This window comes from Pinus tabuliformis, chromosome 5_1, assembly GCF_031772625.1.
Source record: "Pinus tabuliformis cultivar Carrire ecotype Pingquan chromosome 5_1, CPIR1, whole genome shotgun sequence".
NCBI classification, from domain to species: Eukaryota; Viridiplantae; Streptophyta; class Pinopsida; order Pinales; family Pinaceae; genus Pinus; species Pinus tabuliformis.
The window spans coordinates 572926204-572998292 of record NC_142305.1 but is presented as its reverse complement, the minus strand read 5'-3'; the positions used below and the strand labels follow the sequence as shown (position 1 = coordinate 572998292).

Below are 72089 nucleotides of genomic sequence, written 5' to 3'. Positions count from 1 at the left end.
TCTTGGAACACCCTTCTTCCAGTTTACTGAGGAAACTCTAGATCTGGACATGAACTGTGTCCATGATTTCTCCTTGAATTGTTTGGTTTTAAAGTACTTCTCTCCTTCAGGACTAATTCCAATTGCCTGAGCTATAGTATCCTCTGAGATTCTGAAGGAGAAGGTGCCTATTAGGGCCTTTTCTCCATTAAAGGTGAAGGCAAATTGCTTGGTGATTTCTTCATTACTCCCATGGAATTTTTCCAGAAAAGGTAACCACTGTGTTTCTCTCAGAATCTCAATGCAATCCTCATGGTATTGTGAGCTGTCGAATGTACTGGGTTCGACCCTATTAGTCATGGTGATGGCAGAGGGTTGTGCCTCTAACCCTTCTCTGTCTATACTCTTTAAAATTTAAACACAGAAATGTCAAGTTGGTTACCTGGTATATATCGCTTCCTTCAGTCTTCAATATGGTGCTTGGCCGGTCGATATGACTGTGATGGGAGTTAGAAGTAGAATGGTGATGCTTTCCCTTTTCGGCGTTCACTGGTTTCACTGTGTAAACCGACCCCAAACAGTGATACTCTCCTCGGCACTCCTTGCTTCAGATTTTCACTTTGTAACTCCACCCAAATGATAATAATCTCCTCGCGCTCCTTGCTTTTGATTCTCACCTTGGAAGTTATGGGAATCGAGGGTGGAAAGGATGGTGAAATAACCCTGTACTCACTTCACAATGTAATCATTCATTTAAAAACAGAGTGCTGTACGCTTGCATGCATGTTATCACAAGAACGCTGAGAGCGTACCCATAGTGCTGGGCTATAATGCTGGGTGGCGAAGTTATGATTATGGAGTGTGGAGTAAAATATATATAGGCCGTTGATTATGATTTGACTGTATGGAGTGAAGTATATATATAGGCCGCTTCCACATCTATCTCATCCTTTGTATTTAAAAAATACACAGCTCACCACGTGTCCTTTTCAATGAGTATTCGGTCATATAGAGAATGTTGGTATGCCTGTAGGGTATATGACAAGGTGGATGTGTTGGTAATGGGTTTTTGGGGTATGGATAGGTTAATGTAGGGGAATGATGAGAATTGGTGGGATAAGGGTGATAGATTGATGCATATAGGTATCCTTGAAATCAATTACAACAACTTATAGTCACCAAAGTTACATTAAAAACCAATCTAGGAAATTAAATGTTTAAGAACAGAAATACATTACTCCTTTGTTGATCATTTGACATGCTGAGTTGCTAATTCTTTTTGACTGTTCTTTTTGACAGGTCCTCTGAGGGAGGTTGAATGCACAGGTCTTTTGAGAAATTTTTTTGAAGATATAACAGGTCCCTTTGAAAGATTTGAATGTACAGGTCCCTTAGAGAACTGAAGATGTAATAGGTCCTTTAAGAAAATTTAAATGTACAGGTCCCTTGAGAAAACTGAATGTAACAGGTCCTTTGAGAAAGCTGAAGGTGTTCATGCAGCTCTTTGTATTGTTACAGGTTCACTGAGCTTGCCATTCGCTGAAGTGTTGGTGCCCAAATCCTTGTAAAATCTTGGTAGAAGTCTGTTGAAGTAGCCTTTGGTGTCAAAAACTTTGTTTTAACAGGTCCCAACTGAATGTTTTAAACAGGTCCCATTACTGTTGGTTGGAATGTCTTAACATGTGTCAATTGCTTTAACATGTCCCTTCTGAAAATCTTAAACAGGTCCCATGACTGCTGGTGTTGGACTACTAGTGTTGGTAGCATAGATGTCTGAACAGAACAGGTCCCCCTGCAAAATATTTATAACCAGGTCCCTCTGAAATAAAATCATGACAGAACAGCTTATTTGTTAAAGTCTGGAATTACTGCTGGTAACAAGCTGCTGTTGGAAATTTACAGTGAAATATAGAATAAGAAATCTGAAGTATTTACAAGGGAGAGATAAAAGTAACAGAACAGATGCCTCTCTCCCCGACTTAAAGTTTGACTTGTCCTCAAGTCATGAGTCAACTGAGAAATGAAACAATGAACAAAAGAAAGAGAATTCATACCCGCCAATAAATTGGTTTTCAGGTAGGAATTCGGGGTTAGATTGTGCCAGATACTGGTTTTCACATCTAACCCATTATTATTAATTTTTTTTTTTTAAGTTTTTGTTGTATATTTTTTTTTATTATTTTTTTCTTTTTTTTTTTCTTTTCGATTTTGAAATTGAAAGGAAATGAAACTAAGGCAGTGATACTGCAGCTGAGGGCTGCAGTATCTCAACCTCTTCTTGCTGAGATAGTGTATGGAGAAAATCTTGCTTGCTGATGGGCTTGTTGTACAACTTCAGGCGATGACCATTGACTGTGAAGGAATGACCTTCGCCATCAATAGTTTGGAGCTTTACTGAACCATTGTCATAAGCCTGAACAATTTCATAGGGGCCCATCCAATGGGTGGTGAACTTAGCTTTGTGATCCTTGAATTTTGAATCAAAAAGCAGAGCCCAGTCACCTTCCTTGAAGTGCTTCTTCTTAATGTGTGAATCATGCCATTGCTTCCTGTGCTGTTGCATGAGGGTGGTGGTTTGTTCTGCTTCCTGCCTCATCTCATCCAGCTGGTTCAACTGCTGGATTCTCTCCTTTTGTGCTTGATCCAAATCAATTAGTAAATCTGCAGCTAATTTAAAAGTGTGAATTTGGAATTCAATAGGAAGCATGACATCCTTACCGTACACCAATTGGTATGGTGTAAATCCGGTGGTATCTTTCCAAGTAATCCGGTAAGCCCAGAGTGCCTCTTTGAGCTTTTCTTCCCAGTTTTTCCGGTTCATTGCAACAGTTTTGGTAATGATCCCCTCCAAAGTCTTGTTGGTTGATTCCACCTGCCCATTGGCCTGTGGATGGTAGGGGGTACTTTTCCTATGCTTTATCTGGTACTTGTCTGTGATGTCCTTCATGAGCTTTGAGGTGAATTGAGTACCTTGATCAGTGACAATTTCTCTTGGCACTCCATACCTCACAAAGATCTCCTCAAAAAGAAAATTGACTACTGTGTGTTCGGTTGCTCTTACCAGTGCTTTTGCTTCTGCCCACTTGGTGACGTAATCAGTACATACTAGGATGTACTTCTTACCATTAGAGGTTGGGTTGATAGGTCCTATGAAGTCCAAAGCCCACTTATTAAATGGTTCCAAGTGAACTTGGGGCTGAAGGGGCATCTGATCGGTAGCTGTTGGTCTGCCCATTCTTTGGCAGCTGTCACAACTCTTTACATACTTCTTGGCATCCTTGAAAATGGATGGCCAGTAGTATCCAAGAGTAAGAACTTTGAAGGCTGTCCGCTTCGCTGCAAAATGCCCACCACATGGTTCATCATGGCAAGATTTTAATATGTCAATTACCTCATCATTTCGTACACATCTCCTAATGATCATATCAAAACCAGTGTAAAAGAGATCGCCATTAAGCCATGAATATCTAGCACTTTGTTTGATCAGTCTTTTCCTTTCCTTTGCAGTGAAATGTGGAGGTGTTCTACCTGTAGACAAGTAATTGGCTAAATCAGCAAACCAAGGAGTTACTATGGAAATTGCAAATAAGTGCTCATCTGGAAAAGAATCCTCAACAGGAACAATCTCACCTGGATTTTGCAGTCTAGACAGAAAATCTGCCACCTGGTTTTCTTTGCCTGGTCTATCTAACACTGTGATGTTAAATTCCTGTAACAATAGTAACCATCTGGTAACTCTGCCACTAGTTATTGGTTTATTCATGAGATGTCGAATGGCAGAATGATCAGTATGTACAAAGACTTCATAACCAGTTATGTAATGGCAGGATTTATTCACAGCATAAATGATGGCAAGTGTTTCCTTTTCTGTAACTGTATAGTTTAGCTCGGCAGGGGTGAGATTTTTACTAATGAAATAAATTGCATATGTACAAGATTCTTCTTTTTGTCCTAAGGATGCACCTATTGCAGTGTCAGATGCATCAGTAAAAATATGAAATGGTAAACTCCAATTAGGCCCTCTCAGGACTGGTGCGGTAGATAGTTTCTTTTTGAGTTGTTCAAATGCATGTTGGCAGTTCTCAGTCCAATTGAAAAGTACATCTTTGGCTAGAAGTTTAAACAAAGGTAAGGATATCTTGCTAAAATGTTCAATGAATCTGCGATAATAACTAGCATACCCAAGAAAACTTCTTACCTCTCTCTGATTCTGCGGAATAGGCAAATCGGCAATAATCTGGATCTTGGCTGGGTCAACCTGGATGCCTTGAAAAGAGATATAATGGCCCAACACTATCCCTTCATTTAACATCATGAAGCACTTTTCGTTGCTGAGGGACAGGTTAGCTTCAATAAACCTTTTCAAAACTCTCTCTAGATTTTCTAATGCATGTTCAAAAGAATTGCCATATACTGAAAAATCATCCATATACACTTCAACACAATCATGAATCAAATCAGCAAAAATAGCTAACACAGCTCGCTGAAATGTAGCTGGAGCGTTACAAAGTCCAAATGGCAAAACATTGTAGGCATAGGTGCCCCAAGGACAGGTGAAGGTGGTTTTGTCCTGGTCTTTAGAGGCAATCCGGATCTGGTTGTAGCCACTGAAACTGTCAAGAAAGGAAAATGATGATTTGCCGGCTAGGGTGTCTAACACTTGATCAATGAATGGCAGTGGGAAGTAGTCTTTGAGCGTTGCTTTGTTCAGCTATCTGTAATCAACACAGATGCGCCACTTGCCATTTTTCTTGGGCACAATAACCAATGGGGATACCCACTGACTGTCAGAAATAGGATATATAAAGTTGACTCTCAAAAGTTTTTGCAACTCTTCTTTGACAATGTCTTGGAGCATGGGGTTCATTCTTCTTTGTGGTTGCCTCACCGGTTTAATGGTGCTATCTGTGTAGATGTGGTGAGTGCATGTGTTGGGGTGAATCCCATGCATGTCAGTGTAATCCCAAGCGAAGGCTTTTTGGTACTTCGTCAAGAGTCTAATCAATTTCTCTTGTTGAGATGAGTCTAGGTGGTTGCCTATGTTCAAAGTTTTCCCTGGACTGATCTCTATGACTTGACTCTGTGTATTGGTGATGGATTGAACTGGAAAGATGTCATGAAATGTAGATTGTAAGGAGTGGATAATGCATGTTTCTTGAAAGTTTTGAGCCAGAAGTACATCTGCAGCATTATATTGTTCATTTCTCAAATTTTCAGATACATCAGGTTGAGAAAGAAATAGTTCTACCAAATCATTATTGTCTTCGTGGAAATCATAGATCTGGTCAATGCTAAAAACAGATTGTACTTCCTCTTTGTCATTAAATTTATCATCAAGCCGCAAGTTATGTGTTACTGCAGGTGATTGTTCCGATGGATAGAGGGTGAGTTGTTTCCTTTCGATCCCTCTAGAGATAATCATGTTACCTGATCAGCATCCAATAAATGCATCAGCAGTCGCTAACCATGGTCTACCTAGAATGATAGGATGTCCTCCTAGATTGGATTTGGGTTGAAGGACTAGGAAATCCACTGGATACTCCCAAGAGTCCAGTGAGACAATGATATCTTCCAAAATCCCCTCAGGAATGACTTTGGACCTATTAGCTAGTTCGAGAACAATCGTGGTATGTTGCAAATTCATAAGCTGGAGTGTTCTCATGGTTTCAAGGGTCATGACATTGATTGCGGCTCCTAGATCTATCAAAGTGTTTGGAATCCGTATGTTGTTAATGATGGTGGTCACTTTTGGAATGCCCGTATCAACATACTTCTCCATGGAGATGGTATTGGTCATAAGGCCTGCTAAATTTCCTAAAACATGAATGGTCTGAGGATCAATCCTCTTTCTAGCAGGTTTCTTGAGACACATGTCTTTGATGGCTTTGGTGTAGATAGGAATGTCCTTTATAGCTTGTAGCAAAGGGATTTTTATGTAGACATTTTTAAGTTCATCCAAGACATCAAATTGTGGTGGAGGCAGTGGTGGTTTTACTTGGACCAAACGGTCTGGAAAAGGTGGTTGCAGTGATTGCATCTGTTTGTCCTTGGTTTCACTGCTTGGTTTTGTTTGAGTTGTCATTTCATTTTCTTTTTCTAAATTTTCTTCTTGCTGATCTGTTATTGGAGAATCCTTATGAAGCACCCTACCAGACCTCAGATTAATGTTTTGCAAAGGCAGTGTGGAGTAGGAGGTTCCTTCCTCTACATTATAGGCTGGCCTCTCTGCTCTATTGTTCGGATTTGGGACAGTTTGAGCAGGTATTTGTGTGGGTCTCGGAGGTTGTGGGTTAGTTGGAAATTGAAGTTGTGGTACATTTATTTGTGGAGGAGCAGGCAGGGTCTGTTGAGAGGGTTGGGGCTGATAAACAACTTGCTGAGGGTGCTGCTGATATGTTGGAGACGGTGATGGATATGGCTGTTGGTACTGCTAATATGGCTGTGAATAAGGTGGGTATGATTGCGGATATGGATGGTAGGATTGGGAATACTGTTGAGACGGTCTCCATTGATTTTGTTGTTGGTTTCCATGCTGCCATGGCATAGGTATATTCCATGAGTTTTGTGCATACACCTGATCATTCATAGGAAATTGCATATTTTGATTAGGAAACATACCTTGGGGTGCTTGCCTTGGCTGCCATGGTCGCTTTGCACCCATGTAGTACACGTTCTCCATCTCTGTGCTGGCTGCCATGTTACAGTTCTGCAAAATTTTAACTTTAGGACAGTTAAACATATCATGATGCTCAGTACATAAAGCACATACTTGGATATTCTCTAGAGGGCAGTCTTTTAATGCATGTTTCTTGCGACACTTGGGGCAGAAAATAGCCATGATATTGTCTTCTTCCTCCTGTTACTTTTTGGCTTTTAAGGTATCAATTTGGTTTCCTAGAGTGCTCAACAAATCTGTTTTGAACTCTTCTAAAAGATTACCAATTTCAGCCCGGGTGACACTAGCAGAGGCAGTTTTTGTGACCCTAGATGACAAGGTTCTCTTTCCCATTTTGGCTTTACTTCTTGAATATTTTTCACACAGTTCAGCTATTTCTTCAAAGGGTAAGGCAGAGATGTCACCTTTGCCCATTAAGTTGAGATCATCCATGTATTCTTCCCGGATACCTTTCAAGAATATTGTGCGGACTAGATCAGGAGGCATTGTTCGGTGTTTAGATTTTTGCAAGTTATAGACAAACCGTTCTAGATATTCTTCTAAGGTTTCATCCTCCTGCTGACTCATTCTAAAGATGTCATCTTTAGAGTCTTTGGATCTGCAATAAGGCTGATATTTCCTCAGAAATATTCTCCTCATGCCATCCCAATCTACTATGGCATGCTCACCTAGCCCCATAAACCATTTCAAGGCTGCTGCCTTTAATGTGGCTGGAAACAATTTGAGTCTATGAGCATAATCTGTATAGCCATAAGTTCGACATACAATGTAAAACTCAAATAAGAATGAGTCCGGATCCTCTGAAGCCATACCATAGAAATTGGGTAGCACGGATGGGGGTATATTTTTCATTTTGATCTCCTCATCCTCCTGTGGTTCTTGTATAGGGAATTTAAAATTTGATTCCTACTCCTCTTGATGGGGAACTGATCCAGATCCCTCCTCAGCCATTCTAATTGGTCTCTTGGTGTCTCTTGGTGGAAAAGAGAGAAAGGAATATTGCTTGGTAATGGTACTACTTTTCCCTTGTGTAGAAGATTTAGGAAAGGTTTGCTGCTGTGATTTATATGCAAATAGAGTTTTCCTCTCAGCAAGAGTAATGTGCTGTCCTGAATAAAATCTTTCTGCCAATGTTTGAATATCCTCCTCAGATGGTGTTGTATTCCCTGGAGAGTCTGCTCCTGATGATGATGGGTTAGTTTTGAGATGGTGGGGGGTTCTTACAAATCTCCCTTGATTGTCTCTAAGTCTAGGCATAAATGAACATGATTTCTAACTGTGTTTTTGTTTGTTTTTGTGTATTGAAATTTTTTTCTTTTTGTTTAAATCCTTTACGTACGCCTCCCCGGCAACGACGCCAAAATGTAGTGGTTCTAGCTAGGGTACTAGACTAGACTCTATATTTAATATCGACCGAGGTGCGTAAGCTTAGAGGCGTGGTCTAAAATATATAGACATAAAGAATCTCTGGCCAAGTGATTATGAGGTAGGATACAAGGCTTCTTTACGGAAGACCGGAATATGTAGCCTATCATTCACACACCTGGATTACCCTACTGATATGCCTGATTACAGTGCTTGTTATGAGATGCATCTATCAAATCAAACCATGAACCTAAGTACTGTGTATGACTGTAACAATGATTTTAACCCCCTTACAGAGATATCACCCAGAAAACCCTTGTTTGGTAAACACACACAGCATGCAAAGATATTTACACTATCAAACTATATAAAGAGAACATAAATGAACTGTGAAACAAAACAGAGTTTATGATAATGTCTCTATAAGTCACACAGGGATCGAATCCCTTACAAGACTCCCTTCCAGATCCTAGTGCTGACCATTCAACATAACCATAAACCATTCATAAGCGTACACCATATACATACAATGAAAATCAAAGACTATAGAAATCAAAAGCTATGTAATTGCTATGCAAACCATAAGCTGGGTAAATCGAAAGCTATGTAATCGTAACTGTGATGCAAACCATATGCTATCTAAATCAAATCCAATATAAATACTGTGCGAACATGTGAAAACCGAAATGTAACAAAACAAGTGAACAGTATACCAATCGAAGAACGCAGGGCCCGTCCGCGTCCTAAGGGTACACTGGCTGTCACCGATCAGCTATCAAATCAATGCAAGAGGTATACACATGTCGTGACTGTGAATAGGTCTCTGTATTAACTTAAAACTCTGTTCTGAGAAAACGATTCAACCACTAAACTTTCAAATGTTAACCTGACTGTATTTACATATGCGTACGCACAGCCATGTCATCGATACAATGAATGTACATTCGGCTGTTGCCGCTTTTATCACATAAGCCTTTTCAAAATGTTTCCATGCTAAGTGTTTCAAAAAGAACAAAAAAACTAAAATGAAAATGGAACGATGCTGTTGCTGCTTTTGTCTGTCAAAGTGCCCTGCTTTGACTTGAGTTGACCGCATACATAGGAGGTTCGATTTGGCTGGGAGATAGGTGTTTGTCCATGCTTGGACATTCTGCTTTTCGCCCATGCCTTTCGTTCTAGCTCATTTGCTGCACCACATGTCAAACGATAAGCTCATTACAGGATGTAGGTACTTCCTGTAACCAAGTCATCAAAAACTTCCAATTCTTGAACATAAAACCCCTAAATTAATTTCTATGCAATTTAATAACTATAAAACGATTAATAATCAATATTCAAGGATTTTGAGGGATATATGATGAAAATGTATGGATAAATGATATGTTTTTGGGAAGGAAAAAGGGTCTTGGGATGATACCAACAATGAAGAAAAAGAAAATAAGCATGTAATCATTCCTTCTTATGTTGTGATTTAGAAAAACATACCTTGCAGAGTTGTGAATGCTTTAGGCTTTTAGATAACAGTGATTGTAAAATTCAGCCACAGTGAATACTTTCTGTCTAATATGAATCTTCTTGTTTCCAAGCATCATCTTAATCATTTCTAAAAAGGAAAGATTAAAGAAACAAACTAAAGGTTCAGAAACTTCCTGGTGTAGCTGTTTCAATGAGGATTGTCGCTGCTTCATGAAATTAAGCCAGGAGAAGAGTATGGACTTCGAAAATATGATCTGGCAGAGGATTGAAAGCTTTAAATGGAGAACTGCAAAACAGATTTTTTATATCAGCGAAAACAAAACTGAAACTAAAGTAATGAAATGGGAATTAATGAAAGTGGGCATATGAATCTTACCATTGGATAATTGCTTTTGATCTTACCTGAAAGGTATCAGTTTTTCCAAACTAGCTGACTTCTTATTTTAATTAACATTAAAAACATGAAGAAGTCAAACTAACCAAGATCCTATAACCCAAAATCATTATTTACTAAAGCAAGCAGTAAAATGAAAAAATGGAATGCTTAGTACTCAGGAGAGTTGAAATTAAAACAAATGCATCAGAAATGAGAATGAGAATTTGCAGTAACGAATGTTTCTCAAAATATTATTAGTTTCATATAGATTCCAAGAATTTATTAATTGTCTAGAATCAAGACCAAATCGAAAATAATAAAATTTAAATATGAAGATAGAAAGGTCTTGAATTCCATTTTTAATTATGGAATTATATATTTAAAACTAAATTGTATGAGAAATTGAAATGATTTTTGTGTGCTGCAAATTCATCAACAATTGCTTTCTTACCATGGTGGTTACCCAAGCTTGCTTTTAAAATAACACATCGCTGTATCGGATGATTCACATAACATATCTCTTCACCATGCTTGAATTTTAATTTGCAAGACTTCACTTTTGTCGCTATGCCATATATCGATTAAATGTTAATGGCTGAAAGGCATGCATTGGAAGCTATCGCATCGGAGATTGCAATGGCAAACTGCCGATAAGAACATGTGCAATGAAATGAAGCAATCGCATCATTAAAGAAATATTATATCGGGGATCGGAGAATATTTACATCGTGCTTCCCATATCGCAAAACGCACATCGTTGATTCAGAGAAGTGATGTGAGCATAAAAATGTGATGAAACGATTGCAATATCGGCGATGCGATGGAAGACGTAGCTAATCGGCAATCGGCAAACTTTGGGTACCCGTTGTAACACAATATAATTCCTGCGATGCCGATATATGATGAAGAGTGGACCCGATAATTTTTTATGATGGGATTTTAATAACATATTGGATCCGAGACATCGGCCCCTTTTAAAGTTATACTCCTATCATTATTGCGATTAAGCGGATGCGATATTTTATGAATTTAATTTGAATTTCATATCGAGTCCAGAATTATGTGTTTATCGCAATATCGGTAAAGTCGATTATCGGAGATCGGCGATTCATGATAATGAAAGTATACTTCACTTGCAAACTCCCGATATGCGAAATGCGATATGGCATATGAGTAAGATAATACATCGGAGGTTTTTATGAATAATTTGTTATCAAAAGAAATGTTAAGAACTACTTCCGATGAAATCTTATGATGCGAATAGTCTTATGATATTCTTTGAAATTTCAATTGGGTTTTCTAATGAATGAAAGCAAAGCTACAAAGATGCTTAAATTATAATGAATCAGAAATGAAATTTCCCTGAACTTGTTGCAAATTTGAAATGGGTTTGCTGCTTACTACAAGTTTTGAAAACAAAATGAAAACCTGCAAATAAAACAGAAAAGAATAAAAAATAAATTAAGGAAAGGATGAACTAATAATGGATGATAATAAACTTGTAAATGCGTACCTAGAATGAAATTGTCTGCAGATTTTACCTCATAAATCTTCAAATTCTTCCTTTGATTTATAAAAAAATTTCTTTCGTTTAAAATCATCTCATCATTTATTCTAAATCTAAGTGTGCAATCAGCCTAAATAAAATCTGTTTATTGATGTCCATGGAATATAAAATTTACCATAAATAAATATGAAACTATGCTTCCCTTTTGAAGTGAAACAACAATTTATTACCTCTGCTCATTCCGAATTAATCTTGAGAAAAATCTGTATTGTTATAGTGACTGTTCAATAATGCCTTTACTTAATAAAGATGATGCATTTTACAGCATCAGATAATAAACTAAAGATTAGAATGAGATTAAGCCACTAATTGTAGAAAAATATCAAAACAGATTTGAATGTGTGCACTTGGCAAAATGGACATCCTTAAGGTCAGCTTTTAGCAAATTCCGAGGAAGATAATATGAACTTCATATGATTACCATGAAAGGTTAGACTGACTACTAATGATTGAGTCAGAATTAAGCTTATCATAGACAGTCATACATTTCATGGGATAATGAGATCATGAAGCTCTTATATCCTCAACCTTTATCATATAAATTCCAAAAGAAAATCTTAGAAGGAAATCTCGAAATGAAGAAAAATGGCTTTGAGGTGATCGATGCCAAGTGCAACCTCAATTGAATTTAATCAAGACATTATTCAAAATAAGCAGAGTAGAGATATTGCTGCAAAAATTTTAAAAGGCAAGCAAGAATTAAAACTTTCTGATAAGGAGAAAATGTTTCAGTGAACATGCATGAGAAGGCTGATTGCTTTGTTTTATTTTTTTAATCTAAAAAACTGTTAAAAACAAATTAACTATACAAAATAAACTAACTAAATTAATTCTACTCTTATTCTAACCATATACATGAAAATGACTAGGTATAGTCATATTTCCAGTGTAGCCATTTTCTCATTTTTATTCCCGCATATATGTACAGTTCAAATGTTAGTAATAAAAATACAAATCTAACTAAACTAAGGAAAATAAATATGAAATCAGAATGTACAGTTATTGTTATTGTTAGTAACTTATTTAAAATCTCTTTCTCTTGAATTTTCCTTTCCGATTGAATACCAATTGGATCATAGAAATATGGATGGATCTCTATTAAAAATTGGGAAATGTTCAAAGGAAAAGATAACAGACCAGATTGTGAAGATGAGCTTTTAAATTCAAAGGCCTGGAAAGAATTGTTAGTATTATGTACAAATGTTAAGCTATTAAAAATCTCATTTGAGAGAAAAAATTCCAAATATTTTTCAAATGAATTAATGAAAAATGGATGGAAATCTTTCAAATGAAATGGAAAATTATTAATTGAATTGAATTGCTGGCCAAATTGCAAAAATACATTTTCTTGTTGACATTGCCTTTGAAAAAATAGAAGCTTTTGATAAGCAAAGAACATCGATTGACATTGATATGTTAACAGCTCTTAATGTTCATGGTTATAATGTGAAACTACAATTTCCCAATAAGGCAATGTATCAATTGAGTGTTTGATAATAAAGTATTCAATATGCCAGTGAAAAGTGTGAAAAAATTGAAAAATTAAATCTGAAATTAAATATGATTTTATACAAAATAAGTGAGGAAATAAAAATAAAATGAAATCACTATTTTTACAACTAATGTTACAGCACAATTGGGATTGTTTTGAAATGATTTCATTTTCACAAGGATTGGCCAGAATTATGGAATTTAAATAATTTTGAATTCCAACTTGTGAATTAGAAAACGAATTATGAGTAGGGATGAGAGCTTGATATGAATATGAATCATAAATTGGAATGTTTTCTTGAATAGTGAAATCATGAAGATAATTTGCTACTCTAAAATGAGGATTGGTTGAAATAATTTCTACATTGAAACGTTCCTCATTTATAGATGTTATTTGAATTTTATCATGATGATTCTCTTGAGAAAAATTGAAATCAACATCCTCAATATCAGAGTAATCATCATAAATGACCTCACAAGATTCTCTAGAATTCCTTTCAATCTCATCCAATATATCCAAACAAGGAGGAACAAGAATTTCATGTTCATTAATGGAAAAAGAATGATCATTAATTGCTTCTCTATCTTGATAAAAACTTAATGGTAATTCATTTAGATCAGCCTCTGTAATTTCTGAAATACCATTAATACCAAGAGGGGAAAAATTACCATCATTAAAAATATCAGGATAAAGGGAAAAATGTGAACCTGAAACAATGCATTTAAAACTGTCTCTGTTTGAGAACTCTTGTGTATTATGGTCACTGTAAATTTCAGATTGCAGATCATTCCTTTGCGTGCGCATACTTTCTTGGAGAACGCTGCTTTGCTGCTTTAATTTGGGCATTTGCTCGTTATGGAAAAATTCAGAAATTTGTATAGCAGGTTGCGTGTTATTATTTACTCTGATTGCTGCTTGTACTTGTTGATTTGCAATTTGATTTTCCGAATTTACTTCAAAGTAGCTTTCAGATTTCAAGGCGGCTTTTTCTCCAAAATTGCTGTTGTTGTCTTCTTGCATTTGATTAATAATATCTTCTAAGCTTTGTGAAACCACTTCATCACAATTTATTTGCACATCCAAATTGGGATTCTCATTTATATTGGAAGGGGATGGAACAAAGCTTGAATCAATTTCATATGGATTGGGAATGGTTGGAAGAGAACAAATATATTTAAACCAATCTAATGATTCTTCTTCCGTAGGTTTATCTTCGTCCTTAAATCTTAAACAATTCAAGTGAAATCGAATATGAAAATCATTAACAAACTCATTTTTAAACCTTCGTAGATATTCAATTTCTTCACATACCTGTTCATAATCGTAGCCGTCAAATTTACAAATGAAAATTGTAACAAATTGATCCCAGCTATGCATTGAGGCAACTGGAAGAGTTTTGCACCAGTTTCTGGCTTTTGCCGCAAATGTGAGAGTAAAAATCCTGCATAAAATGCCTTCATCAATTCCTTGAAAATCATAATTTGAAACATTTTGAATAAATTGAAAGACATGGTTAAAAGTAGAAGAATTTTTCTTACCATTGAACTTTACCTGAGACAAGAGTCTTACCACTTCGGGTGGAGTATTGGAGGATGCACGTCCATGGATACAACTCCAAATTGGAAGTTTAAGAAGAGCCATCACAATAAATAAAATATTAAAATTGAAAGGACTCCAATAGACAAAAAATCTCAGGCCCTCATTCTAGCGCCAAAAATGTTGATGCCTCGAAAATCACTGCAACAACATTGGGGGATAACCACCCGGTCCGGACCTTAAAGCAGCTCCTTTTCCGTTTGGTGTGGTGGCTCCGACTGGTTTAACTAGGTCCAGTTACCTTCTCCCTATTGCTATTGGTTTATGATGTATCTTTACATACCGATAGATAGGGATATCAAATCACTCCTTCTTGCTGATTAGGCAAGAGAATGACCCTTAAGCTGATTTGGGTTCAACCAAGCCACAACTAAAGTTTTGCCTCTTTAAGGAGAAGACTTAAAAGAATGTAAAATTTACTCTAAATGCAAGCTTATTCTATGATGCAAGCAAAAAAAACTAATCTAAATCCTATCTTAATTAGGCAGATATAGATCTAACCCAACTAAGAGCAAGATAATTAAAGTATTGAGATTTAAATATGTCTTGTTTATAATGAATATCAAGTTAATGAAGTAGTTCAATTAACTGATATTATAGTTACCAAAACACATCCCATTGAGACCTCTTAACTGAAATAATAAACCAACAACATTCAAGAAGTAGTTCATAAAAATGATATTAATTATCAAATCAGTAAATCCAATAATTGAATAATGATATGTGGAAATAGTTCACAACACATTGCCATTCAATAAATCAGTTTTATAAGACAGATTTCTGAGTAAATAGTTACTCAGAAATCAGATTTTAATTCATAAGAACAGAGATACCTAATAACAAGATTGAGACAAATTACCTATATTGACAATAGTGCACAAACATGAATAAAATTAGACATTCCTGTTACCATAAAAATGAAACTGATATTTGAAACAGTAGTATTAAAAATACCAATTTATTGCATCCATTTCTCTGATCTTGGTCTCCAACAGTCCTTTACATTGCTTGAACTTCTGCCTTCAATGCTAAAGCCACAATAGTGAAAACTCTGCCCCTCATACCTAATTCAAGATACAAAGGAAAAATCCTCAATAATCCCCAGATCTGAGATTTTCTCTCCTCTCTCCTACAACTCTAAATTCCTATTACAGTAGTGCTTTTAGAAGTCTAGCATTGCATAGGAGAGCAGCCCTGATTCCATTTTGCAATCTATTACTTATATTTTTTGTGAAGGAATTCTTGAGAGAAGAGTTTGTTGAAGAGAAATCTGCGAAATCCAATTTTACTTGCTCAAAATTCTGATCTTCAATTGCTGGAGCATTCTCATTGATTGAGATCTTTTTCTCCATATTTCTTCCACTGTTTTCCTGCAAAAAGAAATCAAAATAAATTAAGATGCAATCAAAATATTATTTCTGGCAATTAAATCAAATCCAAGCTAATTCAATTAAATAAATAATTGAAAATAAAATGTAAGCTTTTTATTGGTTCATGTGATGTTTTAATTGGCCAAGGCTATCATTGACGAGTGAATCTGCAATTAGAAGAGGCTTGGACAAATAAAAATAAAACTCAGAAAATTGATTTTATTTTCAAAATTCGGAGCTTGATTTTCTGCCTGATTTTTTATCCAATAAATAATTAAATCTGTTAGTGAAACCTCCTCAAAAATGTTCTCCTTGATTTTCTCTTTCCAATGAGCCGTCCTGGGCCTCATTTGGCCAAGTAAAACTCATTCTATGAGCTTCCAAAGTTGATGAGTCAAATCTGGCATGAATCTGGAAATTCTGTCGCTGGGCTAAAAAAAATCAAAATTCTCATTAAAAATTAAATCCTAAATTAGAATTCTAATTAATTCTAAATTAATTGTTAATTATAAACTAAACTAATTATTAATAAACTATTTATTAATTTAACTAACTGATATCTAATTAATTATTTATAAACAAATTTAATCTAATTAAAAAAACTAATTAATATTAATCTAAATGATAATTAAATTTAACTTAATCAAATTAATTAAATGTTATAAATTAATTAATATGATTAATTTAAAATTTATTAATTAAATATTAAATATTTTAAACTAAACTAATATACCAACCTACCACTTCATAACTACTCCACGTGACTTCTACTTCTTTAGTCATACGTATGAGTGGAAGTTAAAAAAAAACAAATAACTTACAAACTTTACAATATAAGTTAATGCCCCATTCTATTTTAATGATCGGCGATTGGCATCGGAAGATTGTGATGATTGTTAAACTTGCTTCGCATGAAAGCTCTGATGCAATCGAAGTTTATAATAAGACTTGGTCAATGCCCCTTTGCCTTATGCTTTATTTATCGGAGATCGGCATCGGGGGTATGGAAGTGTCAGGTTATTGAGGTTTTTATTACATTGCCAAAATCCCCGATCCGATATCGCATCGGAGGTATGATGTGTATCGGGGCTTTTTAAAATGTGTTCCGAACAAAACTTCCGATCCGATATATATTTTTTATATATTAAATTTTAGTTTAATTAAATTAATTATATTTTAAATAATAATTAATTTAATTAATCTAAGATTTAATATTAAAAATCAATTTTGATTTTGATTTTATTTTATGAGGGTTATTTTATAAACTACAACCACTCTTAATAAAAGTAAAAAATATAAAAATAAACTACAGCCACTTTGAAAATTTTGGGTTTTCGAGATTAGGATTTGATTTGGAAATTGGAGTGAATTATTAAAATCTCGATAATTAATGATTTGGCTGCATAACTAAAAATGGAAAAATGTTAGTAAAAAATCGTTGTGGGTTAATATTTAAAATGAATGCGTTATTGAACTAATTTATTTACAAAATGTGATAATGTACATTTTATGCATTTTTAACCCAGGCTACATAAATAATCAGACTTTCAAAGGAGTGCCATTTTCAAACCAGTTGACCAAATGAGGCGAAACAAGCATCAATGGGAAGCTTATAAAAAATCGATTCTAACAAAGCAATCAAAGCCAAAATCCAAAGAAAATGAAAAATTAACGAAAGCGTAGGGTAATCAACTAAATAAAAATCCAAAAAGCTGTTTAGCCAAAATTTTTATAGAAAGGGTCCCCATTATTTGAGTTGAGCAAATCAATAATGGGGGGGTTGTGTTTTCACCACAACAGAACCTTCTTGGGAAAAGTGACTTACCTTTTGTTGCCTCTGTCAGTGAACTACGCAATCTCCTTCGACAATCATCCACTATTGTGCCAAACTATGCTAGCATAGGAGGCAGAGCATATTCCTGATGAAAAAATAGTCACCATTGAGAAAAACTACGTTGGTGGAGAGGCCTCCCCTTAATCCTAGTGTAAGGGGAAGTGACAAGGATTAGTATTGCTTCCACAGTTGACTATGATCCCTCTCTGCACCCAAGTCTTGTCATGTCTAGCTTCTCTTAGTGCAGGGTGTAGTTTCAACAAACAATGAGCCTCTATTGAAACAACTTGTGATGTCCTTTAAGCCTCCTCTTCCTTCCAGCACATAACACAATCTCAAGCAACAAGCCTTAAACCCTTGTTCACTAAGCTTCCCCCCTGTGCTGAACACTGACTCAAGTATCTCTCTCTTATCACATGGCATAGTCCTAGAGCTTAGTAAGGCCTCCTTTTAGTCCTTGTCAAGTCAAACCATGCTTTCACTATCTCATATTCCTTTGAGCTTATCACATGGCGTAGTATTAATCAACAAACTCATCAACCTTGTTCCTTGTGGTTGCCCATTGTGATGGACCTTTAAGAACTCCTCCTCATAGTGCATGGCACAGTCTTAGTGAAAAATGGTGTTTTCCTAATCCATTATTGAGATCAACTATGCCTTCCTCATCAAGCCCTTCCTTCTCAGTCCTTTCACAATCCTATCATAAGCAAGTTCTTTCATGAGCAAGGTATATATACAATAGGTGATATTAGGACTGATTTTTCCTTGTCACGAGTCATCTTCATGGGTATATGTACTTTCTAAGCATGACAAGATAATGCTCAAGAAATATTTCAAGGAGAAGAGACAAAGAAGTAGTTGCAGAGAAGATGCACAAAGAGAAACCATAATGAAGGCATGAAACAAATCCTCAACCATGAAAGAAAGGAGACATTGCATGATAAATCAGAAGGCCTTGATGTTGATGCAAGACCCTTTGGAGAGTTAAGATGAAAAACAAAGTATATCCTTCATGAAAATGAAGTGTTGATCGAATCTATCATGAAGAAGTCAAAGACATAGCAACAAAGAAAACAACTTGGCATTGCCACAACATCATGAAATTCAAGTCATGGCTTGTACAAGTCATCACAATGTCATATGTGTCCATGTGTCTTTCTATATTACTTATGGATATGATGATGTAATTATCAAAATGGAAATAACAAAATGTAATGTGTAGAAGTCCCAGAGTCATATGTGGAATATGAAAAGTCACATATGGACAAAAGAGTTATTAGGAAAAGTCCAAAGGTCACATTAGAAGTCCAAGAGTCATGAGTTTAGTTCAAGAGTCTTAGGGGATATGAAAGTTCATTCCTCTTGTTATAAAAAAACCTCATAACTCAAGCAAAGGGATTTTGGAGGCTTAGGCTTTGGAGACCTAGTCTCAGCTTCTCTAACTTGACATAGGAGAGAAATCTATTCTTTGGAGAAGTAAGAAGTGACTTAATGTTGCACTATTGGAGCTAGTGGCTCATCATTGTAATTGTGTACTTGGATATTTCACTTAATAATTGAAGCTCAATGAGCCAACACATTTTCATGTATGTATCATGAATATTGTAGGATTATTCCTTGGATGTTTGTGGTATTTGCTATATTCATATGTACTAAGGCAATTGAAGTACTTCATTGGCTTTGGTACTTATCTTGTTGAATGCATGTTGTATTCACTTTAATGATCGTGGTTCCTATGTGAACTAATTCACTAGATAATTACCGAAGCTTTTCTTGCTCTCGTCTGCCTCTCTTAGGATATTACTATTAATTTCCTTCTAGAGACTCACTCATGTTTCCCGCTCGTGAAAGTCTCCGTTTACACATTGCAATTGGTGTTTCATAATGTCCACTTACTTGGTTATTCAAAGGTTATGTGTATAATCTCTTATGCTATCCATTGAAACCAAGGAAAACCTTAATTTATGGTGGCCAGGCTGATACTTCAGATGGGGCTCCTACTCCAAACGGTGCGAGATCTAATTGAGAATTCACATCGGGGAGACCCCTTGTATATTGGCAGTATCTAGCACCATGAATACAACCCTAGTATAATATAGAAATCCACGCTTCCTTTATTGAGGCACCTTTTGAAACTATATTTGGATATTTTTCACCTACAACCTTGGATGTTGTATATGGATAACAAGGAGGAGTGATGTAGGACCCCATAGGAAATGCATTGAGATTTAATAAATTTGTTTAGAATATTAGGAAAATCCATCTACAAGTGCAAGAGATGTCAAACAAGTCATAGGAGAAATACAAGTCCAGACATGTTCAACACAGAATAGACCAAACATTGAAAGTAGGAGATAAATTTTGGTTATAGCTGAACAAGAACGACTACAATGCTCTAGTAAGAAGATCAAGGCTCTATAGTATGGTCCTTTCAAGATATTGGAAAAGGTGGAAGATAATGCCTACATATCTAGTCTACCTCCATTCATGCACATATACTTAATAATTAATGTGGAGAATCTAAAACTCCATGAACCTTCCATGTTGGATCAAGAAGTGGAGTAGGTTCTACATTTCATAAAAGACTTAGCACCGAATGCTTTAGAAAAGTTGGTAGAGCACACAATTTTGTAGAAGATGTCCAAAACTATAAGATAGGGGTAGCGAGACGTTTGAAAGATTTGGTTGAAAGGAAAAATTCTAGGCAAAACACATTGATACTTAGGGAGAAGGTAGAGGAGAATTTTCATCACCTTATTTAATAAATAATTTGGGGACTAAAGTCCACACTAAATGTGAAGGTATGATATGGTTTGAATCATTATATTATCTTTCATCTCTCTCAATGCTTATAAAGTGGGAAAAATTTGAAAGAATAAACTTGTAGGTTCATTTTAATGACAGGTCTCAGCTTCGAAAAAAAGGGTTTGAAACCTTTTAGAGTTGTTTTGACACATAAATAAACATTTTTTGGGGTGAAAACTTTCCTGACTTATGTTGGGACTCCTTGATACTAATCTACACTCATAGACTTTTCCAACAACATAGATATAATGTCAATTAGAGCTCGTATGCAAAAAATTATGCCTCCCACGACCTACCATGTTGACCACCATGGTATGATAAAGATGCCACATCAATCCCCATTACTTACTCATATAGGGATATCCATGTGTGGAATTTCAAGAAAAATTTAGAAGGTCCAAAATTATAACTCTAATTGACAGTCGAGGAAGTCAAAAACCTGTTTGTATATGACTATTGGGAAATGTTAAATATCGAAGAAATGTTAAATATCGAACAACTAAGAGGGGAAATATTAAATATCGAAAAACTAAGAGGAGAAGGGGTTCTATTCTATTTCATTATATTGTTTTATAGTTAGATAGAGGACCTAGGAGTGGGAATTTAGTTAGTAGAAAAGAGGAGGATAAGATTCTGTAGTAGCTTTCCGAGCCACATCTATAAGGTATTTCCACAAGGAGTACCTCTTTCTTTATATTTACATATTATCCATATTAAAGAAAAGTGAACAAAGTGGCCTCATCTTATGTTTATTTGTGAATGGTGTATGTGTATTTTTATATTTATAATGTTCACATTTCTACTATTTTTATGAACTAAGCATAAAATCAATACTTAAAAGAATGTGAGATATAAAGGAAATAAACCTTCATAATAAAATTTCAATATTTTATCAAATCTGTTGTGATGAATTAATCCAGTGAAATATACACAATAGTTTAGATCCTATGTATACTCTAACAACAAAACACAATTCATTAATAACAAATAGATAAGATACAAAACATCATATAAAATTACTTTTCAAATTCTCTTTCTCTTCCTTTTTTTTTTAATTCAATTATTTTTATTAAGCATAAAATATGTGAAACAGCTCAAATTTTTATATATAAATAATAAATTCTTTTTAAAAATGATAAAAAAAATTCAATCACATTAATATATATCTTTTAAAGCTTTTAACAAAATTTACAAATATTTTCCATTCATCCCTTCATAATTATATGTTTTTGAAATAATATAATATAGATATTTTTATCATTACATATAGTACTTTCCTTGAGCCTTTAATACAAATTGTGTTTTTGCTATTATAAATTGCATTAAAATACATTGTTACAAAATATTTACTGACATTTACTCAAACTATAGTGCAACATTTTATAATTGAATTTTTCATTTAGTGTTTTAATTTTATAATTGAAATTTTCATTTATTGTGTGTTTTTTTTTAAATTTTACTATAATTTGGATGAAAAATGCTTATACATAAAATTATATATTAATAATTATAAAATATTCATTAATTATGTTAGAAAAATAAAAATATTATTAAATATTTAAAAGATGTAGAAACATTATTTTAATATTTTTAAAATAGATCTCACACCACTGATTAAGTATGACCACAATTAATAACAAAACATGTACTGAATCAAATAATCTCAATTTTAAAATATTTTTTTCTTTTGAGTCCTAAGCACGTTTAAAAAATTCTGAAACTTTATGTAAAAGTTTGAAAAATATACATGCAAATTCCTAACACCAATACACATTACAATCATCTTATATTAAAATGTATTTAACTAGTCTTTTCAATCTCATTTTATGATATGGAAAAAATCACAATCATTTTATATTATATTAAATTTTATGTAACTTGTTGTCTTTTCAATACCATTTTATGATATGAAAGAACTCTTTCTCATCTTATTAATATGTCCATAAACTAACTTTAAAGTACTAAAGCACTATCTAGATTTATTGAGAATGAGAAGACACCATTTATATAAAATATAATCAATAGTTAATTTAGTAATTCTCTTGTACATATAAGTAAATCAAACTATTTAGTAATTCTCTTGTACATTCAAGTAAAGCAATGACATGTATTCATTGTAATTTTTATTTGTACATTACAAAATTTATACGATGAGAATACTATTAAATCAATAATAAAATTATTTATGTTTTTCATTATTAAAAATAATGTTTTTCAATATTTTTAATCAACACTTCATATTTAAAAGAAAATCTAAATAATTTTAAGAAAATTGTTTTTCTATTTCTATTTCTTTCACATAAAACATAAAACATTAAATATTTAATTTAATAGAAATATGAAACAATTATCTCTTCTTTTCAAAAAGATTTACTTCCACTTCACAATATAAACTCTTGCTACTAATTACCCATTCAATTTTTTTTAGATATTTTTGACAAAAATACTTACTAATAAAATCATTCTTTAAAAATTAAATCAAATATTATAACATTTCAAACAATTATCCCCTCTTCTTAATGTTCATCTTATCATTAAACTTTAAATACTAATTTCCCTTTCAAATTTCTTTTGTCCTTCTCCCAGAAACACTTACCAATAAAACTAATCTTTGAAATTTATCAAAAATATTGTCATTTAAAAAATTATAAAATATACTATTTACATATTTTTTTAACAAAATGAGTTTGAAAAAATAACTTAATAATAAATCTTTGGGATTTGAAATACCGACAAAATATAGTTATTACTGTGAATACTCTAAAATACAACTTAACATAAATTAACCACACAACTCTAAAATCAAGAATTTGAAATTCTTATTTTAATAAAACTTTACCAAATGAGTATGAAATTCTTACTTTAATAATCCAAACGCTTTAGCTGATTTCACGGTGTCATTGATCATGTCTTCTAAACCGTATTTGTAGGAAAAACCCATGTCCAAAAGCTTTTTAGATGAAGTTGGCACATAAACACTACCGTTCTCTTCATCACTACCTCTGCAAAAATAAGCCAATTAACTGAAGTTATTAGTCAATGCAAATATATAAAAATATGTCTTAAAAAGGTGGGAAGGGCAGATTGCCTACTTGAATGGTAGGCTGAGTTCTGGATGAAGTTTATGAACTATATCTGCCAGCTCAGACACAGTGAGGGAGGACGCCGACCAAATATGTCACCCTTCTACATTCGGTTGCTCCATCAAAAATATATGAGCCTCACATACATCATCTATTTGAACTAATGGAATGGATCCCACAAGGGACTGTGGAAGTTCGGAATTACCTGTGGGTTTTAAACCAAACTTGTCATTTCAGATTTTTACGGCCCCAAATAAATGGAACCCTGTCTTCAAAAGCAAAACTAAGCGTGAAAAATCGAATACCTAATCCTGCCATTTCTATGAGAAATCGGCATGAAAACAGAAGTGTAGAAGTAAGGCAAGGCCCACACACTGTACTCGGTCCAATTGTCACAACCTCCATTTCGCTCTTTGACCCATACTCAATTGCTGCTTGCTCCGCCAAAGTCTTGGCCACGAAAGATGGCTATAATTAGATTTAATATTTAGATTTAGAAAGATGGCTATAATGTTGGGTATCTCTCCAAAGAACCCAGATGTACTCCTCAAGTATTTGGGGGGTCTGCACCGCCATATGCGTGTGCAAGTGATGTTGTTCAAGCCCAAAACGGTGGACAGGGCTTGTATACAGGCACAATACTTGGAGAACGTAGGCCTAAAAAGAGCGCAATCAAGTGGATGGAAGAAAAAGGAGAATCAAGATGCTTCTAAGGAGGGGATGAAGAAGCCAAAAGGGGGAAAGATAAAAATATGACAGCCACAACAAACCAGTGCAAAGATCCTACCAACCACTGCAATCGCTGCAACATTGATGGCCATACAGTGGAGAAGGGCTGGAAGTTGCATGCAAAGCTAAACCCAAAGCACATGAAGAAAGATAATAAGAAGAAGAATCGCATGGCCACTGATTTGAGAAACCAAGTTGAAAGAAAATTAGACTTGGATGAGAAGATCATATGTACATCAGTGCAAAAGAAGGTGAACCTGAGTAGCCTTCAACAATAAGAAGAGAAAGAAATGACCAGACTCTTCCATGTAAATATACTGGTCAAGAAGATGAAGATTGATGCTCTATTTGACTCAGGGTCATAGGAAAATATCATTGAAGTAGATCTAGTCAAGAAGTTGGGGCTGGAAGTTCGTGATTATCCAAACCCATATCAACTGGGATGGGTACATAAGGATGCAGAGTTGAAGTTAAAAAAATAGTGTAAAATTAGATTTGTTATTAGTGTTGATTTGATTGATGAAGTAGATATGGATATGGTTTCCCTTGATGTATGTGGAGTCGTGTTTGGGAGTCCATACATGTACATGCATGATGTAATATTCATGAAGAGAACTAACTAGTACTGGCTCATCAAGGATGGAAAATCACTCATCATCAACAAGCACAAAGGTAAGTAAAAAATTTCACTAGTAAGTGCCAACCAAGCCAAGAAATTGATCAGTTCCAGCAAGAAGTATATTTTATTGTTTTTAAGAGAAAATCAGTCTATACAAGAGTCAATAAGAGGCAAGGCATCCCTAGAGGGGTGTACTAAGAAACAATTTTTTTTTTGTAGGAGTTGTTACAGGCATACAAAGACGTGTTTCGAAAGCCTAAAGGGCTACCCCCTAAGAGAGAAGTGGAGCACGAGATCCAACTATTTCCAGACTCCCCATTGCCAAATATTGGGTTGTACAGGTAGTCTGTTATAAAAGCAAGTGCGGTGAAGAAACAGTTGCAACAACTCCTAGAACAGGGTATCATTCGATCGAGTACATAACCATGTGGGTCACCCATCATCATTGTACCAAAGAAGGATGGGACTTGGTGGATGTGTATAGATTACATGGTGTTCAATAAAATCACGCTCAAGAACAGATACCCCTTGCCTAGCATGGAAAATTTTAAGGGCTAATATTCACAAGTGGGCTAATTTTCCATGGTTTTTCCAAAAAAAGATTCGCCAATTTCCATTTTTTTCTAAAGATGATTTGCCCAAATTTTATAGTATAAAAATATTTTACCTTAATATTAGAAAAATTGTATAAAGGCTATATATAAAACTATTATAAATTTGCATGTTTTTACAAAGATATCAAACAATATTTTATATTTTTTAATTTGGGGACTACTAATATTCGTCAAAGTTTCTAAACTTGAAGAAAAATTTTCATCCTTAAAATTTTCCTTGTTGCCTAGGATAGACGATCTACTAGATCAGTTACAACAAGCAAGGTATTTCACCAAGATGGACTTGAAGTATGGATATCACCAGGTTCGAGTCAAAGAAGAAGATACATGGAAGACTGCTTTCAAAACCAGGAAAGGTTTGTATGAGTGGTTAGTTATGCCATTTGGCCTATGTAATGCACCAACTACATTTATGAGATTAATGAATGATGTACTATGCCCTTTTATAGATTCATTTGTTATTGTCTATTTGGATGATTTACTAGTATATAGTGCTACTTGGGAGGAGCATATTTCACATTTGACGCTGGTCCTGGAAACATTGAAGAAGCACCAGTTGCTAGAAAATCTCAAGAAGTTTGAGTTTGCGCAATAGTCCTTGGTGCATTTGGGATATGTGATTGGTGGAGGAGAATTGAAGATAGATCCTTCCAAGATGGAGGCCATCATGAAATGGTCGGTTCCTACTAATGTTACTGAGGTTAGGAGTTTCATTGGAGCATCATGGTACCTGAGGAAATTCATAGCCTCGTTTTTAGCGGTAGCAGCACCGCTCCATGCCATAACAAAAAGTGGCAAGAGTTTCCAGTGGGGAAAAGGGCAACAAAAGGCTTTCGATGAGCTAAATAACAAGATCAGTGAAGCACCAGTTTTGGCATTACCAAACTTGTAAAAACCCTTTGAAGTGGATATAGATGCGAGTGGGTATGCTATGGGAGTTATCTTGATGCAAGGAGGAAGGCATGTTTTCTACCATTCTGACGTATTTGTTGGGGCAGTTCTTAACTACCCTATCTACAATAAGGAGCTCTATGCCATGGTGCAAGCTATGAAGAAGTGGAAGCACTATTTGATGGGAAAGGAGAAAATAATCCACACGTATCACTATCCGTTACAGTACTTGCAGCCCCAGAATAAGCTACAACAGACTAGGCATTACAAGTGGATGGGGCTTTTACTGCAGTTTCATCTGGTGATCAAGTATAAGAAGGGAAACACAAACAAGTTGGATGATATGCTTTCAAGGCCACCAACATTAAATATTACAACTTTGGGGACTCTTATGCACATGGATCCATTTACTCATGATGCATACAGAGAAGCATATTCAAAAGATGAGGAATTCAAGGAGGTGTATCAGTAGTTTCAAAGTCAGAGTCATGTGCATGATGGCGACAACACCATTGACTACCATCTCCAGGATGGGTTACTCTACATGCTAGATAAGCTATGTGTTCCTAAAGGTGAGTGTTTGCAGCTAATTAGAGAGGCTCACACCTCCAAGGTCGCAAGGCACTTCGGTGTAGGGAAGACTGTGGCTAACTTGCAGAGGTATCTATATTGGCCCAAGATGCAAGAACAAGTATCTAGGTTCAGAAGAGGATGCATGCTTTGTTGTACTAGCAAGCCTAGAAATAGGAAACAAGGTTTTTATCATCCCTTACCTATACCTACTCGTCTTTGGGAAAGCATTTCCATGGACTCTATGGGAGGTTTACCGCCAACCAAGAAGGGACATGACTACCTATTCGTGGTAGTTCATAGGTTCAACAAGATCTGTATTCTGATGCCCTATAAAAAGAACATCAACAGACAAGAAGAAACAAACTTTTTCTTTGGACAGGTTTGGGTATACTTTGGGATACCAAGGAGCATCATTTTAGACAGGGATACAAGATTTATCAGTGCATTCTAGACTACATTGTGGGCGAAGATAGACATGAAGTTGAAGAGATCTACAACATTCCATCCACATACAGATGTGTAGATAGAAGTAGACAATAGGACTTTGGTGCAGCTTCTAAGGGGTTACAACCATAAGCATCCGAGGACCTGGGATGAAAATATGGTACACATACAAAATTCTTATAACATAGCAGTCCACACTTCTGCAGGAAAGTCCCCATTTGAAACTTGTTTTGGATATTTGCCACCTTCACATTTGGATATTGCATAGGGGCAACAAGGAGGAGTGAAGGAAAACATTACAAGAAATGCTTTGAGGGATGAAAAAGTTATAGAGAATATCAGGCAGCTCCATCTACAGGTACAGGAAACACTGTAGAAGTCGCAGGTGAAGTATAAGACCAAGCATGATCAGCACAGAACAGAGAAATCATTCAAGGTGGGAAACAAAGTATGGCTATAGTTGAATAAGGAGAGGCTACAGGGGTCTAGTAAGAAAATTAAGGCTCTAAGTTATGGTCCTTTTGAGATACTAGAAAAGGTGGGTGATATTGCCTATCGACTCAGTTTACCACCATATATACACATTTAATCAGTTATAAATGTAGAGAATTTGAAACTCTATGAGCCTTACATGCTAGATCAGGAAGAGGAACATGTCCTACCTTCTATGGAGGATTTGACACTTAGGAAGAGTTGACAGAAGATACAGTTTTGCGGAAGAGGTCCAGAACTACAAGACAAGGGCAACAAGATCTTTGGCAGATTGGGTTGAAGGGACAACTTCCAGGAAAAGATAAATGGTACAACAGAGAGAAGGTGGAGGAAAATTTTCCTCACCTCATTTAATAAAATATTTTGGGGAACAAAATCCTCCCAAAATGGGGAGGTGTGATCTAAATTGGATCATTATATTTGTTTTCATCCATCTCGATGCATTTAGAGTGGAAAAAGTCGAGGAATCATCTCACGGGACCATTTTCATTGGCAGGACCCAAGTTGGTGAAATGAGGTTTGAAACCTTCCGGGAGCGTTTTGAGGCATCAAACGACGTTTTTTGGGGGTAAAGCTTTGCCCCTTAAGAAAAATACCTTTTCATGTTATTCTACACACAGAAAGATTTTCAACGACGCAATAATCACGTCAATTGGAGTACATATGCAACAATTATGTAGAATTTTGTAGATTTTTTTCTACAAATCAACTAGCTCTGATACCATGTAGAACTTTTTCTACAAATCAGCTAGCTCTAATACCATGTAGAAATTCCTACCTGTAGAACACCTAATAATGCAATGTACTAAAGCAAAAAACTTGATCTACTTCTACAAGAATTGAGCGGAAGCTTAATTGAACATGAGAAACATCAATAAGAACACATATAACTGATAAGAAGGAATCAATCACACATAACATAGAAGATATAACCTGGGGAAAGCCCCAGCCTAAAACCCCAACTTTGTATTATCATACAAGTGGAAATATAGCGAGTATTACAAAAAGAATCAACTCAAAAGCTATCCTGCTCTCTCTGCAATACCTCTGATGCTCATAGACAATCAAAGGTTTCTCACAAACCTTCTTCTCTTCCCTCCAAGCCTCCTATTTCTATGCACAGTTTTTCCTGGGTCCTCCAGCTGCAACCTGTGTGATTCTCACCTCACACACAACGCTGACCTTTGAAATAACTGCACAAACCTGAAGGAGATAAATACTCATCATGGATGAGCTTCCTTTACAGGAAAAATATTCATCCAACTGATAGTACATTGTCCCTTCTCTGATCTCAACTAGGTCTCTGACAGAACTGACATGCATCAGTTATCCATGAGTGAAAAAACATTTATCTGAAAATAATAGTTGTCAAATGCATGCAAGCATCAACAAACTATATCTCATTAATTTAACAACTTTTTAAATTAATCTAACTGAACTTGATCCTCTCAATATAGAACTCATCCTTAATTCCTCAATAAGTGGAGCAAATCAAGGACACATTCCCTAATTAGTGGATAAATTATTGCATGTTCTCATAAACACTTCAAGTTAAATTTTCCATAACTAATTAACTCATGGAGATTAATTAATTAATATTTTAAACTACCGGTAAGACCAAATCCGAATTTACTTCCTATAGATAGACCAGGGGCTACTATAAATAGGAAGGGACCCAGAAATGCTATTTTTAGAACATGTTATTTTTAGCAGTTTCACCTGTCACCCAAGGTGGCCAAAATTCTCATTGGCCAAACTGCTATTTTTAGAAGTGCTCCTTTTAGCAGTTCTATTTTTATCACTTTCTAAATTTAGCATTTACTGTTGCACATTTTTCAACAAGTTATGCCACTCAGAAGTTGACCTTCATGTTTTCACACCTATAGTTCGGGAGGATGTCGCGTAATCCCCCATTTATCATGTCAATGAGGCTATTCACGTGTTTGTGATGTAAAAGACTCTAGAAGAGTTTATTTTGTAACTCTAGTTAAGAGTTTATGTAGTCAAACTTAACCACTAGTAGGCTATCGGGCTATGTTATAATCAGCCCACTAGGATGAGGAGGACTTCCATTCTTTCGAGAGAATTTATTCCATAGATGAGAAAAGATAGCGAGGAGAGATAGGAGTTTGAGCACACAGGGAGGATTTGTGCACTGTAGCAGCCTATGGGCCACCTACATTACTTTTTTATATCTGCAACCATATTTCTAGACAGAGAAAGAGAGCGAAGCGACCTCACCTTCTAGCTGTGTTTTTTCCTGAAAGGGTTTCCCAGAGAGCATATCTTAGGTATTGTGTGTGTGAGATTATTTTGTCATTCTCTACTTTTCTTCTTCATTTACTTTTACATGCATGCACTAATTACAATTAATTTTATAGCTCTAGAAATTAAATAAAACTGTAATAGTGTGGAATCACATATTTTTAATATAATATTATCATATCTGTTGTAACGAGCTGTCTAGTGAAATATCCACAGCAGTATACGGATCAGTATTACAATAAAAATAATTTGAAGACCTGTGATGAAAGTACAATCCATATATAACCCGTTGATGTTGCAATCAACACCCTCCAAAATTTTGCCTACACTTGAATTTGGAGCCTATTGAAGATCTTACAATCTGCCACCTCATGGTTACTTCATGGTTAATTGACGTTATGCTACATGTTTAAGTCTTCTTCTCGGATTCTAATTGTCAAAGTTTCTTTCTCACACATGCTCTGTCCTTGATAAATGCATGAGCGCACCTTTCTTATGCAAGCCTAGATAGTTGACAATCAGTGCACACTTTCATTTGACAATTTCCTTCTCACTTTGGTTGTGATTGTACTTCTATTCTAGTTAGTTTTCCTGACTATTTCTCTTTCGCACCTTCGCTTTTATAAGTGTCACTTTCATGTTCATAACTGTCATGTTTGCTTTCTTTCACTTTTACAAGTGTCATTTTCATGTTATATTCACTCTGACATGTATCACTTTCAATTTCTTTAACTTTTCCAAGTGTCATTTTCATGCTTTCTTAATGTCACAACTGTCGCTTCCAACCATTTTCACTCCTATTTGTGTCACACATTTGCAAATAACTAGAGGAAGTTCTATCACGCTCTTATGTATTATATGGTCTTATATATCATAAGAATATGTGCTAGACACATGCCTACAACTTAGCACACTTTCTGGTCACAGTCAACACCTTTGTTGCAACTTGTGTTCTAAGTGTCATAATGTGGCATTTCGACTGTCACACTTAGAAATAAGTGTCACTTTTTTGTCATCTCAAGGTGACTACTATTCATGAGTCTTGTGTATTCCTTTTGATTGTATTGATGGAATTCATGTGTGTGATCCATGTTTGAGTTGTTTTCAGATGCTTTTTCCTCTCTTACTCTACTTGGTCCCACACTTGGTCATTTTTGAGCTCTTCTTGGTCCTCCTACCTAGTGCGAGTTCTGAAGGCATTAAGACTCTTACCAGTTGATGAGCAAAACCTATTCATGAGTCTCACTTATGCAACCTTTCCCACCAAGTCTTGTGTACTAAGTCCTTCTCAAGGCCATCTCCAATGACTACACATTAAGAAATATTCTAGGTATGGCCACCTAACCGTTCTTGCTTGTATTAACTCACTACATTGATTTTTGATCACCTCTTCCTTGCATAGCACATAGAGAACTCGTGGTTGACAACAAGGACCTCTTCCATCCCCTTGAAAAAATCAATTACATAATACAAAAGCCCTCCTACCGCCACAATGCATTGAGAACCTTATGGGGAAAAGTGACTTACCTTTTGTTGCCTCTGTCAGTGAACTACACAATTTCCTTCGACAATCATCCACTATTGTGCCAAACTATGCTAGCATAGGAGGCAGAGCATATTCCTGATGAAAAAATAGTCACCATTGAGAAAAAATACATTGGTGTAGAGGCCTCCCCTTAATGCTAGTGTAAGGGGCAGTGACAAGGATTAGTATTGCTTCCATAGTTGACTATGATCCCTCTCTGCACCCAAGTCTTGTCCTGTCTAGCTTCTCTTAGTGCAGCGTGTAGTTTCAACAAATAATGAGCCTCTATTGAAACAACTTGTGATGTCCTTTAAGCCTCCTCTTCCTTCCAGCACATAACACAGTCTCAAGCAACAAGCCTTAAACCCTTGTTCACTAAGCTTCCCCCCTGTGCTGAACACTGACTCAAGTATCTCTCTCTTATCACATGGCATAGTCCTAGAGCTTAGTAAGGCCTCCTTTTAGTCCTTGTCAAGTCAAACCATGCTTTCACTATCTCATATTCCTTTGAGCCTATCACATGGCGTAGTATTAATCAACAAACTCATCAACCTTGTTCCTTGTGGTTGCCCATTGTGATGGAACTTTAAGAACTCCTCCTCAGAGTGCATGGCACAGTCTTAGTGAAAAATGGTGTTTTCCTAATCCATTATTGAGATCAACTATGCCTTCCTCATCAAGCCCTTCCTTCTCAGTCCTTTCACAATCCTATCATAAGCAAGTTCTTTCATGAGCAAGGTACATATACAATAGGTGATTTTAGGACTGATTTTTCCTTGTCATGAGTCATCTTCATGGGTATATGTACTTTCTAAGCATGACAAGATAATGCTTAAGAAATATTTCAAGGAGAAGAGACAAAGAAGCAGTTGCAGAGAAGATGCACAAAGAGAAACCATAATGAAGGCATGAAACAAATCCTCAACCATGAAAGAAAGGAGACATTGCATGATAAATCAGAAGGCCTTGATGCTGATGCAAGACCCTTTGGAGAGTTAAGATGAAAAACAAAGTATATCCTTCATGAAAATGAAGTGTTGATCAAATCTGTCATGAAGAAGTCAAAGACATAGCGACAAAGAAAACAACTTGGCATTGCCACAACATCATGAAATTCAAGTCATGGCTTGTACAAGTGTCATCACAATGTCATATGTGTCCATGTGTCTTTCTATATTACTTATGGATATGATGATGTAATTATCAAAATGGAAATAACAAAATGTAATGTGTAGAAGTCCCAGAGTCATATGCGGAATATGAAAAGTCACATATGGACAAAAGAGTTATTAGGAAAAGTCCAAAGGTCACATTAGAAGTCCAAGAGTCATGAGTTTAGTTCAAGACTCTTAGGGGATATGAAAGTTCATTCCTATTGCTATAAAAAAACCTCATAACTCAAGCAAAGGGATTTTGGAGGCTTAGGCTTTGGAGAGCTAGTCTAAGCTTCTCTAACTTGACATAGGAGAGAAATCTATTCTTTGGAGAAGTAAGAAGTGACTTAATGTTGCACTATTGGAGCTAGTGGCTCATCATTGTAATTGTGTACTTGGATATTTCACCTAATAATTGAAGCTCAATGAGCCAACACATTTTCATGTATGTATCATGAATATTGTAGGATTATTCCTTGGATGTTTGTGGCATTTGCTATATTCATATGTACTAAGGAAATTGAAGTACTTCATTGGCTTTGGTACTTATCTTGTTGAATGCATGTTGTATTCACTTTAATGATCATGGTTCCTATGTGAACTAATTCACTAGATAATTACCGAAGCTTTTCTTGCTCTTGTCTGCCTCTCTTAGGATATTACTATTAATTTCCTTCTAGAGACTCACTCATGTCTCCCGCTCGTGAAAGTCTCCTTTTACACATTGCAATTGGTGTTTCATAATGTCCACTTACTTGCTTATTCAAAGGTTATGTGTATAATCTCTTATGCTATCCATTGAAACCAAGGAAAACCTTAATTTATGGTGGCCAGGCTGATACTTCAGATGGGGCTCCTACTCCAAACGGTGCGGGATCTAATTGAGAATTCACATCGGGGAGACCCCTTGTATATTGGCAGTATCTAGCACCATGAATACAACCCTAGTATAATATAGAAATCCATGCTTCCACTATTGAGTCACCTTTTGAAACTATATTTGGATATTTTTCACCTACAACCTTGGATGTTGTATATGGATAACAAGGAGGAGTGATGTAGGATCCCATAGGAAATGCATTGAGAGTTAATAAATTTGTTTAGAATATTAGGAAAATCCATTTACAAGTGCAAGAGATGTCAAACAAGTCATAGGAGAAATACAAGTCCGGACATGATCAACACAGAATAGACCAAACATTGAAAGTAGGAGATAAATTTTGGTTATAGCTGAACAAGAAAGACTACAATGCTCTAGTAAGAAGATCAAGGCTCTATAGTATGGTCCTTTCAAGATATTGGAAAAGGTGGAAGATAATGCCTACATATCTAGTCTACCTCCATTCATGCACATATACTTAATAATTAATGTGGAGAAATGTAAAACTCCATGAACCTTCCATGTTGGATCAAGAAGTGGAGTAGGTTCTACATTTCATAAAAGCCTTAGCATCAAATGCTTTATAAAAGTTGGTAGAGCACACAATTTTGTAGAAGATGTCCAAACCTATAAGATAGGGGTAGCAAGACGTTTGGAAGATTTGGTTGAAAGGAAAAATTCTAGGCAAAGCACATTGATACTTAGGGAGAAGGTAGAGGAGAATTTTCATCACCTTATTTAATAAATAATTTGGGGACTAAAGTCCACACTAAATGTGAAGGTATGATATGGTTTGAATCATTATATTATTTCTCATCTATCTCAATGCTTATAGAGTGGGAAAATTTTGAAAGAATAAACTTGTAGGTTCATTTTAATGACAGGTCTCAGCTTCGAAAATGAGGGTTTGAAACCTTTTAGAGTTGTTTTGACACATAAATAGGCATTTTTTGGGGTGAAAACTTTCCTGACTTATGTTGGGACTCCTTGATACTAATCTACACTCATAGACTTTTCCAACAACATAGATATAATGTCAATTAGAGCTCATATGCAAAAAATTATGCCTCCCACGACCTACCATGTTGACCACCATGGTATGATAAAGATGCCACATCAATCCCCATTACTTACTCGTATAGGGATATCCATGTGTGGAATTTCAAGAAAAATTTAGAAGGTCGAAAATTATAACTCTAATTGATAGTCGAGGAAGTCAAAAACTTGTTTGTATATGACTATTGGGAAATGTTAAATATCGAAGAAATGTTAAATATCGAACAACTAAGAGGGGAAATATTAAATATCGAGAAACTAAGAGGAGAAGGGGTTCTGTTCTATTTCATTATATTGTTTTATAGTTAGATAGAGGACCTAGGAGTGGGAATTTAGTTAGTAGAAAAGAGGAGGATAAGATTCTGTAGCAGCTTTCCAAGCCACATCTATAAGGTATTTCCACAAGGAGTACCTCTTTCTTTATATTTACATATTATCCATATTAAAGAAAAGTGAACAAAGTGGCCTCATCTTATGTTTATTTGTGAATGGTGTATGTGTATTTTTATATTTATAATTTTCACATTTCTACTATTTTTATGAACTAAGCATAAAATCAATACTTAAAAGAATGTGAGATATAAAGGAAATAAACCTTCATAATAAAATTTCAATATTTTATCAAATCTGTTGTGATGAATTAATCCAGTGAAATATACACAATAGTTTAGATACTATGTATACTCTAACAACAAAACACAATTCATTAATAACAAATATATAAGATACAAAACATCATATAAAATTACTTTTCAAAATCTCTTTCTCTTCCTTTTTTTTTTTAATTCAATTATTTTTATTAAGCATAAAATATGTGAAACACCTCAAATTTTTATATATAAATAATAAATTCTTTTTAAAAATGATAAAAAAAATTCAATCACATTAATATATATCTTTTAAAGCTTTTAACACAATTTACAAATATTTTCCATTCATCCCTTCATAATTATATGTTTTTGAAATAATATAATATAGATATTTTTATCATTACATATAGTACTTTCCTTAAGCCTTTAATACAAATTGTGTTTTTGCTATTATAAATTGCATTAAAATACATTGTTACAAAATATTTACTCACATTTACTCAAACTATAGTGCAAAATTTTATAATTGAATTTTTCATTTAGTGTTTTTTAAAATTTTATAATTGAAATTTTCATTTATTGTGTGTTTTTTTTATTTTAATTTTACTAATTTTGATGAAAAATGCTTATACATAAAATTATATATTAATAATTATAAAATATTCATTAATTATTTTAGAAAAATAAAAATATTATTAAATATTTAAAAGACGTAGAAACATTATTTTAATATTTTTAAAATAGATCTCACACTACTGATTAAGTATGACCACAATTAATAACAAAACATGTATTGAATCAAATAATCTCAATTTTAAAATATTTTTTTTCTTTTGAGTCCTAAGCACTTTTAAAAAATTCTGAAACTTTATGTAAAAGTTTGAAAAATATACATGCAAATTCCTAACACCAATACACATTACAATCATCTTATATTAAAATGTATTTAACTAGTCTTTTCAATCTCATTTTATGATATGGAAAAAATCACAATCATTTTATATTATATTAAAATTTATGTAACTTGTTGTCTTTTCAATACCATTTTATGATATGAAAGAACTCTTTCGCATCTTATTAATATGTCCATAAACTAACTTTAAATTACTAAAGCACTATCTAGATTTATTGAGAATGAGAAGACACCATTTATATAAAATATAATCAATAGTTAATTTAGTAATTCCCTTGTACATATAAGTAAATCAAACTATTTAGTAATTCTCTTGTACATTCAAGTAAAGCAATGACATGTATTCATTGTAATTTTTATTTGTACATTACAAAATTTATACGATGAGAATACTATTAAATCAATAATAAAATTATTTATGTTTTTCATTATTAAAAATAATGTTTTTCAATATTTTTAAACAACACTTCATATTTAAAAGAAAATCTAAATAATTTTAAGAGAAACATAAAATTGTTTTTATATTTCTATTTCTTTCACATAAAACATAAAATATTAAATATTTAATTTAATAGAAATCTGAAACAATTATCTCTTCTTTTCAAAAAGATTTACTTCCACTTCACAATATAAACTCTTGCTACTAATTACCCATTCAATTTTTTTTAGATATTTCCGACAAAAATACTTACTAATAAAATCATTCTTTAAAAATTAAATCAAATATTATAACATTCTTTTCAAACTTGTCGTGACGATGAACCACACTTGTTGGTTCGAAACGCGTCGACAAATGATTAATTATGTGATTTCGCCGAAGATTTTCTAGACAATTATCCCCTCTTCTTAATATTCATCTTACCATTAAACTTTAAATACTATTTTCCTGTTCAAATTTCTTTACTTACCAATAAAACTAATCTTTGAAATTTATCAAAAATATTGTCATTTAAAAAATTATAAAATATACTTTTTACATATATTTTTTAACAAAATGAGTTTGAAAAAATAACTTAATAATAATTTTTTGGAATTTCAAATATCAAGAAAATATGGTTATTACTATGAATACTCTAAAATACAACTTAACATAAATTAACTACACAACTCAAAAATCAAGAATTTGAAATTCTTATTTTAATAAAACTTTACCAAATGAGTTTGAAATTCTTACTTTAATAATCCAAACGCTTTAGCTGATTTCACGGTGTCATTGATCATGTCTTCTAAACCGTATTTGTAGGAAAAACGCATGTCCAAAAGCTTTTTAGACGAAGTTGGCACATAAACACTACCATTCTCTTCATCACTACCTCTGCAAAAATAAACCAATTAACTGAACTTACTTGTCACACCCTTTTATCAATACACATAATTTTTTTTTTTTCCAATGTATAACCATATACATAATCTATTACCAATATGACTTACATACTATACATGGCTACATGCCCAACTACATAGCGTATGGAAACATATTGTACACATAATTTATTCCATGATTTGTACCGTGAGCTGGCTCACATCTTGTCATCGTTTAACTTGTATATACATGTTATGTTATATGTTTTTGGCACTGTCATATGAGTTTCAAACAGGCGTGGGCCATAGAGGCTTCCAGCCGTTGATTTACCTACTATGCAGTTTGTTTTAATGCGGCACGGGGTTTGTTGGTCCGACCGCAGTCTCTGCAGGTGCCAACTCACCCGTCGCCTTAATGACTTTGGCCCTCACACCGGCAGGTGGCAAGACTCGTCCCTTCAGCCATGTGACTCCTCGGTCACAGCTTTCTCGGCGTTCCCGCTATACTTTCCCGCCTTGGATAGACGGCCACGATGGCTCGCTTGGATCGGAGGGTTGAAAGGCTTCCGAGGGTTTAAGCCATCATATAAAATTCGTTTTGGTCGATTCAGGGTTCATTTGTTTCTCGGCTCTTCCAGCTCTGCTTCTGTGTTTCTCTCCTGGTTCGATATCACCGGTGTTTTATCTGTCTCCTTCCTCTTCCCCGAAGGCTGCTCAGTTCACATCAACACGCCCTTACAGGTATTGACCCTTGTTATTTGAGGTTTACAGAAATCATTACGGTTCTCGGTCAAATGTGATGAATTCTTATGATGTTGTTCTATTTTGTGGTCAGGGCGTGCAACTGGGTTATGCAACCCTCTCAGCCAGAGCCATGGTGGCTAAGCTCGAAGGTTTGACCCTCCTTGGCGGACACGGTAAGTCCTCAACCCTCAACATGTCTTGCTCTGCAAATGAGGGTTCAAAGTCCATGATTTTGAACAGATTCTGTTATGGCTTGATTGCAGACCACTGTTCGAGCGAGGTTTTCCTTGCTTCGAAGCCGAGGTATTTCTCCACAGAGAACCCTCACGGTGGCATTCGGTACCTCTTAATGTCTGGTTGAGTTCTGTGACCCACACTGTTAAGTTTTATTCATGGTGGAGTGCTACAGCACGCACTTACGGTTTCATTAGTTTATAATACTGCCCTTGTGGCATGCGTAACTTTGGTTTTGATATTTTCTGATATATATTACAAGACATTGGGTCCGGCCGTAAGCACAGACCTGGTCTGTCGGATTTATACTCTGATTGGAGGTTCTTTGTATTAATGAATGCACAGTGGTTACTTTTTGCATTATTTCACCACCTGGGTGCTATATTTTGTTGTATAATTGCGAGACTGTTACATTGCCTATGTTTTCAGGGTAACAAATGATTCACGCACTCCATGAATATACTCTGTGTGTTTATAATTTCTCAGAACAGTGATTGATGGTTTGTTTATTTACCACGGTTCCGCTCAACTTAATGGTAACAAATTCATGAATTTGCTTAGGGTTTGTTTACCGTTTCGAGGCATCCATCTGGTGTTGTTATGCTTGTCCTCGTCTTGTTAGACTCAGGCCAGATGCCTCGGTTAAATAGAACATACGTATCATGCATCTTTTCCTTTATACAACGCCGTAAATATAATATACAGAGCTGCTCCTCTTAAGCATTATATACAGAGTTTTCTGTAATGGGTTTTCGATTCTGTTCTTTCTTTACTTGTGCATCATTAAACATCTGCAGTTTAATATTACTAAGGTACAGGAATGAAATGTAGTTCTGATTCTATATTTACCCAGTATTTACATTAATCTTCCAATCCGGAATAACCTATTTGTTTTTCTATTCATGCTAACAATCAATACTATGATTGCTTTGAGGTTATTTCCTTTTTTGTTGACGAGTAATACCGACCATAGTCGGCGCTCGTTGCTCAGGCTCGAGCGTTCCATACTCGTTCTGTCAATCATGTTTAATATCTGTTTTGTTTATTCTAAAGAACTCCGCACTTGTTCATTCCATTATCGCTGTTCCGACACTACACAGCGCCTCCGTCTCTCGGACGAGGTTGATTTATCAGGTTTACTATTCACTAGTCGGTTTACTTGGGCCACTGCCCTTCTCATTCTGTGACCAGTACACGGCTAGTTTCTCTGACTATGCCTCTCGAGTTATAGGCTGCCCTTTCGCTTAAAACTACACCTGTGCAGTCGTTTAAGCAATTTGTAACAGTGTTTAGGGTAATGAAACCCTACAGTAGGTACGCTGTATCTAATAACAGTGTCTAGATTTATGATACATAATCTTTATTTACTACCTGTAAATTCACTGTATATACATTAACAGCATCTAGGAAAATAAAATATAATCCATATTTACTTGCTATAAGTTCCACTGTATATGTATATTCAATCAGGGACTCAGCACTTGAAACCGTACCTGATTCACCCGAGTCAGGAATAGTTTCTCAAGCAGGTCACCTGTTCTTTGTTTAAGCTCTTCCACCCAGCCATGAGATCCATCTCTCAGACGGAAGTCTCCCCCCGAGCCATCTTGCAGACCTCAAGCCCTCAGCAAGATTTTTGCACTCTGTGCTTGGTTATCTGGTCCTAACCAGACTTAACCAGTCTTTTTCCTTGTCTTTTTCCCTTTTTCCTCTTCTTGGAAAAGGTCTCCTCTGCCTGTCCACACAGCACAGAGCTTCCCCCTACAGCCAGGACTTTTCCTGTTTTTGGGAGGGTAGTTCCCATCAGTTATTATAACTGATCACTTTCTTTTAAATCCACCTCCTAGAGGCTGCCAGCATTTCAAGAAAATATTTAAATTACTTTAATAAAATAGTTTGTCACAGTTTTGTTCTTTTAAAAACATAACAACAACTGTTTTACTGTCTTTTACCACAGTAGATTTTCACATTTACATAGTCTGGGGTTATCACATTACTAGTCAATGCAAATATATAAAAATATGTTTTAAAAAGGTGGGAAGGGCAGATTGCCTACTTGAATGGTACGCTGAGTTCTGGATGAAGTTTATGAACTATATCTGCTAGCTCAGACACAGTGAGGGAGAACGCCGAGCAAATATGTCGCCCTTCTACATGGGGTTGCTCCATCAAAAATATATGAGCCTCACATACGTCATCTATATGAACTAATGGAATGGATCCCAAAAGGGACTGTGGATGCTCGGAATTACCTGTGGGTTTTAAACCAAACTTGTCATTTCAGATTTTTACGGCCCCAAATAAATGGAACCCTGTCTTCAAAAGCAAAACTAAGCGTGAAAAATCGAATACCTAATCCTGCCATTTCTATGAGCAATCGGCATGAAAACGGAAGTGTAGAAGTAAGGCAAGGCCCACACACTGTACTCGGTCCAATTGTCACAACCTCCATTTCGCTCTTTGACCCATACTCAATTGCTGCTTGCTCCGCCAAAGTCTTGGCCACGAAATAAAACTGCACATTTCTAAATAATAATGAGTATTCTTATTTCGATTTGCATTGTTGGTTTTGGGAAGAAATGGAATTATACCCACCCCAAGAGGATGCTGGTGTTTCCTCCTCATGAAATCTACAGGAGTCCATCTAGATTCATCCAGACTGCAGCCGCTGAGAAATTCTCCCTCCTCATTAAGCGGACAAGCTGCTGCTATCGACGAAGTATAAACCACGCGCCTCACCGATTTAGCTCGTGAGCAGGCATTCAACACATTCATTACTCCCTTCACAGCAGGCCCAACGAAATCATCCTACCCCACAATTTACAGAAAACTGTAAGATGTTCTGCTCCATCTCAGTGCAACTTCTAGGATATCTTATGCACAGTAATTAGATTTAGTATTTCAAAAATCTACAATCAAAATAAAAATATCAGCTCCCATCAATCATGATAAAGCTTATGACCAGAAAAATAAAATTAACAATAATTTACCTCTGTGAGTTTGGAAAAGTCCATAGGACTGGCCACGTGGAACACCCCTTGACAGCCCTCCACTGCGGAATCGAAGGCGTGCTCTTCGCACAAATCTGCCTGGAAGAGCTTCAGTCTCTCTGCAGCCCCGGCAGGGACAGCAGAGGCCCAATTTTTGCCTCATTTTCTGCATGCAAATATCATACCGGATAAGTACTGTAAACCGGAAATTCATCGATAACACTTTATACACTTTGATAATAATCCCTTTATACACTTTGATAAATCTCAAATTAACGAAATCTATGCAAACCTACACTAATTGATACAAAAATCCAACCAGAACTAGCATTAAAATTTAAGCTTTTACACGAATCTGCATTCGTTAATATAAAGAAAATAGTACGTGGATCTCTGAGAGTGGCGTTGACAGTGTAGCCTCTTTGGAGAAGATTCTTGACGAGCCATGATCCGATGTATCCCCCTGCTCCTGTAACGCACATCTTCACACCACCTTTCCCTTCTTGGATTTCCAATTTTAATGGAGGGAACAGAGAAGCACGAATACGCGATGAAAAATAATATTGCAGATAGATATGAATATGCAGGCTCCAGATGTGTATTTGCAGCTGGGACTTGCTTTTGGAAGCAAGTTCGCGTTATCCAAAATCCAAGAAAATATGAGGACGTGAAGTGTTGCTTCTTTGGGCTAAAATCTAGGGGCTTATCCAAACAAAGCCGAGGCTATGGCTTCTTAAAAGAATACCTTCTTTAAGTTGTTTGATAATAATAGTCAGAGTCTTAAAAAATACCTTTTTAAGGCGGTCATTTTTTTAAGGTTTGAGTTTAAGTTATTTAATTTCAGTTTTTTTGAAGTTATTTAATTTATATAATTTTAGTATTCATAGTTTTCTTTTAAAAGTTTGAGTTTAAGTTATTTAATTTATATAATTTTAATATGAGTATTTTAAGATATAAATTTTATTTATATTTTCAAAAATATATTTTAAATAATAAAAAAATCACATTCTTATTTGAAATAATAATAACAATAAAAATAATAATTATTTATTTTTATTTTATTTTGACAACTGATGATGATAATAAGGACAACAACAATAAAAATAATAATTATTTATCTTTATTTTATTCTGATGGAGTCAAAATGTTTAATTATTATTTTTATTTTATTTTGATGGAGTCAAAATGTTTACAGAATATTACATAGTATGTGTTTTTTTTGGACAATAATGACCCAATCGCTGTATTTATAAAACATTACATATTATGTTTTATTTTATTTACAGTAATGACCTAATGACTAAGCAAGAGGAGAGACAACTAAGTGAAGTTGTCTACTCATTGAATCTAATCAATACTGGCTAAGCAATTATTTCTAGGAATATACTCCAGCGGTGAGGGAGTTAACAACCCACCTCAACCCTTACTTGAATATATTACATTATGTTACACATTTCTACCATACTAGGATGGAGAGCACCTCTTGGCACAAAGTTTCTTATTTTTAATAATTTTTAAATAAAGTTGCGTTGAGAGGGATCTACCAAATCTCTCATCACGTAATAGATCCCGTGTTTAATTCCCCCCTTTAAATAGGTTATATTCCACATGAATACCATGAGTCAATACCATGGGTTCTCATAAACTTGGAGCTCAAAAACCACCGGTAACTTGAGCAAGTCAAGTGTAACTTAATAACCCAAGAAATAATAATAATAATTAATAATAATAATATTTTTTTATTTATTTAACTTTAGATCGGGAGTTAAGATTGATTTAAGCTGGTTATTTTCTCCTTTAAAGAGCCTAAATTCCACATGAATACCATGGGTTCTCATAAACATAGAACTCAAAAACCACTAGTAACTTGACCAAATAATTTATTTTTTTATAAAATAAGATTATTTTAATTTTATTGGATAAAATGTTCACAAAACATTGTATTACAACATCTTTACTATACCAGATTCTCTCCAAAAATTATATATATAAATAATTTAAAACATCTTTACTATACAAGAATCTCACCAAAAATTATATATATATATATATATAAAATTTAAATTATTAATTTGATCATTATTAAAAAATAATAAATATTAAAAAAATTAAATATTTATCTTAATATAATATATATATCCCACTAAATTTTTAATAATTTTAAATGTATACTTGGTATTGATAACTTTATAATGGGATAGACATTCATCCATCATGATTTTGATCATAAAAGAACTTGGAATGGATTTTTATGGTATATTTATGTTCTTTCCCCATTTTTAATAATTTTTTTATAAAATATGTTAAATGTACTCTTATTAATATTCTTTTAATAAGATATTTATTTGATATTATTGATGATAAATTTTGTAGAAATTAAAATTGATAATGTCATTTTATCTAGTAGCTGAAATTAATTGAGTTAATATTAAATATTATAAGAATTAGGTTACCTTACTTGACATTTTACTTTTATACTGTGAAACAAAATGTATACTTGGTATTGATAACTTTATAATGGGATAGACATTCATCCATCATGATTTTGATCATAAAAGAACTTGGAATGGATTTTTATGGTATATTTATGTTCTTTCCCCATTTTTAATAATTTTTTTATAAAATATATTAAATGTACTCTTATTAATATTCTTTTAATAAGATATTTATTTGATATTATTGATGATAAATTTTGTAGAAATTAAAATTGATAATGTCATTTTATCTAGTAGCTGAAATTAATTGAGTTAATATTAAATATTATAAGAATTAGGTTACCTTACTTGACATTTTACTTTTATACTGTGAAACAAAAAAACAAAACACTTTCCAAAATCACTATATTCGAAAGTTTGTTATTTCAATGATCAACTTATTGTGCCATATTTACATATGGTATTTTAGAAAAATATATGTCATTACCATCACTGAGTGCATGAAGTTCGTAAACCTTTTAGATGTAATTCAATATTTTAAAAAAATTACACACATGTGTAAATGTCAGGTTCAAGGAAGCCTACGCCAGCTAATAGGTCACGTGACATGTCAATTAGGTCAAAATAAAGTATGTGCACTCAACTTCACCAAAATGTATAGACATTTTACTTAAATAAAATTATTTTAGGTTCTCCCATAGTGCATGCATGCTCTTGGCTTATAGGAATGTGCATGCAATCTTACTAACTTGAAATGGCATATTGAGAAAATTGCGTGAGAGGTGTTTTTGGGTGTTATTGAAATCAACTTTTTGTGGTTTAAATTAATAGGACTTTGAAATTTAATGGGCAAATCTATGCTAGTGGTGGTGAGAAGCCATATATGAGGAAAAATGTGGTTTTGGGACCATTATTGGAATGCTTTATTGAGAGAAAATCTTATTGTTTATTTATTTTTGGACAGTGATTTGACATGCAATGCACTATTTAGATTAGATATGCAATGCACTATTTCGAAGTTCCTTTACTCCCTTACGCTTGGTATATCATGAGAGAGATGTCAACATTATATAGTTCTAACAACATCAATTATGTTAGAGACATTTTGGACAAGTTTTTGTAGAAAATAGTGAATATCATATTTTTTTTTTCTCTTCTTTGGCTTTCAATGACACGAGGGAAAGAATATTTAGATGCCTGATGTATTTGATCTATCCATTACAACTTTCGATGGATGGGTCTCATTGCCTACAACATGCTCAAGGATAAAATGTGGCAAATTAGTCCTGAGCATTTACTTTTAGGGCTCATGGGCAATCACATAGCCATAAATAATCATAAGGGGCCTACAAATGGAAAATTTAGCTTGCAAGTGAGATATGAGAATTATTCCATTTATCAGTGGACTATACATGGGTCTTGACTCTAGATTTATGATTTGGTGATGTAAATCCACATGCTTAGGCTCAAATGATTGCTTCTAGGGTTCATAAGACAAACACATGGCCTAATACTATCACAAATGCCTTATAAAGTGGATTGTTGGCCTATAAGTTCAAGTTGAGAATAATTTTGATGTTTGACATAACATTGATGGGTCACATAGTTTAGGTCATGGTTTATGTATGAATTATAGAGCTTTAGATCATAGGAGGTAATGTATTTGGTGATCCAATATGTTCTATATATATATAAATTGGAGATAGCTTCTTCTAGGACTCAAAATTCATACTTAGGGCCCCAACCATCCATACAGTTGATGTGAAGATGTAAATTATTACCTATGGTTAGAAGTTTGACATTTTGTATGGAAAGGATGTGTCTTGTGATCTAGGCCATGTTTCAAGACCAAGAATTAGCGACATAGGCCCTATGCATTATAGAGATATAATGCCTTATAAATGCTTACATGCATAATTTTGACATTTAGTGTAGAATGGATGGGTCTCATGTTCCCATGGGTATTTTTTCTGCCCAAAACCAAGGACTTAGGCCTAATAATTATTTATATATCTCATTGCTAATGGAGAAAACCCTCCTCTAGATAAGGGATCCCTCCCATGAGTTTACCAACAACTTGAGGGAGACAAAAGTTCAAACTGCAATATGGCTTCCCACTATATTTGACAAATAAAGATTCTATAAGCTACAAAAGAAGGTTAAGAGTATGGTGTGCACCTTTTTTCAAATGGTTCCCCTTGCTTGGAATTAACAAGTGTAGCTCTGACTCTTGTGGCTTATTACTTACACATAGACAAACAAGCAGCCTTTTCCCAAATCCTACTAATATACTAGATCATTAGTGAAACCAAATCTAAACTATTCATTCAACATAGATTAATAATAATATAAAGCATGCATGTATAATCAACAAGAATTTCAAAGAGGGAAATAATATAAATCCTTTTCATTAAGTAGAATAAATAACAATACAATGTATGAATCAAGTTACCTTGACTCGGTCATAGTTCTCCCTTACTCCTTATCCTATGTTGGTATTATGGCTAATGTGTTGTCCTTGATGGAAACATGCATGTCAAATATCTCCTTGATGTCAACCTAGTTATAATATGATGCTTTGGAACTAATGTAGATATCAGGAATATTTGTACAAGTATTTCATAAATGAGAAAGTGTATTGGTAGCCTTGTTACAAGTTTCACTTGAGAAAATATGAAAATGTGAAGTTTGAAAAGTATACGCGAACCCTATTAAGAATAATCACGTACATACATAGGTTTTGTGAACAAAAGTCGTGTACGGAAATCCTACCCATGGAAAATAAAAAACCAGGAGCCTTTACCATGGGAATCACCCATAATATTGTGACAACAACATCTATTTGATCCTGTCAATAATTACCAACAAAATTACCAACGGATTTTCCTGTGGTATTGGCAAGGCAAATAGCTATATAAGGAGAAGAAGATCAAGAAATTAGAAGGTGCAATGTAATGGATTTTTCACGTGTGATCTAATCTGTAACAAGTGTTCACCAGGGAGAAATGAGAAGGCTCAGATCTAATAGATATGAAAGTGTTTTGAGAAATAATGGATGTGCTTAATTGATTTGTTTATGTTTAAGTATTTAATAATGCAAGATCTGTGGTTATATTGGAGCTATGATCTGAATGAGCTCTGTGATTTTGACATTATGCAGTGATATGTGTTTTACATGGGTTGTGTTTGTAGAGATGATTTAATTCAATGAGTCGAGAACTGTATGCGAATTATTTTTCTTGAATACTGCGTACATATGCATATCTTCTTCATAATAGTCGCACATACTATTTGAAGTAATGCAAGTTGATTAAACTAATTGGTTGTTCCTGGTTCTGATAGATTGACATCATTGTGATGTATGAAAGGGTTTAGACAATAACTTTTTTTTTGGTTGATGATTATATTGAGGGTTGATGAGAATTTGTTGGCTTGGCATTTGGAATCTTGATAAACTTGTTAAAGAGAGGGATTGAATGGTTGTAGCATCTTGATGAACTTATTGCAATATGTATTCACAGGTTGAGTTTGATGTGGAGAGAGTTTAATAGAGAATATGTTTTAGCATTCAGTGATTTAAGATCTGTATGCAGGTTTTATGCATAGGAAGCATGTATATACATAGATCCATTTTATGACAGTCACATATATATATTATGAGTTGAATTTTATTAGGGTTTGCAATGTTTCTTGGCTTTTAAAGTTGATTAATCCTGCATTATTTGTTGTTGGTTGTCAAGGATTTCTTGATTAGGATGGTTGATATTTGACAATGTTGATTGATGGTTGGTTATTGAGTGGATTGGTTTGGTATGTTGGTTTGATCAGTGACAGTGTTACAAAAGTGTGATTAGGTATATCTGTGATCTGGTTGCAGTGATTCAATATTAGTATTCAATGATTCAATATTGGTCTTTCGTGAATCAATATTGGTATTCAGTGGTTGGTTCAATATTCAGTGATTCGGTGGTTCAATATTCCATGAGTCATTCAATGTTCAATTTTTTAGTGATCAATATTTGGTATCTTAGTATTTGGTTTGAGCTTATTATTGGGTGTGGGTCTAGTGTGAAAATTTGATGAAAGGTGGCCTACATGCTTTGATGTGTATTTGAGTAAGGTAGATCCAGTATGAAATAATATGAAACATGGTCCACAAAGGGTGTTGAGGTTTGGAGACTTCAGTGAGGGAGTTAGAGGTTCCTTCCATAGTAGCTGGTAAAATTTTTGAGGGAGTAGGAGCTTCCTTCGAGTAGGAGCCAGTAAACTAGATCAAGGGGTTGTAGCTCCCTTCTAGTGGGTGTTGGAGAATGAGTTGAGGTTGTATCCTCCTATAGATAGGAGCCTACGTGCTGGTAAGAGTCTATGCCAGTACAAGATGTAATGAATTTTTCTTTATAATAAGAATAAGAAGACAAAGAAGATAACAACAGTGGCTTTATCCCACATTGGGTTTTGACCTAAAATCCCGGTGTCCTTATGTGTTGATGTGTTGATTATGTGTGATGGTTTATTTTCTCTTACTTCTCATGGTTAATGGCTAATAAAATAATGATGCACTAGTTAAGTTAAATCATTGATGGAATTTGTGAAAAAATAGTAATTTGGATATATGCAGATCTAATTAATTAAAAATGCGTACACACGTGGGTTGTCTGAATAAAAATAATGTACAAAATTATAAATTTGAAGTTGAAGATAAAATGACATAAAAATACTAATTCACCACCCCCCAGAATCTCAATATTTTTCCTAACATCCTCATCCTTCCTTGAGCCTCATAACAATATAACCAGTGATAGAAATCTCAACATCATAAGTTTACTTCAAAGTTATGTCCCTTTCTCCTTGGTATGGTCTTCATTGTATATATGAGGGATAATCTAAAGGGGATGAGGTGATGAGCTTGAATGCTTAAGTAAGTTGGGCGAAGTTTGAGTTTGAAGGCTAATTCATGTTGATACATATGAGGTTTAAATCCTGTACCAAGTAGATTATCCTTAGGATTATAAAATTCGAGGGCTAGAAGGGTGTTCGCGGTTTGGAAGTAGTGCAACCAACAACCATTGTGTGCTACAATTGATGCAAATAGTGACTAGACACACTTTTATATGAAATATGGGCGTGGCCATACTAAAAACCAATTTGACAAGGGAAAAATATGTAGTGTCTCAACATATAATATCAAGGGATCCTGAGGAACTCATGAGGGTGATTTTTAAGGCTATAATAGATGTATCTTAATATGTGAAGTCAAAAGAGTATATGATGGAAAAAACACATTATGAATCAAGTAATAAGAAGTAGCGCAAAGAAGGAGTTGAGTCGAAAACCAAAGACCACTAAAACCAATCATGAATCAATATAATATATCATCCCAAGGTAGGAAAACCCATACTCGAGGGAATAGTAAAGCATGGCTGCCAACAATATACTACACATACATGTAATGAAATTCAAGATCATGGCCACAAAGGAATACATGAGGGGTCCTTGTGTAACTTAATAGATCTTCACCACCAACAAATACAATATGGATTGATGAGACACCATATATCAGTAATATGGCTTGTATGCATGAGAATGCTTCTGTAGTCTTCATAATACAACTCCATCACGATTTGGGGCAGTATAAGACATAAGTTATGTGCTCTTGTGATGCCCTGAGGTCTTTGTTTCAACCCAATGGTATGATACCAATCCATATTAATACATGTGTTGAATTCAAATATGGGAGGATCCATGTGATTACCAGCTAATGAATTAAACCATTAACACATGCAAGGAAATACATCGATGAGAAAGATGAACCCCAGGGTACCAAGTAGAAATTAGCGATTTCAAATGGATGAGATGTTGTCAAACACTTGTAGAATCGACTGAACAAGAGCCAATGATGCAAGCTTGCATTCAATCGTTAGGAAGTCTGCCACTGAGGTTTTCAAGTCCCAAGTTGTTATTTGGTTTCTAGACACACTTCCTAAATAAGGAGATGACATCGATAGGAAGAGGTCTATCGAAGGAAGGAATTCGTGTATCCTCCATGAATTGACATGAAACATGTATTCAAAGATCGTTTGATGTAGTAGAGTTGTAAAGTCATACAAATATAGGGATGACCAACATGGAAGGTCAATAAGACAAGAAAATGGATAACTCAAGTTTAAATTCCCTTGAACATATAATACAACATATGAATGACATAATGCAACAATGTAGGAGGCGAAAAAGCACTCTCCATAGTGACAAGAATAATAACCAATGGTAGGGGTAAAAATATGCATGATGTGGTTCCTAAAAAAGCTATAACCCAACTGTAAGGCATCAACACAAATAGGTGCTATGTTCAGACATAACATGGTTGACTTTTTTTTGTGAAATGAAACAAATGTATATGATTTCCCTCAATTATTGTTGTAAGTATCCTTCATGGTTTTATGAGCATGAACAAGAGTTGGAAAGTAAGCTCAGTAATGGTATTTTTCATTTAATTTTAAAGATCTTGAAAAAGAGATAAAAGTATACTCAATAGTGTCTTTTTCATAATTATTTACAAGAATGAAAAAGAGATAAAAGAAGGTTTGTTGTAAATAAACAAGTGGCATTAAAGGAAGATTTTGTCTCAAATTAATGAGACCAACCTATGTAAGAGGAGATGGAAACTAGTAATGGAAAGGCAAGGTCACTCATAACAATGGTTCTCTCTAAGGGGTATAATGGAGGCAAGATGATGCATATGGAAAAATCCAAGGATGGCTATAAAGTCGGCAAGTAAATGATGAATTAGTAGTAGGTGCCAAAACATGAGTTATAATATGCCCATGTGATCCAAAATAATATACAAATACAAGAGGACCCACAAGGACATGGCCAAAATGATAGAAAAGAGAGACATGCAGTTCAATTCCAAGTCATGGTAGGTCTATAGAGGTTCTTGATCCTATGGAAAAATTACAAGATGAAAACCAATAGATACAATGGGTGCTAATATATGGTGCACGTGAGGCTAGGAACTACCATTAATTTATGATGTGCAAATAAGAATGGGTAATATCAGAAATTAATAGGATTAAAGCAAAGGAAAAATTTAGCAGGTGAAGGTTAATAATGCATACGATAGGGGAAAACCTATTGCTATATTCCCATGAAGAAAAAATACCTCAAGGTTCAATAAAGACAATTTTTTTGCAAGTATGGTTGTTAATCATGCTAGCTCTTCCTTGATTTTGTATAGCTTTATGCTGGAATTTGGTTCTGATCTTCGGTGGTTCAAGACATTACATTCCTAGTGAATCATGAAATGTAAATGTGTCTGGATATTGGGGGAATTTTGGAATTTTTTTATTTATAAAGAGATTGAAATTTTTGTATCATGGGAAAATTGCTTGAAGGTTTGGATTGAGCCTTTGTGCTTAATCTCATATTTGAAAACCTTTGATATCTATGAAAATGTAAATGGTTCTGACCATGTATCCATTTGTTTTAATATGAATACTATATGTTATGTTTAAAAAAAAGGTGCAGTTTACCCTTGAATCAAAGTTATTTATATACAATTCATATTGTTTTTGTCAAAAACAAGTTTCTAAAATAGATGCATTATCATCATTATTCCTATAATAAAATTATATCAATATAATATAATTGATGCATCATATAAATTATTTAAGGATAAAAAATACTATTAAATCAATAATAAATTACCATTATTGCTCATCATTAAAAATATTGTTTTTGAATATTCTTCATCAACATTTCATATTTTGAAGAGAACCCAAATAGGGGAGAGGATTATATTGTTGTGCAGGGGCTAGTAGTTGTTATATTACTGGTCCCACACATCCATAAAAAAATCATCATAAACCATAAAAAAAAAATTAAAAAAAAAAATTAAAAAAAATGCATAAAAATAGTTTATATTAAGTTACATAAGTTATTAAATTATGTCCAAAATGGGACCATAGATTGATTGGACCAACAATTGTCAAACACCAAACCTTAACATCACAATATGACAGGACATACTGTCTCGAATACCTCCAGCTATGAATTACCAATTAAGTCAAAATGCACTACAAAACATTCCATTGAATTCTATCCAAAAGTACACCTATCCCATCAAACACTCACTCGTTGATTTGCACTGGAGAAACACATCCCATTGCTGGGTAATACCTGCAAAAGAATAGGTGAAATGTGTGTCAGACATATTTTCATTTGTGTTTAACCATTCAACTTAATGAAGGCAATAAATGACACCATTCAATTCAGGAATTAGTTCAGAGGATGCAATAAATGACACCAACCCTTTCAATTCAGGTATTAAACACACCATCCCTTTCAATTTAGGAATTAAACACAGGAAAGAACAAGGATCAACCATGAAAGATTATCAGCCATTAGATCATGTACAAATCAATCCAAAACATACATTTGAATTTGGGAGATGGAAGTCCATGCTAAACTTCCCTACCAGTAAAATTCTACATCAAAAAACTATAAAACAACATCAACCCTTCTTATTTTCATTTGAAACATTCATTCTACTCATAAGTTGTTGGAAACATACAATCAGAGTGTGTGCACAATGTTACATTCATTCTATTCATCGACTATTAGAGACATACAATCATAGTGTGTGCACAATGTTACATTCATTCTATACATCAACTGCTAGAGACATACAAGTTTAATTTTGTTGAATAATGTTATCATATTGATTATTTTATCATTATTTTTGTTGAGAAACAAGGGTAAATTAAAGCCATTATAGCCAATATCACTTGTTAAACAAGATCACATTATCTGATTAGAGAACCACGTTTAAATGAATAATGATAGACGTGTCTCTTTGTCACTTGTATATGCTTATTATAAATTCTCTTTTAATTATTAGCTTATCAAATTAAGATGAGAAAACTACAAGATTGCAAGAGAAAAACTACAAGGAATTAGACAAGTTTTCTAACAGTGATATTAGTTGGTCAAATGCAATAAAAGATATGCAATGCAATTTGCAAGAGAGAGATACTTATACAATGAAACTATGCAAAATGAGAAACAACTAGATGCTCAATAAAAGATGCAATGAGGTAGTTAGCATCCAAGAAGGATATCCTTGACTAGGCTAGGGAGAAAAGCCAACAACAATGCCAATATGTTAACTCAAGAAAGTACTAATCGTTCAACGTACCACTGTCAATGAAACATGGACTGTTGTAGCTTACTTGCAAGTATATATCAATCAATTAAATGATGAGATCAACCCATAAATCATTTCAATATAAAATTAACCATACCCAGGTTTAGTAACTAATTTAAATGCCACAGTAACCTCAAATCTGACCCCTGCAATTTAATATCAAATTACTATAACAATGATATCAGTCCACTGTCAACAAGATTGGTTAAGCAAGATTCGAGAATATAACACTCAACAACCTCTGTGATTAATATGCAATAAATTGTAATTTTTTAGGCTTATTGTTATCAAATCTTCAATGTGATTAGCCTTTGTATGCAATGCTTTAGATTTGATCTTTTTTGGCAGTCTGCAATAGGTCACTTTTGAGGAGAGGTAAACTTACAAGTTATTGAAAAAATAGACTCCAATCATCAATAACATACAACAGACCTTAGAAGATCCTCACGACCTAGACAAATCAATCAAATAAAGCCCACAACCATGCATGAGAAAGCTATAAAATTTATTAAGGATTTTGTGAGTTATATATGATTTGATTTAATTATTCCAAGCCTCTTATATTATCAAATTGTATGTATGAAAACCCTTCCAATTATGATTTTGAGATCATAGATGTATTCAGTTACCTGTAAGGCTCACGTTAAGGAGAAAAATCAACATGTTTATTTTCTAGTGATGTATGGTCTCTAGTACAAGCTATGTTGTTGTTGATACACCTCACATAATTTAAACTATCAAAGAAGTAACTACAATCAAGCCACAAACAAGGATTTGATAAACAATTTTAAATTATTTGCAATCCAGAATTGTTTAGGGATACATGGCTTACCACACACATAGTCCCAGAAATTAGAAAAAGGAAATGTTAGATTGAAGTTACAGTACATAGCTAAAGCATTGATTGTTGTTGCTCTTTTATTACAAAGGCCAATGAATTACCTTGTTTACTAATACTACATTGACATGGTATTATTATTTCTGTACTTATTTGCAAGAGTTATGTACCTGTAATTGACTAGGGGCTTAGTGGGTTTTGGTTCTTCCATCCTGTAGCAATTAGGGTATAATGAGTAGTGAGTTGGGATTGTTGTTTGGTTAGATTAGTAGGTCCAATTGGGTAAATGTTAAGATCAACAATTCTTTTTTTGGATCAAGAATTTCATGCTTGTATACCTTGAAAATATACATCAAATTCCATGCAATGAACCTTATTTTCATTGAGAAATTTCCAGTGCATGAATGGTTGGTGATCTACTAAGGAAAATCAACATTTTTTTAAAATGAGAATTTCATGGTAAATCTGTAGGTTGTTGTAGCCATGCAAATAATTTCTATTGTAGATTATACAAGGAACATGAGGAGGCGAAGCATGAGGGGGGCCTAGTTGCGGTCCAGTTCATTAGATGAGGATGGGGGGGGTGATGAGAATTCTCATAATGATCCCAAAAATGCTCCCAATACTCCCAACGATGTTGTTTAAAGTGATATTGTGGTGGCAGATCATGTTATCCCACCATTAACACAGACCCCCCTTCAACCAGAGTGCAAGGTGCAAGTTCAACAAAGAAAATCAGTGCCATAAGAGGCTGGAAAAAGAAAGACATGATAGTTGAAATTGATGACATCCAGTTTAAGGGATATTCAATCTGTGCCTCTACAAAAAACATGGTATTTCTGCATCTAACATACATTATTAGATAAATGGGTTGATTAATACAAAGCGTAGAGGGTCTGTTACAATTATGACTGAAGAAGAGGAGGACGAGTTGGTTGAGTGGTGTAAGGAGATGGACCAATTGGGACATGGGTTAGAGCTTATACAACTTAAATCCATAGTAGCTCAAATTTGTCAAGGGAGGGAAAACCCCTTCAAAGATGGGTTTCCTGGTAAATCATGGTGGAGTGGGTTTAGAAAAAGGCATCCAGACCTTGTGCTACATACAACCGAGGGCCTTGACAAAGACAGGGCTTTAAATATACAACCTGTAATTGTGTCCAAGTTCTATAACACTCTTTCTGTTGCATATGATCAATACTCATATGCCTAAGACCATATATTGAACTGTGATGAAACATGCTTATAGGCAAGAAGGAATTGTGGTATGCAGATAATTGCCAAGAGAGGGAGCATAAACTTGCCTAAGATTTTTCGTAAGAGCCGGGAGTGGATCACTATTCTTTGTTGTGTCAATGCAATTGATTCTTCAATCCCAAGATTTTATCTATTCAAAGGTAAAACTCAACTAAAAAACTATATGCAGAATTGTGAACCAGGTGCATGCATGACTGCACATCCCCATGCATGGATGGCAAAAGAATTATTCCTGAATTAGATTTGTCACTTTGTTGCATCTGTATCAAGTGGTGTCTCACCTAAAAATAAACACCTACTAATTTTAAATGGCCATGGAAGCCACATGGATGTGAAGACAATTGAGGAGGCCAATGATTTGGGCATTTAACTGTTAACATTGCTGGCTCATACCACTCACATATTGCAACCCCTTGATGTCAGAGTGTTTGATCCTTTCAAGAACTATTTTAGGGTAGAGAAAACTTCGTGGGTGGCAAAGAATCCAGGGGTGGAAGTAAAAAGGTTTGAACTAGATAAGCTTGCAAGTAAAGCATTTAAGAAGGCTCTCACACATTCTAATACCAAGGATGGATTTAGGAGGACTGACATGTGGCCACTTAATGTTGATTCTCTTATGTGTGATATCAGTTGTAACCAAGAATTTGATGTGGAAGTTCAAGAATCAAAGAATTTACAAGACCATGTTGCTTCCCAAGAAGATGTTCCTGTTGTTGAAGGTATAATGTCCCTTTCCGAAGGGAAATTATATGGTGATGTTGATGAACATGTGAGTGAGACACAACTCAATCATGAACTAACTGCCAATAACATGGAGGCTGTCACACCCACTGAACCACCTGCCAATTTTGCATGTGATATTCCATATGAGGTAGTTGATCATGTAAATGAAAATGCAAACTTGATTTCAAATGATAATGCAACATGATTAAACAACAAGAAATTGAGCATGCCAAACCAAGTAATCCCACCAGCATGGTTGGTAGGGGCCATTATGAATATCAACACACATAAGTTGTCTACCAATAATGAATAAAGCATGGACATGCCTTCACAACCATCATTGTGGAACACCAAACTTGTTCATTATTTTGTGGATAGTGGATCACTGGAAGAGGAGCCTATTTAACATGAAGTATCTGAAGAAGAGAAAATGCAGGTGAATCAGTTGTCCCAGAGGTTGACATGAAAATTTCAAGTCCCGAGGAGCATGGGACAACAAAGGAGAGAATGCTTGGTGCATTCCTAAATCTACCAGTAGAGAGAGTGAAGGCCTCATCAAGGCACTCAACATCAGATTTTCTTCGTTTTGGGAGGGGTTCACAGTTTCTCACATCTAAATATTATATTAATTTATTGTTTGATTTTGAACGTAAAAAAAAATTGAAATTCAAGAATATAAAAAGAGAAAGAAGGAGTTGGCCAAGGAAAAGAGAGTTGCAAGGATTTCAGCAGCAGAGACTCGAGCAAAGGAAAGGTTGGAAAGACAAAAGGAAAGGGAAGATAAGGAACATCAAAACAATTAGCAATGAAAGAGAGGGAGGAAATAAAGGTTCAACAAGTGTTGGAAAAAGGAGGAGGGGTGACAAGGAGGGAAGACTATGGTCCAAGCTAGTTTGAGGAAAATAGGATGATGTCCAATACTCTGGACCACATTGCAGACTATACACCATCATAAAAAGACATGATTAACATCCAATTCCCCCACAATTAGCCACGAGGTATGCCCACCTATTATACCTCTACTACTGTAGGTTTAAATCCTAATTGTGTTTATAGGACACCAGAACTCAGTGCTAGGCTTAGTAACAAAAGTGGACACTTGGGCTACTCAGTCCCTCCATGGATACAAGGAGAAAATTAGAGTCAATAATATGGAAACGTTCAGGCACACCCTAATCAACCAATCTCGTGTAGTCCACCATACTTGGGTCAGGTAGGAAACTCAACAATTTTGGGCAATGTAGGAATGGAGGCCATCAAGCATAGGGTGGCATGACTTAATTTTTGTAACCACATCACAATGTTGATTTTGTAAGGATGCAATATGTTGCATGGTTAATATAATAGTTCATGTATTGTGGTCCATTTAATGATTAATATGTTGCATGGTTAATATAATATTTCATGGTTCATAAAACATGTAAGCAATCCTGAAGACACTTTCAGTATTAGGTTATCCTATGGATTATTGTTGCATTCAAGGAAGGAATTGGACCTTTAATATGTTATGTCCATGGATCACACCTTTCAAATTGGTTTCATAGTAGAAGATACACTTCTACACAGTTAAGGATTATCCAGTTCATCATATTGAGGATTGCAAATGATAAAAATACCACTCTCTTCCACACAGTTACATCCAATTTTACTTCCATGTTCTCACATTTTCTCATCACTTTTCCTTAGTTTCTTTCTATTGTTTCTTGATTTAGTTGAGACTTTTTATTCATTTGAGAATGTATGTTAATGACCGTTGTGATGGTCAACGATCAAAGGTAGATCAACTGAATTCAAGAATTTGAACTCTGTTGGGCAGGTATATTTTAGTTACTCTTGATTAGAAGTAATGAATCCTATGATATAAAGTGGTTTTGAAAATAATTATTTCCTTATATACAAAATTTTAATGACCATGGACTTAGAGTTAGTTATTTTTTCATTATGATCTGAAAATTATTTTTATTTCGATGTGAAGATTCAACTACAACAGGTATGACTAAGATAACGATGCACTAGTCTAAACACTTGAGCAATGGAAACATTATACCATTGGTAAATAAACTATCTTACACAGTGACCATTGCCTTTATCATGAGAAACCTAAAAGTAAATCAATCAAAGAATTCTAAGTTAACAAATTAGGGGAGGGATGCCATTATTCTTGGATTGACTTTTTTTATGATGATTACGCAAATAATTACGCCATTAATAGTAAATAAAGCAATGGAAACATCATACCATTGGTAAAGAAAATAGCTTACAAAGTGACCATTGCAAATAATTAACAACAAATAATTATGCCATTAACAATAAATAAAGAATCCAATTTCCCCAACTATCTAAGTCAAAGAAAAGAATATAAATATCATGTGAGAACTGTCTCTAAAATATGTAGGCCAGGTACACTTGAGGCTATTGATAGCTAGTAACACAAAATTCAGTTACTTCTGGAATTACCTTAATTCAGATCCTATAATACAAAAATGAGAATACTAATTTAAGATATAAATAAATGCATTACAGATATGGAATCCTTCCTGTCAAATAAAAACTGACTGAAATGGATTTCACCTAGCCACATAAACAATTTGATCTAGATATGTAGAGAGTTATTCTTTTTCACATGGAAGGGTCACTGACATATGGATTGGTTTAGCCTCAATTGACTACATGTCACTAGGTCAACGTCAAACAAGGGTATGGTTCATATTGAAAACAAACCACTTTGATTACCCAAATGGAAGCATCTGACTCCATCAAAACTTCTTGTTATTAGACCTGATATATTTCCATAAGTTATACCATTAGTGCAAATGGGCTAATTAGTTACTAGAAAAATGACTAAAATTTGCATATAAATGACCATTTTTCAGTCGGGGACCAATAGTAGCTAATTTACAGTATCTTATTGATCCAGGTGGATGTTGGTGGCCACCCACCTATCCCATTTGGACCCCCACAACTATCTCTTTCAGCTTTTTCAGTTTCCTAAATTGTAGCACAGTTTACTATTTTTAGCACTTTTTCGGGTCCTGAACTTCCGGAGGCGTTTTGAGGCCCTAAACGACGTTTTTTGGGAAATCTGGGGCAACATGAGCCCATGGTTGCCTCCCAAATTGGTAGTACTCGGATAGATCTTTCTAACGAGCTATCGTACGCGTCAAACAGAGATCATATGCCAAAGTTACGACCCCGGGAAATTGATGTACCAATTTACCCAAACGGGGCCCACAATTTGGCGTTTCATCTTCTAGGGTTAGGTTTTGGGATGTGAAGGGTTTTCCATTGTTTCTCAACAATAAATAGGCCTTCGAGCCTCATTGTAACACAGTTCGAAACAGTTCAGAGGCATGTAGCCGACACATCTCTTCTCAGAGATAAGCTACCATCGCCCTAGCTGGGTTATTCCTATTTGTAAGTATATTTCAGTATTCTCCATTAATGAAATGAAGTAGTATTTCCGCTGCATCTCTGTTTTTATGGTCATCACATCTCTGTATTTATGGTTATCTCTGTAATCTATTGCGTTCCTGTCTAAATCCGGATCAGTGGTATCAAAGCGGTCTGCTTTTTCTCTGTTTTTCTTTGCATGTCCCCAACGAGGTCGGGATATAAGGAGTTAGGGCTTGAACTGGTCGAACAGTTAGGGCTTGAACTGGTCGAACCTTTGCAAGACCAGCCTCGCAAATCCCAATGGCCTCCTATGGCAGATGAGAAGAAAGACGAGGGGGTAGGAGATCCTATCAAAATCTTGCTCGAAGAAGCCCTCAAGCGACAACGGAACGCGATGATGGAAAGTTTTGCGCAGATCCTTCAGCAGCTACCCAGAGGCGACGCATTGGCTTCCAATAGCTACTCTGGAAACGCCACACCGTTTAAGGTACAAGTTAATTTTGAAATCCCCATCTTCGAGGGTCAAATAGATGTAGATGTCGTAGATAAATGGTTAAATCTGCTAGATGGGTATTTTTCTGTTCATGAATTTTCAAATCGGGAAAAGATTGTTTTCACTCTTCTCAAAGCAGCCCCCCACGTCAAGGACTGGTGGGAAACCTACTGCGAGCAGAAGGATGAAAGTAAAGGCTCACTATTTTCAGTTGCACCCACTTGGAATGACTTCCGGGATGCCATCAAGGAGCAGTACTACCCTGTCGGAAGCTGTGAGGACAAATACATCAAATGGACCACACTGCGGCAGGGATGAGACCAAGATGTGCTAGAGTTCACAAACATTTTTCATACCCTTCGCACACAGTTGGGTATCAAAGATTCTGAGCTGCATCTGGTACTCAAATACCGTGGCTGCCTACACAGATACATCCAGGAAGAGATGGGGTTCTTGAACATCTCCTCACTCGGCACAGCATACCGATACGCTGTCAAAATCGAGCAGAAGTTCAAACAGAAGAAGCGAGACTTTGGATCTGCAAATCCGAAGCCCAAAGGACAAAGCCAAGGCGGGGTGACCCAAGACAACCCGTCGAAGCCGCAAGAAAAGAACAACACCATGAAGCTGAAGAAGGACACAGGGAAGTGGTGTGAGTTCCACAAGAGTCCCACTCATAACACAAGTGAGTGTCGGACCAAGTAGTCGCTGGTGGCCAAGTTGAAGGCTTCCGAATCAGATGCATGTTCTGACCCTGAGCTAGAACCTGACAAGGGGAATGGCAAAGGGAAGCAGATCATTGATGCGGATCCCAGCGCCATTGTTGCCACTGCCAAGATCCAGAAGAATGAACCTGCAGATCCAGAAGAAGGGGAGCGTCTTTTCCACTCACAGATGTGGGTGAAGGGTTCGCCGCTGCGATTCATTGTCGACAGTGGTAGCCAAAAGAACCTGGTTTCAGCAGAGGTCGTGAAGCGGTTGGGCCTACCGACTACACCACACCCACAGCCATACAGTATCGAGTGGCTTCACGAAGGACGACATCTCAAAGTTCACCAACAGTGACGCCTTCCCTACAGCATCAAGCCCTTCACAGATGAGGTATTGTGTGATGTTACACCTCTGGATGTTTGCGATGTATTGTTAGGCCAGCCATACTTGTGGAGGTGACAAGCTGTGTATGAGTCCAGGCCTTGTGCTGTCATTATTTCTTTGAATAATTCATTATACAGGATACCAGAGGTAGCCCCACCTACTGCCACCTCTTTGATCACTACTAAGAAAGGCAACAAGCTCATCTCCCAGACCAGGAAATTCATCTGTCTGGTTCACTCCCAAAGTAAGGGGAAGATCGTTGCTACATCCATGACCCCTGCAAAGAGTTCCTCCACACAGTAGCAACAACAAAGGGATACGGTCATGACAGAACACAGGAACAACTTCTCCTCACCCACAGGGGTACCACACAAGTTTCAGGTGGGCAACAAAGTCTGGTTGCATCGACAGAAAGAACGCCTTACCAGAACCCATCAGAAGCTCAGACCACTCAGCCATGGTCCTTACAGCAGTACCAAGGCTATGGGGAACAATGCTTTGGAGCACATCATTCCTCCATTCCTTCGCCTGCACCAAGTGTTCAATATGGACCATCGTCGACCATGCTTCCCACCATTACTGGACACATCAGAGATTGCACGACAAGTTCAGCAGATGGAGGAACTCAACGCAATGGGGACCATTGCTTCCTAAGGGGGGAGGTATGATCCAGGTGGATGTTGGTGGCCACCCACCTATCCCATTTGGACCCCCACAATTGTCTCTTTCAGCTTTTTCAGTTTCCTAAATTGTAGCACAGTTTACTATTTTTAGCAGTTTTTCGGGTCCTGAACTTCCGGAGCCGTTTTGAGGCCCTAAACGACGTTTTTTGGGAAATCTAGGGCAACATGGGTCCATGGACTGATGTTGCCTCCCAAAGTGGTAGTACTCGGATAGAGCTTTCTAAAGAGCTATCGTACGCGTCAAACGGAGATCATATGCCAAAGTTACGACCCCAGGAAATTGATGTACAAATTTACCCAAACGGGGCCCACAATTTGGCGTTTCATCTTCTAGGGTTAGGTTTTGGGATGTGAAGGGTTTTCTATTGTTTCTCAACAATAAATAGGCCTTCGAGCCTCATTGTAACACAGTTCGAAATAGTTCAGAGGCATGTAGCCGACACATCTCTTCTCAGAGATAAGCTACCATCGCCCTAGCTGGGTTATTCCTATTTGTAAGTATATTTCAGTATTCTCCATTAATGAAATGAAGTATTATTTCCGCTGCATCTCTGTTTTTATGGTTATCGCATCTCTGTATTTATGGTTATCTCTGTAATCTATTGCGTTCCTGTCTAAATCCGGATCACTTATAACACGACCAACTTTTAGTCATTTTTAGCTTAGTCATTAATTGGTTGTCTCAATTTTGTTGTTTAGTAATATATTTAGACATAAATTTGGTCATTAATTTAGTCATTGATTGCCATAATTAATGACCAAATATACAACAAAATATATTACTATATGATCACCCCAGAAAACCAATTAATGACCAAAATGTTGGGTGTGTTATAAGATACTGTAAATTAGCTACTAATAGTCATATATATGCAAATTTTAGCCAACGTTTGAAACCAATTAATGACCAAATATATATGACTAAATTTTGGTTGTGTTATAAGATACTATAAATTAGGTACTAATAGTCGTATATATGAAAAATTTAGTCGTCATTTATAATCACAAATTATCATTTCCAGTAGTCATTTATCTTTTTTGGTAGTTTCATATTCATTATAAAGACAACTAATTTAGTATTTTATATTAATTTCATTTGCTTTCATTAATAATTATTATAAACGACAAATTTAGTCGTATATTCATTTTATTTGTGTTCATTATTGATCAGTATAAACTACTAATTTAGTAGTTTTAAATTGATTTTATGTGTTCATTATATGTATCTAGCAAACCATGAGCTCATAGTCATTTGTCAAGCTTTCTTGATACCATCAACAACAACAATCCTCAACCATGTGAGAGCCAAGAACTATAGGAATCCTGCATCATAACTGCACCATATGAACTTTATGCATCTTTGAAGGCATGATGACAACAGCATAAAAGAAATGAGTGGCTCATCATCAAATAATGAAGTTGTGTACTCAAGCTTTGTACTTCTCCTTGTCCTTATGAAGATCACCATGTAGGCAACATATATGTATATTATGCATCATCAAAAGTCATCCACAATCACGCATAAATTTGATTTGAATAACAGCTATGTAACCCCAAGCAATACAAGTATCACCATCATAGGCAACTCAACCGCAACATAGCATGATGTATCATTTAAACACTTTAGCCACATAAGCATCATCACCATTGATAAGAATCATTAGGTACCAAAGACTTCTAAACATAATGCCAACAATGCAATATTAGAAGCATAGCATATTCTCCCCCTAAACCTATGCCACCTGTTCACTGTCAAATCTGATCATTGCATATATCAATAAGAAATATCAAGGCATCATCATCAATTAGATATACATCAAGTTATCAAAAACTTATGAGGATCAAAAGCACTTCTAAGTAACTTCCACAGACTGTAGTCTTCAATCATTAAGGCATAAAAGATAATTGATAATTGTCTGAACCATATCAGGTCACTTTTCTGAGTTTGTCCCACTGCTTCTTCATCAAACCAACATATACATGACCGTGCAGCTTCGAACTCGCGTATATACACGACTTGTCTTCATGATAATTGTGTATGAGAATTAGAACACTGAAATTTCATACTCTCAGTTTCTCCCGAGTCTATTATGTTTGTATACTGAGCTATGCCACATATTTCTGGTTGTACTTCCTTCTTCTTCCATACCTTGGAGTGTGATGATTTTTTCTCCTTTGGGTATGTTGGCCGAGTTTTGATCCTACATTCTTTTTCTATATGCCCAAACTTGTTACAAGCATAACATCTTATATGTTTCATATTCCCTCTATAGTAGTTAATGGCTTTGTGACCAAACATATTGCAGGAAAAACAATATCCCTTAAAGTACTTGGAAGCTGATGATCTTTCTGTGTGATTGTTATTAGTTTGAACCATTCCACTTCTGCATCTGGTTGCAACATGTCCAAAATTATGACATATAAAACATTCAACATTATTCATCAGAGGAAAGAATTGATTAACACTTCCATAGTTATGATTAAATGATTTTCTTTGAAGAATTTCTTTCCTTGGTTGTTGATGGGGTTGACCTCTTATCTCCTTGTTGAGCATTTCAGATTTTGCACTAGAGTTCCTTGCTTTAGTTTGTGAGCTAGATTCACCTTTAACAGTTTCATGAAAACCAAGACCAGATTTGATGGCAAGAGACCTTTGACTACTAATAGTATCATCCAAAATCTTAGTACTATCTTGAAATCATAAAAGTGTATCCCTTTCTTCTAATTTACCATTTAGGATATTTACCTCAGCTTGATATCGCTCTTCCTTTTCAAGATACTGCTTTTTCATGATTTCTTCAGATTTTCTTCCTTCTTCCATTTGTTGCCTTAATTCGAGAACTTCATTTTCTTGTTCTTCAAATGCTTGGAGTAGTTCTTCATTCTGCTTAGTTGAATTTTTGAGATCTTCTTCTAGAGAAACGACCATAGCTTCAAGACCTTCACAGCAGTTGGTTCTTTCTATAAGTTCCTTGGTTGTTGTGTCCTTTTCATTCACTTCATTTCTCAATGATGTCACTTCATCCTACAACCTTTTACTTTGATCTTCCTTTTCTTTGTATTGCTTATTTATTTTGTTTCCTTCCTCCAACTAGGCTTTTAACCTGGTAACTTCTTCTTTGTAGGCACATTCCCTTTTATCAATTAGATCTTTTTTTATCTCTAATTGTGTCTGTGAGATTTTTAAATTTTGCCTCTATTTGATTTCTTTCTCTTTCACCCATAAGAGCAAATTCAGTTGTTTCATTGTCACTTTCATTATCTTCAAGTGAACATAGAAATGTATCACCAAAGGACAACAAATTTGTACCTAATAGTTCTTTTTCTTGTTCATCTTCATTTTGAGGTGATTCTGAATCTGAAGAGTTGCTTCCACATAAAGGCCAATCGTCTCTCCCACTATCACAATTCCTTGGAGATGTCTTCTTCTTTTGATGTGTTTTCTTCTTTAGCTTCTTTCCCATTATTACTACGCATCTCCTTCAAGCGATCGAGCTTCTACCAAAGGACCTGCTATGATACCAATTGTTGGAAATAATACTGAGAGGGGGGGGGGAGGTGAATCAGTATTTACAAACCAATAACTTTTTCATTTTCACAATCAGATTTATATACGCTACTTCAGTGAAGGTAACTCGCATGTGCACGCAACTGTTCTTAAGGCAACCAGTGTATATCTAGTGAACTTATGATTCAGTTAATTCATCATATGATGATTTTTAATCAGTGCATCAGTACTTTATTAAACATTAAATAGTAACTATGTGCAACAATAACAGAATAAACCATCACACATAAGCAACACACATGAACACCAAGATTTAAGGTGGAAACCCAATGTGGGTGAAAACCAATTGCTGGTTTTGTCTCTGTCTTCTTTTAATAATAAGAAAATCTATTTACAATATTGTACTGGTGCAGACTCATACCAATACGCAGGAACCCACCTGTAGAAGGATACAACCTTCTCTCGTTCTCCAGCTTCTATTGGAAGGGAGCTACAACCCCCTAGTTCTTGTACTAGCCGATATGTTTACTAGTACATAGGCTCCGACCTACAGAAGGCTACAACCTTCACTCGTTCTCTAGCTGCTACTGGAAAGGAGCCCCAACCCCTTGATCAAATCACCAACCACTATTGTTAGGAAGCTTCAACTTCCTCACTAAAGGCTCCAACCATCAGTATCCTCCAAGGACCACCTTTCATAAATTTTCACATTGGATACTCCTGGTACACAATACTACGATATGAAGGCCACGTTTCATCAAATTTTCACACTGGACCCATTAGTAACATTGAAGCTCAAAATTAGTCACCATTGCAATACAACCATAAAAACCAATCACTGAAACTCGATCATCAATCTTTGACATAACTGAAACCAATCATCAATCTCGGAATCAATCAATCACAGAAACCTCTAACATACTAAATCAAACAATCACTGAACCTCTAACACAACTATATCAACCATTCATTCAAACTTAATAAAATTCAATGAATCAACTGGAACAGACAGATCACTGTAAATAGTACACAGATCTGAACCGAGAACACGACATCAAAAGCGAAAACCAACTGTAACCTCAAAAATCATGCGTCAAACTGTATACGCTCCTTCAATGAAGCCAACCTACGTGTATACGCAGCTTCCTTTAGCCCAACCTGCGTATACCTCTAAAGATACTGTATCATAAAACCTATGAACCACAAACTGCACCAATCATTGACATTCTGAAGATCTACTGTCAATTTACAGAGTTCTAAAAAGATAACAACAAGAATCACCCTTCTTACTCAATCAATCAATCAATCAGACACAAACTTTTTATGCATTCAGTTTTACTTTCAGATCTAAGAAGACTTCATTGATAGACAACAGTAAAGCAACAACGATGATTTGATAGATCAGTCATCCCTAAACATCAAGCTTTTCTTTTGCATACGCTACTTGGAAGAGCCAAACCAGCATGTATACGCACCTTCACTAAAGTGAACCAGCATATAGATCTGCAAATACTTACTTATAACTTCACTGAAATTCCAAACTTTAGACATGCCCAAATCATCACATATAAAGGATAAAATGTGCGTTAGAAATCAGATCTAGCCTATCCATTATCAGATTACATAATGATAAGTCAATATGGTCCTGATCTATCATTAGATCTCATCCATCATCAAAAACTCAGGTGCATACTTAATTTAGATCAAGCAAAGCATCAGAAACCCATAACATGCATATTTTCTTTTGATCTAACACTTCATAAGATATTCATTACTTTTGCACTTAGCCCTTTGATCTTCTCCTCCCTATATAGTTTTATCCTTTCTCAATACCTCGGATCAAAACAACACTTAGAGCCTATGGTATTCTTAGATGAGATCAAATAATCTTTACTCCGCTCAATATTGTCGGCTAATACCATGGTATTGACCCTTGGTATTCTTTCACCTTAATTTCCTTCATTTTTCATCCCATACACGCTTTTTCTTCTATGAAAGTGCATGCATACATATACGCTCTTTTTGTACAATGAACCCACATGTACACGCTCTTTTTGTACAGTGAACCTGCGTATACAACTTAACATACCTGAAAATGTCCTTTTTCTTCAACTTCTTGATTATGATTTGTAGTCCTTTGTTCCTTCATCCTATTCTTTTGTACCATTACTTTGTTCCCTCTGTATAGACATGTTTTAATGTGATTTGCCATTATACATTACTTCTGAACTTATTCCTTTGAACTACCCTACATTTTGTCACATCTGTAAAGACAACTGCCATGCATTCTGTCACATCTAATATCTCTCCTGTAGATTCATCTAGTTACCATGTACAAGTGAGTTGTTCTGCTACAAGTGGGTTGCCATCAAGTACAACACATGTATCATAATGCCAACAATATTTTAACCCGAGACTAAATTAGTCATTTATGTTAGTCGTTTTTAGTTGGGTCACTTGATATTGCTCATTTTTTGTAGTATTTCACTTTGAAAAGTTGTGGTGACTAACTTTTTTAGTCACCTAGTCACTAATTTCTCATTTTTTATTAGTGTGCTTATTGTGTTTTTTAGTCCAACTATTGGTAGCCCCTTTAGTCCAACTAAGCAATACAAAGATTCAACATAGAAAAAACACAACATTCAATAGAGAAAAAAACACAATTCGGTGCACCACATAGACAATTCCACGAGAGATTCTTTTGACATAGGCAGATACCATGAATTGTGCACCCCGTAGACACAGACTCAAGCCCACACACAAATTACACAAAACCCAACACAAAAACACAAAATTCTTTTTGATTTTCTTTACTTCAACCTTTATTCTTACCAAACAATGAATCATCTCTTAATTACTTAGAAAGTGCTTACAAAAACATCCAGGAAAACCACTTGAACACCCAGGGGAAGAACCACGGCCCTAACGATGAAAAAAAACCAAATTCGGCACATGGAATGACCCGAATTTACATTTAAGAGAGAAGAAAACACGATTTGGTGCATTTTTCCAACAATTCTCTTTTTCCCAGTGCATTTTTCTAACCATATGGTCTTTTTCCTGGAATCCACCAAACATTCATTTGACACAGGTAGAGGCCATGAATTGTGCAGCCCTTAGACACAAACTCGAGCCCACACACAAATTACATAAAATCCAACACAAAAACCCAGAGGTAATATATTATATTCAAAGAAAGAAAATTCGCTTTCGATTAGAGTTTAGCTTAACTTGTCTTTTTCGATTTTCTTTACTTTGACCTTTATTCTTACCAAATAATGAATCATCCGAAAATTACTCAGAAATCGCTTACAACATCCAAGAAAACCACTTGAACAACCCCAACAAAGAAAAAAACCTGAATTTGATGCATGTAGTGACCTAAATTTACATTCAACAAAGAAAAAACACAATTCAGTGCATTTTTCCAACAATGCTTTTTTCCTCGGTGCATTTTTCCAAACATATGCTCTTTTTCTTGGAATCCACGAGAGATTCATTCAACACTGGAAGAGGCCATGAATTGTGCACCCTGTAGACACAGACTCAATCCCACACACAAATTACACAAAACCCAAAAATTACACAAAATCGATAGAAAACCCATATAACAAATTTACTAGAGGTGTTTAAAAACACAGTTAAATAAGATGAACAAAGGCACAATAATCCATCAAGCTGAATGTGCTTAAAAAGATAGTCAAAGAAGCTGGTAGGACAGGTGTTCTACCTTCCAGTCATTGTTTTCTCGGCTTCCTCCATGCCAGCATGCGACATGAACCCCAGATGCTCCAAAAACCTTAGCTGCAACTCTAAATCAAACGCAATGCACTGCAAGATAGGCAATAACATTGTTGTGGGGTTAAACATCTGAAAACCTACATAAAACAAACGAAATTCTCTTAGGTTTTCAGAAAAACACTAATATACTTCAAAAAAATCCTCTGGAGCACGAAACGATCATATCCAACACCGAGATGAGCTAAATATGCCACAGGGTCGAACGCAGATGAATACCCCAATTGCTGGTGTGCGACGGAGAAGAACAACCAGCCCAATAAACAAGACAAAATGACATATCACAACTAAACAACATCTCAAACAAGCATCAGAACTTCCCCATAACCCATTATCTATAGTGTCAAGAACAGTGATGGTTGCGACCAACATTGCAGTAGGGTCGCGCAAGTAACCGAGAGCTGAAATGATCAACAACCAGACCCATGCAGAATAACACATTGTGTTCGAGAAGCCTCCAAGACATGACCTGAAACAAACCCTAATTCACCCTAAACCGGCTAAATCAGTCACGATGTGTTGTGAAAAGTTGTTGCATGCAGAGGACAGGTGTTGTATGACGAAAGACATCACTTACTTGGCATGGTGAGGTGTGAGGTGGGAGGCGTTCGGGCTAATGGAGTCCCTCCCCTAATTAAACAAAAATTTGTTTTTGTATTTCTATTTTTTTCACATGAAACATCAAATATTCAACTTATACCAATATGAAACAAGTGTCTTCTTCTCAATAAGATTGACCTGCATTTCAGAATATAAACCCTTGCTACTAATTACCCTTTCAAATTTCTTCATTATTTCTCACCCAAAAAAAACACTTACTAATAAAACCAATCATTTACTAATAAAACAAATCTTTGAAACTTAATTATTATCATTTAAAAACATATGAAAGAATTGTCCCCTCTTCTTAATAATATTAACCTTCATTTTATAATGTAAATTTGAATACTAATTACCCTTTCAAATTCCTTTACCAACCGAACTGATATTTGAAATTTGTCTCAAATAATGTCATTTAAAAAACCATAAAATATACTTTTTACATTTGTTTTATAAAAAAATGCGTTTGAAATACTTATTTTAATAACCCAAAAGATTGAATTGATTTCATGGTCTCATTGATCATGTTTGTTAAACCATATTTGTAAGAAAATACCATGTCCAAAAGTTCTTTAGACGAAGTGGCCACATAACCACTACCATCCCCTTCATCATTACATCTGAAAAAATAAACTAATTAACCTATTAGTCAATCAAAATCTATAAAAGTATGCCTTAAAAAGGTGGGGAGGGCAGATTTCCTAGTTGAATGGTAGGGTGAATTCTAAATGAAGTTTATGAATTATATATGCTAGCTCAGACACAATGAGAGAGAACGCTGAGAAAATATGTCACCCTTGTACATTATGTTGTTGCATAAAAAATACATAAGCCTCACATACATTATCTATATGAACTAATGCAATGGATCCCAAAAGGGACTGTGTAATTTCGTATCCTTCCGGATTATATGTGTATTTTAAACCAAACTGTTGTTATCATTTCATATTTTTACTACCCAAATAGATGGAACCTTGTCTTCAAAAGTAAAACTAAGCATGAGGAATCAAACACCTAATTATGTTATTCCTGATACCGCTTAGCATGAAAGCAGAAATGTAGAAGTGAGGAAAGGTCCACACACTATACTCAGTCTAATTGTCATAACCTCCATTTCTCTCTTTGACCCTTACTCAATTGCTACTTTCTCTATCGAAGTCTTGGCCATGAAATAAAACTACACATCTCTGAATAATAATCACTACTGTTACCTCAAATTGTATTGTTGCTTTTGGGAAGACATGGAATTATACTCAGCCCAAGAGGACAATGGTGTATCCTTCTCATGAAATCTACAAGAGTCCATCTAGATTCATCCAAATTGCAACCTTTGAGAAGTTCTCCCTCTTGGTTAAGAAGACAAGTTGTTGCTATCGACGAAGTATAAACCACACAACTCACTTATTTAGCTCATGAGAAGGCATTCAATATATTCATTACTCCCTTAACAACAGGCTCAATGAAATCATCCTATCCCATAATTTATAGAAAACCTGTAAGATGTTCTACACCGTTGAACTTATCCATATCTTTGAGATTATAAATGTAAATATTTAGTTGTAATTAGTTGTAGATTTCATTTTTCTATTATCCAGACAGTTATGTCTAGTACCGAAATTATGGATGTATAAATACTTGATTTCTCATCAATAAAGTTGCACAAGTTTTATTGTCGAGTTTATATGAGCTTTTACAATGGTATAAGAGCCTTGTTGGGTTGTTTCTAAACTCCATGAATATGTAAAGGAGACATTGGAGCATGAAGATCGTGAGTATAGCCTGTGATTTACCAAGAAACAACAGAGAATTATGTTGAAGAAGTCATTGTTCCCTTCATGGAGAAAGTTGTTAATCTTGTTTTCGTAGTTGCCTCGAATTCGCGAAGATGTATTTCGCTCCTAGGAACAATTGAAACGTGGAGGACCTGTAAATGAGACATAATTCATGTTTGATTATGACCCTGAAACTTATGTTTTTTTTTAGACTGAACAAAGTAAGAAAAACGACATGTTGAATTGGCAAAGAATGATGAAGGAATATTCAAATAATCGTATCTGGTAGAAGCATATTTCTAGTGGAATGGTGCAGAGTGTAGCATAAAAATTAGCCCAGTGGAGCAGTGCAAAGTGTAGCATAACAGTTAGCCCAGTGGAGTAGTGCAGAGTGTAGCATAACAGTCAGCCCAGTGGAGCGGTGCAGAGTGTAGCGAAACAATTAGCCCAAAACTATTTGACTCTTTGTAAGTTTTATACCTTTCCATCCGTCATAATGAAATATTATTGGAAAAAATCAGTGGTATTAGTGTTTTTTTAACATATTGTTGCAAGTTACAATACATGTTGTATTTTTGAATGCTTGTTGTTCTCAATAAAAAATTGCCAAGACTAAGTCGAATGTTAATAATCGCTGGACTATTTACTAAAAGTTTTG

The 72089-nt window shown here is 35.1% G+C and overlaps 1 pseudogene across 1 annotated transcript; it reads right to left on the bottom strand.

Moving 5' to 3' along the window:
- Positions 1 to 23291: 23291 nt before the first annotated feature.
- On the bottom strand, positions 23292 to 42313 carry LOC149166128 (putative anthocyanidin reductase; annotated as a pseudogene). Its single transcript, XR_016260396.1, has 6 exons — positions 42020 to 42313; positions 41635 to 41800; positions 41240 to 41452; positions 40997 to 41159; positions 40701 to 40896; positions 23292 to 23538 (listed from the first exon to the last, which is right to left on the bottom strand). The product of XR_016260396.1 is annotated as a putative anthocyanidin reductase (transcript).
- Between the last annotated feature and the right edge of the window lie 29776 nt (positions 42314 to 72089).